This window comes from Diadema antillarum, unplaced genomic scaffold (assembly GCF_040938485.1).
Source record: "Diadema antillarum isolate AM-2024a unplaced genomic scaffold, OU_Dant_1.0 seq00001628_RagTag, whole genome shotgun sequence".
Classification (NCBI taxonomy): Eukaryota; Metazoa; Echinodermata; class Echinoidea; order Diadematoida; family Diadematidae; genus Diadema; species Diadema antillarum.
The window spans coordinates 318,294-390,382 of NW_027272337.1; the positions used below are offsets into that span (position 1 = coordinate 318,294).

A 72,089-nucleotide genomic window follows, 5' to 3' on the forward strand; every position below is an offset into this window, starting at 1 on the left:
TTACAAAGATCTTCTCTCCGACATCAAGACTAATGATAAGCTAAGTTAGTATTATGAGTATATATATTCCTGACTGTGATTGTATTGAATTTTATATAATTTATAGGAGCACAATACATATCTAAATTTTGTGAGTCAAAATGCCGTGGACATGGTTGTCTGTGTTTGTGTGTGTGTGTGTGTGTGTGTGTGTGTGTGTGTACATGTATTGGTGTTCTAACAGGTGACCTCTAACAAAGAGAACAAACCGTCACCACTTGGAATTCAATAGGTCATCAGTTGTCAACAATCAATGCGGTTTATTCCGTCAATGGAAGTTGTGAGGTTATTCAATAGATTTTTTTCCCGAGTCATCGGTTTGAATGCCGATACAAGTTTGTGTGTGTGTGTGTGTGTGTGTGTGTGTGCGTGTGTGTGTGTAAGTACTATGACAAAATGTGCGTCCTCACAAGAGCAGGCATGAATTATTCCGTTGTCGTTACAGCAGCTCTACAAACTTCTGTGTCTTTTTTTTTTTACAATTAGTGTTTTGGGCATGTTAGTTACAGCGTATAACTGATTTCTTTTTTGTCTTCAGAGTCTGAAGGATTACAATCACATTTGCTGCCAAGGTGAATACAATCGAAAGAGATATGAAAATTATTGTATTTTGCTGAGGACTGAAGACACTCTGTAAGGTGGAGCTGGAACGTATACTGAGGCACTCTGAGATACTGTGAGGAAAAAAAAAATCGGAAAACTGAAAAAGTTTAGTTGATACTTCTGACCCTACGCTGCTGTATTAAAAAATAAAAACGAAAGAAAAGAAAAAGTCCTAGGGTCCCATATACTTTGCGGCAAAGCTGAGTTTAGGGGGCGTTGAGACTCGGTTTTGTTTACAAGTTGACAGGTATATTTAAAGATTTCCTTTGCTATGTTTTACTGTGTCTTTCTAAAAATGTGTTCATCATACTTTGCAGTTTGCCTTTGCATATCAGGTGTGGTAGTTCACACTGAAAAGGGGAAACTGTCACAATTGTGTATAAAAGATAAGCGCTGGTCGTGGCGCTTCTAAGTTCCTGCATTGCGTTCACTCCATCAGTTATAGTTTCATCTTGCTTTCCAGTAATTGGTCCTTTCAGTGGCCAACTTTGTATTCCTTAATGACAAAAGCAACAACAAAGAAAACTTGTATTGTTTCTTTTTTGTGTAGTTCCTTTGTTACTTCTGCTACATGTAACCTCCCAAACCTTAACGATTAAAAATTTAAACTTGAACTGTGGATCCATGAAGCATACACACTGTCAACAGTATTATCTATCTGGCACAATGAGTAATTATCGTGATGTTCAAACAAAGTTCCGACCTACTGTATACTAGGAGTCAATGGGAAAAATACAAAGACATTATACATAGACTGATATAACGATTTGATGGCAACAATCCTCTTTGCATACTCTGAAGCGTTGATGTTGCGGCTGTTCGTTCATAATAGGGCTCAAGGAAAAGGTAAGATTTGCCTTAACTTTTCGTTGTCACCAGTCGTTCACTGCATGAGATCTACAAAAAAAAGGACTCTGCGAGTTACTGTATAAGTGATAAGAAAAAAGTTCAAAGGTGTTAAATATTAGGGACTACACTTTTAAGGAATAAACACACGGTGAAAAGCCTATATCAATGAACTGTAAGTAGTCTGTTCGCTGGGGCCAAAATAATTATCCTAATTCGCAGCTTGTCTTTTGCAGTTGAAATGGGAGTCATCCCCCCGCGACCGATCGACAACCACAAGTCATACAGCCCACGATAATATCATACAGCCCTGAGTTGGACACTATAGGTAAAACAGCTCACGAATTCGACACTGTTTGATAGGCCTTGTTCGCTTTATTGTCAAACTCATAGCTGTATGACTGGTGGGTTGTATGACTTGTGGGCTGTATGACTCGTTGGCTGTAGGAGTCATGGTCTGCGGTATACAAACTGTAGCTCATATGTTGGGCTGTGTGATTCGTGGTTTTTGTACGCGGTTAAGTATCTTGGTTTAAACGATCGCAGGTATACGTGATACCCTTTTTTTTTTTTGGTGACTTTCCGTAACGTTTCCTGAAAGAAATATAATATGAAAGAATCAAATTCTGAAGAAACCCTTTGTTTAAAAGGAGTATATGATTTCCACTACGGTAACAAACAATATTTCTGATTTTTGTTCTCTTGAACAGAATGTACGTGTAGTAAGCCAATCCGCGCAAGTACGTAAAGTAGTGATTATATGTGTTGATTGCATGGTTTGCAAGAGAAGAACACATGAGCGCATCTATTCTATGATTGGTAACATTCTTTTACATGTTCCTGCACTCGCGCATGGGTCCTTGTTAGGAGAGGGGGGGGGGGGGGGGTAAGAGAGATGATGGGACACCGAGTTAGGGCTTAGATAGTGCGTGCACCAAATCTCTCATTATAGCCGCGATCATACTGGCAAAAGATCATGAAGTTTAAGATCTCGATCGTGGGGGCGCTGTGGCACAGTGGATAAGACTCCCGACTCCCGAACGGAGGACCCGAGTTCGAGTCCCGTTCTGTGCTTACGTCCTTGGACAAGATGCTTTTACCCACGATGTCCCTCTCGACCCAGGTGTATAAATGGGTACCTGGCAATGCTAGGGTAATAATAATGGCAGGGCCCTCTGGTAGAACAGCGGTAACACTGAAGAGGCTACCATAGGTAAATACAACCTTATTATTATCATAATTACCAGCGTGACCGCGGCTATGTTGCAGCATTGTAAATTTGTTACTGCATGAGTGTGTCTTTCCGTCATGACGTAACACTGTGACGGTTTCGATCTTTCCCCAGCATTGGTATTGCCTTTGGTCTCGAAGGAGAAAGGGGCAGACATGAGGTACTATTTTGTGATGGCAGCCATTGTGTACCTAGGTGAGCTTTGGCTAGTTCTCTTTCTGTTTGTTTGTTTGTTTGTTTGTTTGTTTGTTTGTTTGTTTATTTATTTGTTTTTTACATGTCAGAGGTGGATCAATCTAGATTTTAAAAGCCCCCCCCCCCATGTATACTGAACAGGCGCGGTCAGACTGGCAAAAGATCGAGAAGTTGATCGTGCTGTCTTCTGTGATAAGTGATGGCAACCCCCTCACTGGGATATTTATTATTCTTTTTCATCTGTACACGTATTACAACATATTTCAAATAACATCATACTTTTTTCGAATTCAATACAATATCCATCAAGAAAAAAGGTGTCTAAAGAGACACCATTTTATTCTGAAACACTTGCAACTTACGATTATTTCTTGCGATAGATTTCTCTTTATCATAATATTTCCTTATACTATATTTACATAAATCAAAACGAGGCATTATTTTTCTTATTTTACAAACATAAAATTCATATCTCACAAGCATGGTAATACAATTGGAGGGGTCGGTGCAATATAGTGCTAACCCACACTTTCGTCAAAATTGAGTTACATGCATTTTCATAATCCTTATTCTTCACTCTAACCTCAGTGAAAATATCATATTTGAATTCAACCAATAAAATGGTAAAAAATGCATGCGTTCATGTTTTGTTAATGTGCAATGTATGGACTTTCCGAACATTCAAAAGTGATTATCTCAAAATGACCACTGTGTGGGTTTAATAGCACTATATTGCACCACCCCTTCAATTCAATGCCGAAGTGTTAATACCCCCCAAAACCAAATAATTTATTTTCCGTCGTAAATGTTATTTCTAACCCCGTGTTAACATTAATCCATTCTCTTACTTCAACCCACAATCTATCTACATATTGGCACTCACTCAAAAAAAATGTATTAAAGTCTCAACATACACATTACAAAATGAACATTCATTTCTTTCAACCAATCCAATTCTATTCAACATCTTATTTGTATATAAAATTCTATTAACTATTTTAGATTGAAACCATCGTAAATTAACATCTTCCGTGCTCTTAAACGGGGCCAACGGAAGAGATTGCCATTTCTTTTCTTCAAGTTGTATCAGTTGTCGCCATTTTAAAAATCCTTGTCATTGATTATACATCATTTCTATTCTTTAACAAAACAGCATAAATATGTGAACATCATTTACGATGTCTTATATCCAATTGTAAAATATCAGGTATAATTGGTTGACAACACTTTTCCATATTATTCATACTTCCTTCACAACCAGCTTTTTCAACCGCATGACATATTCCAAAATAATCTAAAAAATAAACGTCAACATCATATTTCCTCTTAAAGGCAGTAAATGATAATTCATTTCCTTCTTCGTCTAACAAATCATTAACAAAACGAATTCCTTTTTGATACCACTTTCGTTTGAAAACCGACACATTCCCTATAGTAATCTTATTATTTTTCCACAAAGGTTGACACTGAAAATTATTACAATAAACCGAAATTAAATCGCCGTAAGCTGTGAATACTTCTTTCCAAAAGGGATTACACATATGTGAGGCTTGTTCAAAGAAAAAATCATTTCCGAGACTCATATCTAATTGATGGGTCTGGGGTAAAAATATACTCAATAGTTTTTCTGACCATTTATCCGTTGTAAATAACAATCGCCTAATCCATGATATTTTCAATGCTGTAACCTGTGTGTAAATATTTATCATTTTCACTCCACCTTGTGCATATGTCTGAGACATTTGAATTCTGTTCATTTTATCCGGCTTCCTTTCCCATATAAAACTATAAAACATATCATTTATCTCATTCAAAAAATTACCTTAAGGACTTGGCAAAGACAAAAACAAATAACTCAATTTTGATAACAACAGTGACTTAATAACTATAAATTTGTCTCCTAAGCACTGTTAAAGAGCGTTTACGCCAAGAGTTCATTTGTTTCCTAATCACTTCCATTTTTTCATAATAATTATACTGAACAGTTCTCTCTAAATCAACAAAAAAAATGTATACCCAGATACTTAAAACCTCCTTTATACACCCAATGAAGATTCCTTTCAGGCAACATTCTATCTTCTTTATTCCTACATTTCCCTATCCATATTACTTTTGTTTTATTTTCATTGATTTTTAAACCAGATATATTTGCAAATCTATCAACAATATTCATTGCTATAAATAAATCCTCTGCACCATTTAATGTCAACAGTGTATCATCCGCATATTGAACTATTCTATGAAACACATTATCTTTTTTTATCCCTTCAAATGAATTAGGTCCAGAAATCATCAAATTTAATATTTCACTGCACAACAAAAATATATATGGAGAAAGAGGGTCGCCTTGCCTGCAACCTCTTTCTATCTTAAATGTCTCTATAAAAAAACATTAATCTGAGCAGACGATAAAGCATCAGCATATAAAATATTTATCCAAGAAATTATTGAGGGACCGAAATTGAAAAATGACATCACTTTTGTTATAAACTCATGACAGATTGAATCGAAAGCCTTTTCAAAATCAGTCAATAGTAATATTGCTGGAATATCTTTAACATTTGTATATAAAATCAAATCATATAAACTGCGAATATTCTCTCCAATAAATCTACCTGACAAAAACCCTTTCTGATTTTCACTTATCAAAAAAGACAAAACCTTCTTAATTCGATTCGCAATACATCCCGATGCTAATTTATAAACTACATTCAACAAAGAAATCGGTCGCCAATTTTTCAAATAATACCTATCTTTATCTTCTTTTGGGAAGCAAAATTAAAACACCCAATTTTTTAGAAAAAGACATGTTTTCCTCTGTATATGCATAATTCAAGGATCTCAACACTAAAAACCTCAAATCTTCCCAAAATACTCTAAAAAATTCTACAGTAAATCCATCCATTCCAGATGACTTATTATTTTTCATATTTTTCAACATTTGATCCCATTCTTCTATTTGCAAAGGGCCTTCTAAAGACAATCTAAGTGTTTCGTTTAACCATGGAATATCTTGACCTTCTAAAATTTCTTGTTAATCCATATCTTCAACATTTTGCTTCTTTTATAATAAACTACTTCCTCTAATATTTCCTGTTGCTGATTTGATATCTTTTCATTTTCATCCACGAATTGTAACATTTGCTTATCTATAACATTACCCTTTTCCAAATTCAAAAAATATGAAGGCTTTTCACCAAATTCCATCCATTTAATTTTCGATCTAGAACATATACTATTCGCTCTTTCCTGTCTAATTTCATCCAAACATTCTCTCTTTCTTTTAATTCCTCAAAAATAAATTCTTCTTCATGTTGTATTAATAACAATCCTTCAAACTCAATTATATCTTTTTTCTAATTGCTTTTCCTTATTCTTTTCCATTTTTTCTTATAACTCATATAACTTATTGTTTCACCTCTTATCAACATTAATAATGTATCAAAAAATAATTGATCATTAATAACAAATTGACAATCTCTACAATCATAAGAAATATCATTTATCGCATAAAATTTGACTGTTCCTGTAATCAATTCTTTTATCTTTTCAATATACACAACATCCTTCAATAATGTATTATTAAATTTCCAATATCTCGGCCCCCTACAATATCCTAAATTCAAACTTAATGTAATCAAAGAATGGTCCGTCCTAAAACCTGACATTATATCTACCTAATCAACCAATGTTAATGCTTTCTTAGATATCAAATAAAAATCTAATGTAGCTAATTTCAAAGGATTATTTTGACGCCATGAAAACTGTTTCTCTGTAGAATGTTGTATTCTCCACGGGTCTACCAACTCCAAATCGCATTTCATTCCATCCACTTTTTTCTTTGCTCTAGGGTTATTTAACCGTACATGATTATATGTGTCCAAATCAAAATTTTGTACCAAATTCCAATCTCCACAAAGTACAACTAACGAATTTTCTCTTTTAAGTATAAGTTTATGAATACTTTCATAAAACCCCGGGGAGTCTGTATTTGGCCCATAAATATTAACCAAAGAGAATGAATTTTCACATAACTTCATATCTAAAATCAACCAATTACCTTTATCATCTGTTTCATATCCTTTTATATCTATAGTGATTTCTTCACGAAATAATATCGCTACGCCCCTTAAATTTGATGTGCCAAAACTAAAAAAAAAAAAAAACAATCACTGCCCCACTCTCTTCTTAAATTTTGTTCTTCTAAGGCATTGAAATGAGTATCCTGTAAACAACATATATGAAATTTATTAGCTTTCGAAAAATTAAAAACCTCGTTCCTTTTTTTCCGATTGCCCAAACCACGACAATTCATCGAAATGATATCAATCTTATTCATATTTACAAAAGAATTCTAAAATACCCAGTGAGCTTTTTCCAACAAACAACATACATAGTACAAAATGTGCCTCTCTGCCTGAAAGGCTGTACCAAAAACACAGTCTTACTACTACTTCTACTTCTACAACTACTAATAAAACTACTGCTACTTATGCTACTACACACATCTAGCAATTCCACAGAATTGATAATTCTCATCCATACACCACCTTTCAAAAAGTGTGTGATGTCAACAACATACACGCACAAGCATTAGCAACAACGGAGACAAACAAAACAAAAACAAAAAACAAGACAGTACATACAGACTCTGCCGTTGCCCCCGCTTTCCTGCCTTTACATCACATTAAAAATCTCCAATTATCATTTACACTTATATCAGTCTAGTACTGATTCATTTCCTTGTAAATAAATATAGCAAAAACCATATCCTTTTAAAACTATCTCGTCATCTTGGAACAAATATTCCCCCTCAAAATACAACAAACAAAATAAAAACTACAGAACCATACAACACATTCATCGATATTGCATTCATCTTGCTGTACTTACAAATAGATAACCTTGATGTTAGTACTATATACCAATCAGACACCTAAAATAAAATCAATGTTTAGCAATACCTTTTTAATACAATTTTCGGTTTTCACGCACCAAAATCAACGACTCACAATACCTATATATACAAATTTCGGTTTTCACACACCAAAATAATTTAAGAACCGGTGTTGAGAGAAAAATACACAACGAAAGTCATTTCCTCGGCGGCTGCGACCGAACCTGTCATACCCCATTCTCTACTGAGAAAAAAAAAATGATGGCAAAAATAGGAGAACAAACAAAAGAAGATGACATGAAGAAAGAGATAAAAAGATGAAGAAATGGTGACAGGAAGAGAGAAGAAGAAAGAGTATAGATGATAATGGAGAATGATATAAGATTATGGAGAGGGTGAAGTACATTATTTTATCACACTCTTTATTAGTGCAGTTCACTTTGAATAGGTGGAATTATCTTTATCACCTAAAGAAATTCTACAGGCTCTTACAATACTTCTCGATGTGTGATTTTACCTGTTTTGTGCTTTCTTTGTCTAGATTTTGGTCTTGCAGCCTTTTTTTCAGGCCATTTATTGGGGTTTAGTTATGATGGGTATTGTGTGTGTGTGTGAGTGAGGTAATTAGAAAATCTTCGTCATTCTTGGTGTATGCTCGGCAACATACCTCTACCATGACGAGGCGTTTATCGTATAGGATTATCCAGCCGCATATGCTATCATAATAATTGCATTTTGCCATGTTTGATAAAATCGAGCAATATTTTTAATCCGACGAGGACAGTTTAATTTTGACCACATCTGTAGTTCATTGTTTCGTGTGGGTTTTTTTTTTCATTTATTTAAACATTATGCCACATCTTAGACATCTAGCAGTATTGTTTTTGTTTTTTTTTTCCTTTTTTTTGTCAACAGAGTCAAAGTATTCCAAGGCATACAACCGTGTATGTAACTTGACAAATTGTCTTTTGCTCCTCATACAACGTATAGTGCACGTGAAGTCGGTAGTAGGGTACCAGTGTTACAACTGTGCCCTGACCGATGGGGAAGGCGATCCGGGATGTGCTGACCCATTCAACTCCACGGGCATTAGGAAAGACAACTGCTCCGACGAGTGTCTGGTAAAGTAAATTGGGGATTCTGACATACAGTTAGAAGTTCGCGAGAGACTTTAGGGAGCTTTAGATCTTGACGCGCGGACGTTTGAGACGACGCTTGCACTGGACGTTTTCCTCTCCCCTGAGTCGTGTTGAAAAGTTGCTTTAGATTACGCTGGGACGCAACGTATAAGAAATCAAATGGCGCCCCCATATGGTCGTTGCATGAAGTAGTTCTCTACGTTGCAAACTGTATGGACGTAAAAATAGCCCAGTACACCAGTGAAAAACCCTGGTGACGCAAGCTAAAAATAGATCGACTTGACGCGCGCTTCTGCGCATGCTCAGAACATGTGTTGTTGTTTTTTTTCCTCTGAACGTCCGCGTGTCAAAATCTAAAGCCCCCGTTCCACTATGCCGTTCTCGCTACGATTTGACAATTTTCTCAGGTCGGGAAGGATCTGGTAAAACCTGAGCCGATCTGGACACAGCACGATTTTACAATGCTCTAGGTACGCTGCAGTTACGACTACCAAGTGCTTGCTTCGCTCTTACTACGATGATCAGGAATGCGACATTACGATCTCTGCCGCTGCCGGTACGCTTTAGAACGATGTAGCTACGCTGTCAGTGCGATGTTGCCGATGTTATCCGATCGATGCACGCTGTATCTACGCTCTGAACGATATATACGATCTTATCACGCTGTTACCCCGTTCAGAGAGCTGAAAAGTGCCCGATGTGCCCCGATGTACCTCGATTCGACTGTCGGTCTGCAGTCAGTCAACTTATTAGCATGCAGAACCGAAGAAATATACTGTGGACCTCGAAGAGGCTCCTCAACTCACGGTTCTTTTGCAGCAATGCATTGTATAAACAAAGACGTGCTGATTTTTCCAAGGCTTTTTCTTGACGTCCTTGCTTTTATAGTCCGTCTTCGTCCAGTTGTAGATGATTTCATATTCTTCAAAATTCTGCTATGTCCTCTTCCTCCTCTTTAGGCATCACGTGCAGTCTTTCTTTCTTCGCCTTTTGGGTAGCTGCTTCGCTGCTTTCTTCTCTTCTTTTTCTTCATCTCTTCTTCCTCTTCTTCTATCAAGAAAAAGCCTTGGAAAAATCAGCACGTCTTTGTTTATAACAATGTATTGCTGCAAAAGAACCGGGAGTTGAGGAGACTCTTCGAGGTACGCAGTATATTTCTTCTGTTCTGCATGCTAATAAGTTGACGGACTGCAGATCGGCAGTCCAATCGGGGTACATCGGGGCACATCGGGCACTTTTCAGCTCTCTGAACGGGATGACAGCGTAATAAGATCGTATAGATCGTTCAGAGCGTAGATACAGCGTGCATAGATCGGATAACATCGGCAACATCGCACTGACAGCGTAGCTACATCGTTCTAAAGCGTAGCTGCAGCGGCAGAGATCGTAATGCCTCATTCCCGATCATCGTAGTAAGAGCGTAGCAAACACGTGTTAGTCGTAACTGCAGCGTACTTAGAGCGTTCTAACATCGTACTGTGTCCAGATCGGCTCAGATTTTACCCGATCCTTCCCGATCTGAGAAAATTGTCAAATCGTAGCGAGAACGGCATAGTGGAACAGGGGCTTAAAGCCCCCGTTCCACTATGCCGTTCTCGCTACGATTTGACAATTTTCTCAGGTCGGGAAGGATCGGGTAAAACCTGAGCCGATCTGGACACAGTACGATGTTAGAACGCTCTAAGTACGCTGCAGTTACGACTACCAAGTGCTTGCTACGCTCTTACTACGATGATCGGGAATGAGACATTACGATCTCTGCCGCTGCCGGTACGCTTTAGAACGATGTAGCTACGCTGTCAGTGCGATGTTGCCGATGTTATCCGATCGATGCACGCTGTATCTACGCTCTGAACGATCTATACGATCTTATCACGCTGTTACCCCGTTCAGAGAGCTGAAAAGTGCCCGATGTGCCCCGATGTACCCCGATTCGACTGTCGGTCTGCAGTCAGTCAACTTATTAGCATGCAGAACCGAAGAAATATACTGTGGACCTCGAAGATTCATTCTTCTTTTTTTACTTTTGATTTTCAAAGTTGTTGTTGCTTCGTTATTCTCACTACTCTTTCTTCATCAGCGAGCCCGTGCTTCTGTGCCTCCAGTGCCCTGGTTATGACCCACCATTTCCCTCTCCTCTCCCCTCCTCCCCCCCCCCCCCTAGTCCACCTCGGACTTACTACCTTCTTCACTACTATATCTTTCTATCCTCTCATCAATTTTTACCTTACAAGAGAGCCGCCATGTGTTTGTTAATGTGCGTCCGTATGTGTGCATGTATGTGTGTATTACTCTGTCTGTCTTTTTTTTTTTTTGCTACCGCTTAGGGAAATTTGTTGTTGTTGTTTTTTTGCAATTATATATTTTTCTCTATGAGGGGACTGCATTCTAATACTACAAGCTCTGCTTTTTAGCAGTCCCCTCCATTTCCAGCAATATTTTGTATGCATTTACCAAAGTGACGTAACTGTTATTTGTATCTCTGTTGATAATTAGCCTGTATCTCTTTAACAATGTTATTCTGTTCATCCCATTGTGGTATTGATTTCATGACGTCTGTGTATATGAGCGTTTCTTTGTATTTTTTATTATTTGTTTGTTGGAAGTGAAATAAATCAACTTGAACTTGAACTTGAAGAGCCTCCTCAACTCACGGTTCTTTTGCAGCAATCCATTGTATAAACAAAGACGTGCTGATTTTTCAAAGGATTTTTCTTGATGTACTTGCTTTCATAGTCCGTCTTCCTCCAGTTGTAGATGATTTCATATTCTTCAAAATTCTGCTATGTCCTCTTCCTCCTCTTTCAGCATCACGTGCAGTCTCTCTTTATTCGTCTTTTGGGTAGCTGCTTCGCTGCTTTCTTCTCTTCTTTTTCTTCATCTCTTCTTCTTCTTCGAAAATTACAGCTAAAATTACTTCCCGTTCTTGTGCCGATGTTACTACGCTCAGAAAGACCTTGTTACGCTCATCCCGCTGCGTTTACGCCGTCATTACGCTCTCCCCGCTGCGTTTACGCTGTCACTACGCTCTCCCCGCTTGTCGTACGATTAAAAATATGTCAATTTTGATCGGGGAGATCGGGAAGAAATTTTGAACCGGTTCAAAATTTCTTCCCGATCTGAAAAACTGCCCGCTCCAACCCCGACCTCCACACGCTGCTGCTACGATGCTTCCGATCCCCGTACGCTTTTGCCGCTCTCTCCCGATCTGCTAGATCGGGACAGATCGGGGTCCAAATCGTGATAGTGGAACGGGGGCTTAAGCTCCCTATTGCAAGATGGCGGGGGGGGGGGGGGATGGAATGAGATATGAGTTTTGAGTGGGCCATTATGATGAAACATAGAGGCCCGAATTCACGAAGATGGTACAATATTGTAACCGTGGTTCAAACCATGGACAGTTTGTATGGAGCGCCATGTGTCGCATGGCCTATTTCGTTGCGAAATCAGTCATTTCGTAGACGAAATCACCATTTCATTTAAACCATAGTTTCAATTGTACCACCTTAGGGAATTCGGGCCAAGGAGATCATGAAATGGAGTAATCTGGTATCATTATTACAGTCACTACTACAGTGCACTCCCGTAATAACGAATATGGTTAAGATCGAACGACACTCTTGTTACAACAAAGTAAAAATTCAGGTCCCTAAATTAAACATTTTTATGTTTTTATTGTTTATGATTACAAAAATTGTACCAAGTTGATGTATACAAGGAATGTTGTGTGATACCTTGAAAAAGCACAGCCTGTTAAACAAGGTTCCCCCCAAACAAACAACCCCCCCCCAAAAAAAAAAATAATAATAAATATATAAAAATACATGCTGACGATAGAAACATCACATACAATGTTTTGCAAAATAAAGGCCTAAGATGAGAAACAAATTAATGAGGGAGATGGCCCAACAAAGGAAGTCAGAGAAGAAAGAAAAATAATGGAGGGAGTTGTGACATACGATGCAGCTGGTAGGCATAAATACACGCGTTGTTCATTCAATCAACATAAGATGGAAGGAGATGTTTTAAATCTTGCATGAATTACTAAAGATTTCTTTCCATTTCCTTCGACCCATATTGCTGCAGAAGACAACCACTGTCGTGGATGGCATAATGAGGATCACTTTACGTTCTTGTTGGGAGGATATTTTCCCTTGCAGTGACTACTGTGAAACCGACTGGAATGTGACCGCTTGTGTGTACTGCTGTAGGGGAGATCTGTGCAATGGAGGGGGCGCCCTTTCCTTGAGCTTCCTCACCCTGACGATTGGAGCAATCGTGGCTGTGGCAGTGCAACGCGACATATTATTGTAGTGGGCAGTTGACTTCTTTCCTGTCACACCTTGTTCGGATGTGAGAAATTGTCATCATTTTTCTTTTTTTTTTAACAGTAGCCTGCTACCTTTAACTCCTTTATTTGCCTTTTTTATTGCCTTGCAATTTCAATATTTTTTTTTTTATTTATCAATTATCATTAGTATTTGTATTAATTTTTTTCACTCTTTTTTAGGCAAAGTGCGTTGGATATGATCATTTTCAGTTTCAGTTTGTTGTGTTTCTCCATTTGCACGACTGAAACCATTTGATAGATTTACAATTGAGTATATGAATATAAGAACGACCCAAGTCCATGGAAGACCATTTCGAGTAAACTAAAAAAAACTTCATATCTTTTTTGTTTGTCCAATAATATTCTATTTAACTGTGATGGGAAGGCAACATTGTATATACAAATTAGAACATATATTATTATGACAATTAACATTAAGATTAATTGTGGAGAGGCCATTTTGTGTGATGGACTTGGGTCGTTCTTTGATTCATATGGACTTGGGTCGTTCTTTGATTCATATACATGATATTCTGCTATAGAGATGAGAGAAGGACGAGAGAGGGCGCTATAATATGAATGTAAGAATGACCCAAGTCCTTCATTCTTACATTCATATAAGATTTAACTCATTTATTTCAGGCACTTCCGGGGGTAATTAGGATTTATCATTTATACACAAGATGAGTCCATGCATAAGCTACAATTTCCCATGTCAAACTGAATTTGGCCAACAATTGGACTTAGGTCGTTCTTATATTCATATACTCAATTTTCACATGGGAGTAGCAATAAAAACATAAAGCGTATGTACTATCATAGGGGCGTGAAACCGAAAACATATATTTCAATTGAATTATGCAACAAAATTGGCTGAAGACATCAGTAAATGTTTGAGAAAAATCGGACAATCCTTTCAAAAGTTATGAATTCTTAAATTTTTTGAAAACACTGCAGCTACAGATCATGACGTCACGTATGGCAAACGATATAAAGAAATATAAAGAATGCTCAACATTTTTCTCCTTTTCCAGCCTAATGATTGGTGATTAGACTGCTTTCAAAAACAAAGGGAATGTTAATACACCCTTCAGAAGTGTCTGTATCAAGACGAGGGAAAGGGTATTTTTCATACAAAACGACATTTTGCGGAATTTCCTTTATATTTTCCCTCTATTATTTTCCATATATGACGTCAGGATGTGTAGTAGTCTTCTCATCCAGCAATTGCTGTGCAAGAACTTTAGAAAACCCATAACTCTTAATTAAGGTTCTAGGAACAGTACCCCCTGGAAAACCACCCTCCGGATAACTACCACCCGGATAATTACCCCCCAGGACAATTCCCCCCTAGGGCAATTACCCCCCGGACAACTACCCTCCAAGGGCAATTACCCTCCAGGGTAATTACCCCCTAGGACAACTACCCCCCGGACAACTACCCTCCTAGGGCAATCACCCCCCAGGGCAATTCCCCCTTAGGAAAACTACCCCCTGGATAACTACCCCTCGGATAACTACCCCTGGATAACTACCCCCTCGGATAACTACCCCCTGGATAACTACCCCCCGGAAAACTACCCCCTGGGTAACTACCCCCCGGAGAACTACCCCCTGGATAACTACCCCCCGGAGAACTACCCCCTGGGCAACTACCCCCCGGAGAACTACCCCCTGGGTAACTACCCCCAGGATAACTACCCCCCGGATAACTACCCCCCGGATAATTACCCCTCGGATAATTACCCCCCGGATAATTACCCCCCGGATAATCCCCCCCCCCCCCGGATAATTACCCTCCGGATAACTACCCCCCCCCCCCATAATTACCACTAGGATAATTATCCCCAGGTTAATTACCCCCTCCTCCGATAACTAGACCGCAGATAACTTCCACCCGATAACTACACCCTCCGATAACTTCCCATGGATGATTACCCCGGATAAGCAAGCCTACAACTCCCCCTCCCCTATAACTATCAAGACGAAAATTACCCCCAGGACATCATTTTATGAAAACAACATCTTAAAGATTTACGATTTGTATCGTTTGCACTTAGGACAATTTATGTAAAAGCTTAATTTCTCCCTCTGTATTTTGACTCTATGTTCATAAAAAAAACGAAGCTGTCCCTTCATATCCTACCCGGTAATCCAGTAAATGTCAATGCCTTTAACCAAACTATTTTCGCTAAATCTGTATTTTCTTTTACTGTTCCGAAATTTCGGATTTCTCTTGATAGTATAGTATAAAAGAAGTTTTAAGTTTGAATGCCTTTACCATTGAACTAAAGACATTTTGAAGAAATGTTACTCTTCAGAATGAGTTAAAGCTTTTTGCAATATTTTTTTAACCACAATTGTCTATCGTTTACCACAACTCCATGTAACACTTCTTTATTTTGAGGAGCTTATATCTCGTGCTTCACGTGCCCTGGTTTTGACCCATCATCTTCCTCTTCCCTCTCGCTTTTCTCTGTCCACCGTGAAGGTAGTCTATTCCTGTCATTCATAACTCACCTTTCCTCTTTCTCTCATTACAAGGGATTTATCTCGTGTGTGTTCATGTGCAGTGCACTCCCGTTAAAACGAAATGCTCAGGACCGGCAGTTTTTTTTTTTCGTTTTAACGAAATTTCGTTGTAACCGAACAAATATAATATGCAATGTATAACGAAAAGAAGGAAACCACGCATAACAAAATTCTGTTTGTTGAATCCTCATCATACGCTGGAAAGCTATGTGAAATGGGAGAATACCTTTTTAATTTCGTTTAAATATTACATTTTAAAAAGAGCATAAACTTGTTTGTGTTGTCACACATGTGTAGAAAATGACGGTGTAGGATTTGGTTACAGTTCGCTTTTCCAAAGGTTATTTTCTTACTAAAGTACGTTACTCCGAAGACTCCTTATTCCGAAGTTTCGCCATTCCCGGGATTCCGATGGTTTGTTTATGTGAAGGTTCGCATTTCCGCAGAATCATTATTCCGAAAGTTCATAATTTAGATCAAAATAATATATTGTTCATTTTCCGAAGGTTCGTTGATCTGAAAATGAAATGAGGTTCGTCATTCTGAATGTTTATAAATCAAAAAAAGAAAAAGGTTCACTATAGTCAGAAAGTCCGTTGTTCCGAAGGCTTTTTCATCCGAAAATGAAATAAGGTTCGTTATTCCGAAGAAATTTTGTTAATGAAAAAAAAAATGAGAAAGGTTAGTTATTTCGAAGATTTATTTATCTTAAGACGATTATAAAGATTGCAATTCTTAAGTTTTGTTAGTGTACTCTCCTTTTTCTACCATGGATTAACGATACTTTTTGTAATGTTCCGATTAACGAACGTTTTGAATTCCTATCATTTTCGGACTAACGAACCGTATAACAATAAGAATAAGGACCATATTTTATTATCGAATTAACGAACCTTTGGAATAACGCCAAAATGTGCTTAATAACAAACCCTCTTTCATTTCCGAACTAACGGACATTTAGTTGTATCAGAATCTGTGTGTTTTGTATTAAAGGACTTCGGAACAATGAAACAAACCTTATCTGAATTCAAATTATTTTATTACAACAACGCAAGTTCCCCTCGGAAACTTTGCGTGATACACGGAGTGAACATTCAATGATGCGTTCGCTCATGCAGAGAAGCTTTAATAATGCTTGTTCCGCTACGCATTTTCGAATGCGATCCGCATTTCGTTATAACGGAGCGCATTTCTTTTGTTTTTCTTTGTCAGTGGCGCTCAGAAAAGACTTCGTGATAACGAAAATTTTGTTATAACCGTCTTCGTTATAAGCGAATTTTGTACCATAGACTTTAATGGCGATAATTTTGGGACCAGAAGTTTTGCTTCGTTATAACGAAATTTCGTTATAACCGTGTTCGTTGTAACGGGAGTGCACTGTATCTTTATTTGTGTACTTCGTCTCTGTCTTAATTTGCTTTCTTTGCATTGTTTCATCAATTTTGTAACTATTTTACTGTTATACCGTTAACGCTCATTTCAGAATTGCCCTACTGCATTATTGGGCATATCAACAATTAGTATATCAAGGATGTGGGAAGAGATTGTCACCTCCTTGGTATGATCACTGCAGAGCATTACCTCCCTTGACAATTACTCCTTATTAAAATTAGGCTCCAAACAATCACCCCTCTTACAATAACTCTCCCCCAGAAAATTACGTCTCTCATTGTTATTTTCGAACACGTTTGCTATTTGAATTGGAAAAAAAAAAACAACATTTTTTCATATCGTCTGGTTTTGGTCGAGACCTAACTTCAGGTTTTAAACATCTTTTGGGTGAGATAATTAGAAACCCCTTACGAAATATTAAAGAGCATGTTATTCCAAGAAGGATTCAATTTTTTGAAAAAAAAATACTCTTGAAATGGCCGGGATAAAACAGAGCAGCCCTATAATGTAAAAAGGATTCTGTCAACTACAACTCTCCCTAGATCTATTCAAAAAGAGGGTGCAGGACAAAAGACTTCGTTAACAAATAGGGGTGTTTTGTAAAAAAAAAAAAAAAGAAATACCGTTAAACTCGTAATATTTTACTCTTTCTAATGAGACTAACTTATATTTAAACTGGATTTCCTCTTAAAGTGTCGAGAACATTTAATTTGAAAACTAGCACAATTCTACTTGTATGTAAAACAAGCTGTAATCTTACTCTCAGGACAGATTAGGGCACCTTTTGATAAAAGTTGCCAGTTATGATATCTTGTTAGTCTCTAATAATTTCAATAAAACCATGGGTTCTGCTTGATTGATAAGCTCGAGTCACTGACTTGTTACCATGGACCTGCTTTGATCGACCTACAACGATTGGTAATTGTGTGGAACTGACAGCTTGTCAGGACTGATAACTTTCATAAAACCGTGCCCGGATCCTATCAAAAATTATGGCTTTATATCGAAGAGTCCCTCGCTAATGTTAAGGGAATATGAATTGCAGTGAAATCAACTCTCCTTTTCTTATGTTTATCGTCTATCATGTGTTATAACGGTAGAAAATAAATGACAAGCCAAAAGAGTGATGACAGTGTAAGAGAAAGGTGCATCTTCTGATATGGTGTTATGAACTTATGGAAAATATACGACGGGTGGTAACTTTCGGGGGGCGGGGAGGGAGGGTTGTCCAGTAGGTAAGTATCAGGAGGGGGCGGGGGGGGGGGGGGTTCGGGGTATGGTTAAAGGGGGGGGGGTAGTAATCCGGGTGGTAGTTATCCTGGGGGTAGTTATCCGGGGAGTAATTATCCGGGTGGTAATTATCCTGGGGGTAGTTATCCGGGGGGTAGTTATCCGGGGGGTAGTTATCCGGGGGGTAGTTATCCGGGGGTAGTTATCTGGGGGGTAGATCTCCGGGGGGTAGTTACCCAGGGGGTAGTTCTCCGGGGGGTAGTTACCCAGGGGGTAGTTCTCCGGGGGGTAGTTATCCAGGGGGTAGTTATCCGGGGGGTAGTTATCCAGGGGGTAGTTATCCGGGTGGTAGTTATCTGGGGGGTAGTTATCCGGGGGGTAGTCATCCAGGGGGTAGTTACCCAGGGGGTAGTTATCCGGGGGGTAGATGTCCTAGGGGTAATTGCCCTTGGGGGTAGTTGCCCTAGGAGGGTAGATGACCGGGTGGTAGTTGTCCTAGGGGGTAATGACACTGGAGGGTGATTGCCCTAGGAGGGTAGTTGTCCGGGGGGTAGTTGCCCTAAGGGGGAATAGACCTGGGGGTAATTATCCGGGTGGTAGTTATCCGGAGGGTAGTTGCCCAGGGGGTAAGTGCCCGGATACGCTTAATTAAACAGATCTGAATTTGAATCTGTCTGAATTTCATAACATTTTCACCGATGTATTTTACTAACATTCCTACATTTCCTCAATCCACATGTATATTTGGGTTATACTCATAATTACAATATTTTCGTTTGAAAACATAAACATACATTATATCTTATCTTAAAAATAAAAAGCCGTAGGAGAGACCGTTATCAATATTGAGGCAATCTGTGCAACGGGGAAAACTGCCTCTCGGAGAGAATGGTATGATGTAGTTATTCTTGTTTTAAAACAAGGACCAATAATAATACTAATACAGCAGCATGCAACAACAAACACACACACACACCCACCCACACACACGTACACTTTTATTTTATAATGTTTCCTATTTGAACTTCGTTTGATATCAGCATCCTATTCACAATGAAAAGGAAATAAAGAAAAAACTAGGCAGGTAAATACATCTCACTTGTTGGCGTCACGAGTTCGACACCCATGAATCATACAGCCACTGAGTCATACATCCCACCAGTTTAATGTACAGCCCATGCCATGGCCATGCAACTCATGAGTTTGACACTGACGCCCCACGAGCCCCACGCATTAATCCCCTTGTTGTAATGGCGAACACGATGGCTGTTTTTACCTATGGGTTTAAGTGTTGAACTCATGTGCTGTATAACTCATGGGCTGTATGACTCACGGACCTTTTTTGTCCCCGCCGAACGAGTTCGAGCAGGGGACTATGAAACGGATTCTGTACGTGTGTGTGTCTGTGTGTCTGTGTGTCTTTCTGTCTGTCTGTGTGTGTGTTTGTCTGTGCGTCCGTGTGTGATCAAAATCTTCAATTTGCTACTTCTCTGTCATTTATGTGCCAATTTTGATTCTGTTTGCTTTATATGATAGCACTACATGGGAGCTTTGAAACTTCTACACAGAATTTCAGTTGTGACCTTTGACCTTGACCTTTGACCTATCTCGTACATTTTGCTACAAAATGCTACTCCTTCGCCATTTTTTACCCGATTTCGATTCCGTTTGCTGGATATGTGATGGCACTAGGTGAGGGCTTCAAAACTTCTACACAGAATTTTGACCTTTGACTTCTTTGACCTTTGACCTGAATTTTTGACCTATATTGTACATTTTGCTACAAAATGCTACTCCTTCGCCATTTCTAACCCGATTTCGATTCCGTTTGCTTTATGTGATGGCACTAGGTGAGGGCTCCAAAACTTCTACACAGAATTTTGACCTTCGACTTCTTTGACCTTTGACCTTGATTTTTGACCTATATTGTACATTGGCTACAAAATGCTACTCCGCCATTTCTAACCCGATTTCGATTCTGTTTGCTTTATGTGATGGCTCTAGGTGAGGGCTTCAAAACTTCTACACAGAATTTTAACCTTTGACTTCTTTGACCTTTGACCTTGATTTCTGACCTATATTGTACATTTTGCTACAAAATGCTACTCCTTCGCCATTTCTAACCCGATTTTGATTCCGTTTGCTTTATGTAATGGCACTAGGTGAGGGCTTCGAAACTTCTACACAGAATTTTGACCCTTGACTTCTTTGACCTATGACCTTTTACCTATATCGTACATTTTGCTACAAAATGCTACTTCCGGCGGGGACATATATTACGCACCGCGTAATTTCTACTTTTCCTTGTTTAACGTCAAACTCCTGGGTTGTTTTTACCTATAGTCTCGAGTTCGTGGGTTGTTTTAACCTAGTGTCGAGCTCATAGGCCTCATTGCGTATAATAAATAGTGTCGACCTCATGGGCTGTATGACTCGTGGGCCGGTTGTATGGCTCATGGACCTTTTATCAACTTGTGGGCTATTTGCTCGTGGGGGTCGGCCTCGTTTGATGACCCCGGCTGCTCTATCACTTTTTTATTTCCAAAACATGCAGATAAATATTTACGCAAATTCATACATTGTATACAAAAGTGATTCCAAATTCTACAAAAATTTCTTAACAAACATCCACCTTTATCGACTTGATCAAACCCATCTTCATCTGCTTATTTGTACAAAATACACAAATGAAAAACAGCATTTCACAAAATCCTGTAGTAAACTAAAATGTCATAGATCATAATTCAATTATTAAGGAACGAAATAAGTAGGCCTACTTCTTCTAATATAGTTGTATATGTATTTATAATGTACATATTTTTACATTGCTACATGTCTTTTCTGGGCCACCACAAGTTTTAGTTTTAAAGATTTCGGTGACCCGAACAGGCCACTAGAAGAAAAAAAAATATTAGAAAGAATGTTAATGTCGAACCATGAATATAGGTATTTCATACAACAATGTATATCAATTACTATTTATGAATATGTTACACAATAAATCATTGTACGTCAAAATCATGATAAAAACGTCATTAGCTACTTAGAATAAGTTCAGTCACTTTCGATTTGCATATTCCCCGTGTTTTTTTTTTTTATTTACAACCAGTTACTTCTTTCATATAAATCTAACGGGACTTGCTTGTGAATTACCAAAACGAGGTTCATGTTTGCAAGTCATTAAGCACTCTTCAGAGGACTTCAATCAGTATTATTAATAACGCCGTGAAATCGGGTGCACTGATATTTTCTTTATTTATCTTTTTCATTATTTATTTCAAATGCGTGAATGGTTCATATCTAGATTAAATTTGGATGTATGTTATCGGTATACTCTTCTTTTGAGTGATTTGCCTGTACCAAACTGTGGATTACACTTTTCATTACTTAATTCATTCTTTCTTACTATGACAAAGCATGCATTGCTTTCCCGTTTTATAATTATTCGTTCATCTCATTTGGCATTTTATTTCTTGACTTGTATTTTCTTTTCCAAATTGCTTAATCCAATGAGTTGACAGATGTTTACTCTGTATTGTGTATTACCGGTACTTTTTTGTTTGATGAAAATACATTGAACTGATTTAAACTGAAAAAAAAAAATGGCTGTTGAGCAAAACGTTAAGGGGAAGAGTAGATAAATCTATTATTTTTCAAACCAACGTCCTTCAAATAATAATCCATAATTAGGTCTATGTTGACTACAATGTTTGTTAGTTAGTTTGATTATTCTACACTAGATCCAATATTTCTTCCAATTCGGTTCAGAAAGCTAATTCTCTTTACAATCATGCACTCAACCAGAAGAGGGCAACTTTGAATAAACAGTGGAACACTCATGTCAAGAGACACAAAAAGAGAAATTCATTTGAGAGAGAGAGAGACAGACAGACAGAAAAAAAACTGTTGTATGTGTAAAGTGATTCTAGTTTTGCTGTATTAGTTGCGGTATGAGAGGACGGAAATAAGTTGTTCTGGTGAATTTTTTAGGAAAAAAGGAAAGGAAAAAAACAAAACAAAAACACGTACAACCTGTTCCAGAAGACTAGGTTTGCTTTAAATTCCTTCAAGACACTCACAATGATGTGGAACCGATGCAACCTGATCAGAAATGTAATATTTTCTTTTTCAACGAAAGAAAATTAACATATCCGCTAATATACCTACAACATAAGCACAACACACAATACACAACGCACAATACACAACACACAACACACAATACACAACACACAATACACAACACACAACACACAACACACAACACGCAACTCGCAACACACAACTCGCAACACACAACACACAACACACAACACACAAGTAGACTAATATATAGATTGCCTAAAATTTTATGCACTTGTCCTCAATCTCCGACGTTGCGGGATGGGGGGGGGGGGGTGGGTGGGGTGAGCTCAATATGTACTCGTCACGCACTTTAACTATAATCTTTTCCAATCTTCAACTTGTAAATGTGTCACTGCATTCTGATATAATCGTGTAACATCCTATCACTTTCCTCTCCGCGTTTTCATACGATACTACATTGTGTGACTTTACTTGCTTTCATTTATGGTTGCAGCTGAATGTAGACAGTGGAAAGTTTGAATGTTATCGGCTGGGACTCTCTCCGGTATCCATATCCTTTTCTAATTGGCTTTATTTCATTCATTCAAATCAAAGCGCTATTAATTGGCTGTAAGACCATTTGGTGTCTTAATCTATTAAGAGTGGCGGAAGGAGATTACAACTTACAGCTTAGCCTACTTACATCTTACTGAAAAATAAATGTCTTTCGAAATGCCGTAGCCCATTCGACATATTGAGCTAGTGCATGGATAATCGCTAATGCCAAATCGCCTGCGCCGACAGACCTTAAATAAATCAAGGATTTCATGCACCTCTCGTACTCATTGATTGGGGGCAACTTGTCTCAGTCACTCTTTCGCAGGAAATGCAAATGGCACACACATGTAAACGTTAAATTGCAGTGTCGAGATGCTGTAGATAAATACTGGATAAAGCATTGAATGTCCAGCCTTGAAGGTTCGCGCTGAATACAATTCATTCGGTGAGATTTCAAGTACGGTGTTGGTGATAGCGCTATGGCCAGAGCTAGCGTTATCTCGCAAGCAACTGTCTTCAATCACCGGCGGTCACAACGCAAGCGAAGCGATACCGATCACAATTATCGATCTTCACACTTCCACCGTGAAGTCAGTAAGATCACGTTTTGATTGCAAGACAACAAGTAATAGCGCTTGGTTCAAGTCAATTGCTTTCCAGCGCGATTTTATCAGATTTGCATTCGAATTACTGAAAAGGCGTTCAAATTCAAGCCATTTTCGCCAACACTTTACTCTCGTGGTTTATTTCAATTTGTTGATCGTCCAAATTTATTCATGACAATATCATCCCCCTTAGAATCTATATTATTCCAATTAGATAGAATTTAATGTTAATATGCTATCATTTGTGACCCTGCGTCACAAAACAAACATAAAGTCGCCAGACATGGATTTTTACTTGAGAGTAGATTCTGAAAGAGCAGACTCTAAGCTTTAAAATGATGTATAACTCAAATCAAATGGACTCTCCTAACCTATTTAAATGTTGGAAAGAAAGCACACACTCTGGAAAATGTGAACTGAGAAAACAGGCTCTGAAGTACAGAGTATATTCAAGCGCTTAATCTTTACCAAGCTATGCTATAGCTGTGGGATGAATTGAACAAAAAAGAGGATGCTGACCACTGGAGCAACAACAATGAAGGAATTATCAGATTAATTTGAAATTAAAGATGCTTCATTGGCACATTCTGTACATGATTAATACCAACTTTCAATGCAGTAGCATTATTCTCTCTAAAGTTATTGGAGTTGAAAGTTATTGGAGTTGAAAGTATGTATGGACAGGGTTCTTGAGAAATTTTAAGAGGGTCCTATGAGAAACAACTAATCACACTATTCCACCAAAAAGTGTTCGAGAAAAACTGCTGAAAAATGCAAGTTCCTGTTTGTTTTATGATCCCAAACTTTAATATAATATAGAAAAAAGACTTGATCTTTCAGAAAATATGAAAAACTCAAGATTGGTTAGGTTGACCCATTTCACCTATTTTCATTACTCGTACAAAATCACGGAGTGCGACTTTTTGTACGTTTTGTGGTGCATGGTCACATTTAGTCATGGCTGCTTAGTTTTGGACCTATTATTAGGGACGACGGATTAAAGAAGCACAAATATTATCCCTTCTCGAAGATGAGAAGAGCCTAATCTATAGATATTTATCATAGACTTATGCACGTACAGCGCGCATAAGATGTCATAGACGCGAATGGCGGGCTCGCATATAGCTACACTAACACAGACATGAACTCAAAATGACAGATATGATTAGATCATGGGGTAGTGTTGGCCAATGGGTAGAAAAAACACGTAAATCGACAACACACAAACGACAGAGCTCGGTTCAGCAGGCGATATTCATCACCATACGGCACGTCCGGGCCAAACACACTGATCTCTATGTATGGTATTTCTGTAGAGATCCGTAGCCGAACACCAGTCACCGGAAATGGGTCTTAATGCTCAACACCGGCAAATTCTAGCTTCACTTTTATCGCCCGTACATGCTAGTATTGACATAGCACTAACACAAGCACTAGGAAATTTAAATCTTCCAATGTTTGAGAGGCACAATTCTTGTCAAATGTAATCATTCTTATCAATAGTGTAGACTTAGGGAAATTTGTGTGAGTTATAATTGTTCAGTGAACTGGGTGCTGTGCTCTCCCAATGGTACTCTTAAAGTTGAATGTCGAGTACAAACTTTTAGAAGTAAATCCACGATATTTAGATAAATTATGGTAAATATATATCACATTTCTCAGTATTGAATTCGCTCTAACTCTTCTTCGACGTATTTAGCAATAGACCGAGACAAAGGCCTTTGAGGCGGCAAAGCTACCGAGCTGCACGTGTACATATCAGCGAAACAGTTTTTCGTTTCCAGTTTCGCCTTATTAATTAGGAAAATAGCCTCTACATGAGCATTGGCCCGGAGCCAACAGTAATAGATAGTGCGCCTCTATCATCTAATTGTTTTGTACTTCATCTGGCTGATGCGACCAAGGTTGCCAGGTAGCTGCTACAAATTTGTACTCAGCCAATCTCACGCGGCCAAACTCCGTGTATTTCAACATCATTTATGCTATTAATTACGTTTTTACTCAAGGCCAAATTTTGTCTGTTTACCAATAGAGAATCGCCCACGTGAGCGAAACATCAACAGCTGTTGTGAGTACACTACCACTAGGATTTGTTATCACTGACACATTTGAAGTTATGTTAGGCCGCCATCATGCCCATTCCAAGTAGGGTATCGTATGTTTTAAAGGGACATTCCAGACGATTTTCATAATTTCACATCATGTAGAGTCATAAACCAACAGCTCAATGTATAGATTTATGGAATTTATTGTGGCTCTTAATCAGAGAAAAAAATACTTTCAAAATCTTAAACAAATTACACCGAAGAAGGATGATGACATAGGAGGATCACTTATTTCAGAACTATAGCAGTGTAATTCCGTTACAATATCGCTTGCATGCGAGTTCACCTGTGTATAAGCAATGCAAACCTTCTTCTTTTGTTCTGCTTCCTTGAGCCCCAACTCATGCATTCTTACGGTGACCTAGACAGAAAGATCCGTCTGTCCTCCGGACTCTTTTGTATTTTGCCATTAACGCCGTCCTCCGTAGACAGACGGAAGGTTGTAGTACCCATTGCTGTGTGGATGTTCTTAACCACTGTCTCTATGGAAATTGGGTGAGGTACCTCACCCTTCTCGATTGCGTCTAATTCACGGCCCTAGGTCGGCAAATTTAAACTTGAATAGTTAAATCAACTATTCAAGAACAGACTACACTCACCAGATTAATGAATAATCCAATATTTCGGTCGAATTTTCAACGCAAAACACACATCAACCAGCCCGTCGCGTCGTCACGTTCAAACTGCAGAAACATACAGTATGAATCTATTAGCCAATCACATGCGAGGTACGTTTAATTTGTTATAAATTTCAAAAATATTCTTCTTTTTCATCCATATTATCATAAATTCGAAACTACGTCCTCAGTATAACTAAATTTATAAAGTGATTAAAATGTAAAAATCTGAAAATCATCCGGAGGTCTCCTTAAAGCTTGTTTACCTAACCGACTCCAAATTACCTTGTGGCGATAATGAAGACCCAGGCTAATGGTTCGGAGTTTAAGGAGTTGATGAAATGAGCGCTTCGTCCATTACTTATTCAGTTCATGAGTATAAGACAGTAGCACATTGTGATATGTAAACAACGGAAAATTATTCGTTGTTGATATAATCACATGACACAGTGTCGTTTTCTTGTCAATGACAACGTTGAAGAAAATTCAAAGGAAAAACTAAGGACCATGAATAGTATGGAAATTATGACGACATTAGATTAACAGGGTATTTGTGATTTTGAGGAGAAGTGCAGTTTTGTAGCTGGGAACTGAGCTGAAAACAAAGAAGAAACCAGCTACAAAACTTCAGTTTTGTCGAGCCCACAGGAGGTAAGGAGAGACTAAGGGATCGCCTGCAGCGTCTGTCCGTCCGTCGTCCGTCCGTAACGCTACAAAAATTGAATAACTCTCTGACTTCAATTTCAATCATACTTGGAAGGAAAGGTGGTTATGAAAAGTTACACATTTGATTAAACATGAAGGTCACCTCAATGTCAAAGCGTACAGGCAAGGATCAATGAACCTTTGGGCCCAATGTTGATTTTCTTTTTTCTTTTTTTACGGTGCGTTTCGATTATGGCTCATAAAATGTGATGTATATTTCCATTCGTGACCTAACTTATATCATGGTACATGTCCCTCGGAGAGTTGAAGGCTCACCACAATAGGTCAAATGTCACAGACAGGGATCGAATAACTTTTAGGGCCCCATGTTGAGTTTTTTACGGCGCGTTTCGATCATGGCTCCAAACTATTGATCAATATGTCTTGTTGTGACCAAACTTAGATGGTAGATGTCAAATGGGGAGTTCAAGGTTATGACAAGGTCAAAGGTCACAGACAGGGGTCAACGAACTTTTAGGGCCCAATGATTACTTTTTACGGCACGTTTTTGATTATGGCTCATAACTTTGATCCATATGTCCGTTTTTTACCAAACTTGTATGATAGGTGTCCCTTGCGGAGTTGAAGGTCATCACAAGTTCAAAGGTCACAGACAGGGGTAAACAAGCTTTTATGGAACAATGTTAGGTTTTTACAGCGCGTTTTGGTTATGGCTCATTATTTTTGATCCCTATGCACGTTTATGACCAAACATGGATAGTAGATGTCCCCTTGAGGAGTTGAAGTCACCACCGGGTCAAAGGGCATTAGACACGGGTCAAAGAAACTTAAGGGCCCAATGCTAAGTTTTTATGGCGCGTTTCTATTATGGCCCATAACTTTTGATCCATATGTCCGTTTGAGACCAAACATGGGTGGTAAATGTCTCTTGGTGAGTTGAAGGTCACTCACAAGGTCAAAGGTCATAGGAGGGGTCAAACATTCCGGTAGTTAGAAAACCATTCTACGCGAATGGGCGAGACACATTTTGACACTTTCCTTGTTTCTGTTATACAACGCCTAGAAAGAATGTAGCTATCCGATTGGTCAATTGTTTATCACGTGATGTGCAAACGCTCTATTGCACGCTTTCATTTTTAATGTCTCAGCCATTCCAAAATCAATTTTCATCAAATAAGCTTTGAATTTCTCTTAGAACGGTATAGCTCTGTACTATTTAATGAGTGGCTTCTTGGTATCTCGCAAAAAGTCAAAAGCCCATTCCTCATCTCCACCAATACTGCACCATCCCTTTAAACGTAAACCTTTCAAAATACAGTCCATTAATATAGTCTGCTTTCTTTATCACTTACCACCTTTTTCAATTCCACATTTACTGAAGAAGTAACTAATATCAAAACCTTTACTATGGGGGGTTTCATTACTATAAACACATCGTACATCTCCATTCAGGTTTCAATAATTGATATCTGAATTATATAGATAAATTATTCATCTTCCACATCTAGAAGTGTATAATGTTTCCAGTAAATTGCAACATCTGCCCTTTTTCCGTACACCAAGCAAATTCCTATGACTTTTATCCTTCTCCCGTCGCCCGTTATCACCATTGAAGAAATATATGACGTATTACACTCGTTGATAAAACAGAAAGTGGGATGATAACAATACGTTCATAGTTAAATGATATTCCACACGCCTTTTTCTCAGCCAATAAGATTTTAAACAATATAATGTATTGCAATTTAAAATAAAGTAAAGAGTGTGTCAAGGTTTTTTTTTCTGAGAAATAAAAACCGGCCTCTAAGACAATGTCGTATGATTATCTTACCATTCATCTAAGCGTTAGAGAAAACCTGCTAATACACAATATCCCCATTCTTTCCTTAACCCCAATCTTTCAGAATCATGTTAAAGACGAATTTCTCTTTCATTAAGTACAGAAATATTAAAAGTATAGTTTGACCCGTTTCACATATTCCTTACAAAAACAGGGCTTGCGATTTTTTTGTTGTATTTTATGTTCGGTCACATTATCCTCAAATGAAATATCATACATGTATAATATCCAAATATTAGACAATATGTTTATATAATGTATGAAAAGCAAACCTGTGTACATGCTTTCCATATTTTGTTCAGCGACCAGATGAGTATTTATGTATTTCTTTCCTTATTGGAAGGGGAAAGTCGAAATGATAACCTTTAAAAGATATTAATTTTTTGTGGTGTTTTTTTTTTTCGATGATAATGTCAGGCGCTTCGTATGCCCTGGAAGTGTGAGATGGAGCTTGCCAATGCGTTACTGGCTACAGGAAGGTTATTACAAAAATGGTAATGAAATTAATTCTTTATTTCTGTAGCAGACTCTACACTGCAAAAAGTCCGGTGTTAAATAGTGAACACCGAGCTGGTGTTAAATTTTCGGTGCTCATATACGGTGTTAAATTAACACCTCCGGGTGTCATTTCCAAATTTTAAACTGTTTTTTGAAGAGTTTCTTAGTAACTGCACTTCTTGTTGATTTTTAATTTAAACAAAGACGATCAAGAATTTTACATTAAAATACTAGATTTTTGAAAAAATGTGAAAATAAATTTACACCAAAGTAACACCAGCTGGTGTGGTCTCTTATTGAAGCTGGACGGGTGTTAAACCATTGATATTGACACCAACAAATATCAAATCAACACCGTGTGGTGTCATTTTTGAATTAACACCAGTACAGTGTTGAAATAACACCAGGTACAGTGTCAAATTAACACCACGAAGTGTCAGGTGACCACTTTTTCAACACCATCACAGTGCATTTTTAACACCTGTGGGTGTGGTCCTCTATTGAAGTTTGATCGGTGTTAGATTTAAACACCCGTGGTGTCAAATCTAACACCGATGTTTTTTACAGTGTACGCCCTTTCTATGCACTTTCTAATGCTGAAAATTTCAGTCCATGGGGAGTCAATGGAATAGAAGATTATATGGCATTAATCGACGCACGAGTGAATGCATTCATCTACCAGTTTTCTTTAAAGAGACATATTGCCAAAAAATTATTTATGATCTCATCAGCAGAGAGCTTCGTTTACATCTCCTATCAAGCTTGTAATAACACGCTCCCTTAAAAAAGAAAACAACTCGTATAGCTTTCGTGTAAAATGCAAAAATTGCTATACCCTTGGCCATGGGTAGAATAGCTCCCGAAATTCTCCGAGAGCTTTCACTGCCCCTAAGCGACATACTTTTTGCAAGTTGACAGAAAAGGGACGGGTTGGTAATCCACCTGTTTGTGTACCCTCTTTCCAACTGAATTTAATGAAACTTATCTTCGCTTTTATTTTTGCACTACATCCAACAAAATTGTTCACTATACAACTATATTGCTCATATTAATGTCAGTGTTATCTGATATGTATTTTTTTTTAAATATTTAGGGATCAAAATTGGGACAGGTTTTTTGTAACACCTAGAACATAGGAAATTGCACCTCTATTTTGAATAAATCAAAGCACGAGTCTTTTGATTTCAAAGATGGGCCCAACGTGTTGGAACAAGTGGAGTTTAAGGTATCGTGTAGTTGACGGCAAATAGGCAAATCTTGTAATTTATTCAACTGAAAAACCCCCCAATTATTTAATAGAAATTGCTCTCCCCGGCTCATGAATAACAATCAGTATATATCACGAATCTCACTCGCAAGCACGTATATCAATCTCTCAGCGCTATTCGCTCGAGACTGTCAGTAACGCTTGAGGACTGTTAACGACAGTGCAAAGGCCTTCGGAAAAACGCTACGAACACACCATGCAATAGGTCATCATGATTTACCTGATCAATGAACGTAAATGAGACAGAATGGTAAAACGCTTCGTCATCGGTCTGTTTCCTTGAGCCACTGACGTTTCTTCCACGTCATGACGCGTCAATAACACTTTATTCAACATGCTATGGATTCAGTAGATACGGCATCAAACGCCATCAGAAAAAGTGGATTTTGAATTTGGACAATTAAGAACATATCAATTTAAAGCAGAAAGATTAGGGAATTGAGTCATGCAATTTTCAAATAAACGACCTCGCCCGACTTTAGGATCATTTTTGTTGTAGCGGGTCACATATTTAGAATGGGATTAACATCTCCTTCGTTTACGGAACTCTAGAAATGTTGCGCATTTGAAATCTCTCTATTCTCCATTTCAAACTCCATGCAGATGAAAAGGATTGAAGGAGTCAAGCTCTTTTTTCACTGTCACTACATCCCTAGAGGAGCTTTCAAACGATTCCTCGAAAGAAATAGAAAGAAACAACCGTTCACAAAAGGAGCATTCATGTAGGCCTACTTCCCTCTCCCTGTTTCTGTCAGCATATCTATGACGGAAATAGATCACTTCGTAGGAAAAACCAACCTCAAACGTTATCTTTTTGTTAGGCAAGAATTTATATCATTGATTTCGCGACACCAATATAGATTGATTAGGACTGCTGTGTTAACCTAGAGCTGCTGATTATATCATCAACCACTCGCGGACGCTAAAATACCTTACAGGGACAAAGACGTCGATTGAAATACTTGTCGTGTCATCACAAAACGTCGGGGACTCCGGTAAACCGCATATTCAAGTTAAACCATCTGAAGGGACGGATTCATCTACTCGTCAAAAGTAACAGGTAACCACATGATACTATCACCTAGACATAAATCAAAAATATGTAATCATTACATGTTTGTGTAGTTATGTTTCAAGTTCAAGTTTGTGAAACATTTATTTACCATCTTTTTCATGTAGGAGATAACATGCATGAAATTATTGTACAAGGAAGGCAGAACCTCAAAAAAGCAGAGCTTGTGGTGAGCTGCCTTACAAAATACATTACATCACAAATACAAACACAAAAAAACAACAAAATGTAATTATGTTAATGTCCATGATTGAAATAATTGCTGTCATTCTACCATGCCTGTGTGTTTTACTTCATTCAAAGTAGTGAATTGTAGTTCATCTGCTTAGTATACTGTCGTGAACAGCCTATGAATGAAAATATGTTGTAATTTATGAACCAATAGATATTATTAACTTAGATCTGAATCCAAATCTCGCAGCAGAATTTGCTAAAAAGAGGAATCAAACGGATGGATAAATTGTTTTGATGTTGGATGGTTAAAAAGTTGGGACGCCAGAAGTTGGAGACTATTCCATTTCTCCTTTCCTTTTGTACGAGCGATGTGGATATTTCCTCTATAATAATCAACAAGAGGTTGATAACATTTTTATTGTATTTGTTTTAAGACTACACGATTTTACATTAACATCAATTGGTTTTTACTCAAACGAAAGACTGAGAAAAGTCGGTCTTTATAATTGAAAAAAAAAATGTATTGAAATAAATCTTCAAATTACATAATTTACAGAATTAAAGAATAGTATGTAAGAAAGACTTCACATTGTTGATAACATGATAGCATATATATTTATATGATACGTGGGTCACCCAATATTTAATATATTTTTGCCTTTTTAGATTGCTGTATGTTAACCCGTCTTTCTGGAGGTATTTGTAATGGCGACATTAACAAATCCGTCGATTGTGAAATTGCCTGACCAAACGTTGTCGTGTAAATCGTAGAAAATTCTTGTCTATGACAGATGAATATTACCATGTAAACAATAATGTAGTTATAGTTATGTCTTTAAAAAAAGATAAAGACATTATTTTCCTTTTACTTCATCAGACATATGTCAGACGTAGATTCCATCATGACGACTGGACGTAGGAAGGAAAGATTAATTCTCAGAGTTCATAGCGAGATTGTGTGTTTTTCCTGAGTATAACAATTTTGCAGCATCCTCGAGTAGTAACTTTCTGCAACTGTATTATGCCCCAGTCACATAATGCTCTGCGTCCGGCGCTACGTCCAAAAAAGTCGATTTTTTCTGCGGACTCCCGCGGATCCTTTGCTGTCACTAGAAAAATTTATTCAAAACATACCGGGAAAATGCGGGCGATACGGACAAATACGAACAGATTGCGAATACTTGCGTCCACTTGCGGATATTCTTACGAATTGGCACATAATAGTTCTGAACACTTGCGGAGAGTTGCGGATATTTTCGGATGGTTACGGATAGTTACAGATTGTCATAAATAATTAGGGACAGTATTGTTTTCTGTGACGATTCCTGCTAAGTCAGTGTATTATATTATGACTGCAAGGTTATCACATATTGGACTGTCTTACATTGTACACTGGCATGACTGGGGAAAACTGAAATTGAATTACGTACAAGATGTGAAAAAAATTCGTTATCCTTTAATTTGCTTTACAGTGATAAAAGATATATGAAATTTTGAACTTGAGGTTTAAATTTTATTTGTGCAACTCAAATATGAATAAACTTCATAAATGTAAAGAATACATAACATAATTATACCACAAATATAATACAATATAGATCGATAAGTTAAACATTAGAGTATGAAAGTTATTACTCACAGTCATGGAATAGACAAAACTGTGGTTACGTTGTCGTTGTGCAGCGATATTCATGACTTATTGGGTTATGTTAAGGAGATTTTTTATAATAAACAATGCTTATTAAATTTCCAGAGAAAAAAAAGACATCAAGACTTTCAAACAGCCCTCCCAAACCCAAGTACAATATCATATACAAAAAATGTAATGCACATTCCATGGAGCGTAAAGTGTTTAAGAATATAGAGAAATACTAAATTCGTTCTCAGTTTTCAAGTTGATTTTATTTTCACTTCCAACAAACAAAAATAATTAGAAATACAATGAAACACTCGCATACACAGATGTCAGGAAATCAGTACCACAATGCGATGAACAGAATAATATTGTAAAAGAGATACAGGTAAATTATCAACAGAGATACAAATAACTGTTACGTCACTGTTGTGAATGCATAAACAATATTGCTGGAAATGGAGGGGACTGCTAAAAAGCAGGGCTTGTAGAATGCAGTCCCCTCATACAGAAAAAAAAAATGATTGCAAGAAACAAAGGCAACAACAACAACAACAATTTCCCTAAACTGTAGTAAAAAAAAAGACAGAGTAATACACACATACATGCACACATACCAACGCACATTAACAAACACAAAGCGGCTCTCTTTAAGGAAAGATTGATGAGAGGATAGAAAGATAGTAAGGAAGGTAGAAAGTCCGAGGTGGAAAGGGGGGAGGGGGTGGGGGGGAGAGGAGAGGGAAATGGTGGGTCATAACCAGGGCACTGGAGGCACAGAAGCACAGGCTCGCTGATAAGCAAAGAGTAGAGAGGTTACCGACGCAACAACGGTTTTGAAAATCAAAAGTAAAAGAAAAGAAGAATGAATTATTTTGCTGCTTACAAAGTTTTTTAATAATTCTTTAATTTTAAAGAAAATGTATTGAAACTTAAAGCTTCTTTTATATCATTGTCAAGAGAATTCCAGAATTTTGGTCCAGAAAAGGAGAATAAAGATTTTGCAAAAACCGTCCTAGTCAAAGGCAAATGATATTCATGGGATTGACGGGTTGGACATGCATGGACAGTTTCATTCTTTAAGGACATGGAATCAAACACAAGGGGGAGAGAATGGTTAGTGAGTTTATACATGAATTGTCCTAATTGCAAACGATAAAGGTCAAAAATTTTCAAAATATTTTTTTCGTGAAATAAATTATTGGTATGATACGAAGAACTTTTTTCTGTAATAATACTATTCTGTCTGTATAAGTAGAAAAAGTGTTTCCCCATGGGAGTATATCATAGTTTAAGTAAGGTAGTATCAAAGTAGAATATAACATAACAAATACATTTTGGGGAAGATAAAATTTAACTTTGTTTATAATACCTATATTCCTTGAAATAACACGACATACAGAATCAATATGCAAACCCCAGGTAAGGTTAAATTCGATGGAAGAGACTTCTTTATATGACCGTGTCTTCCAGGAAAACATTTCTCGGTAAATTTTCCGGCGAATTACTGAACAGCATGCATTTTTCTTGCAGTTTTTTTGCATATTTATTGACAGTTTATTCGCTCTTATCCAATGGAGTAACTTCGTTAATTCGCCGTTGAAAGTATTGATAATCGATCAGAATCAGATAAAACACATTATTATCATCCGCAAATAATGAGAAAGAGAGGATGTTTGAAGAATTTGACATATTATCATTGACATAGAGAATTTTGACATATCATTGACATAGAGAATTTTGACATATCATTGACATAGAGAATTTTGACATATCATTGACATAGAGAATTTTGACATATCATTGACATAGAGAATTTTGACATATCATTGACATAGAGAATTTTATAAAGTTATCGCTGTCACACACCTTTCCCGGCCAGAAAAGTGAATGAAATGCTGTCACCCCATCCCCTACCCATTATATTGCCTTTTCGAAAACAATATACATTCAAAGAGTGTAAGATAAAAAGTTTAGCACCAAGGGTCAACCGATGTCATGAATATATTGGTGCCACCTAAAATGACCATTTTATGGAGAAATGTCATAATTTGACCATGCGGTTCTGCCTCTCCACAGCTCCGACTGCGTTGTAGCATTCCTTCAGGTAAATGCGCTGCAGCTAGGCAACACGAGTTGTGTGGCTTCCCACGAGTCTCTGTGTTCCCATGCGAGTGGAAAACGGAAAATGTCGAAGGACGTAATTGTCCGCAGCATCCGTAACTGTCCGCAAATATCCGTAAGCGGACGAAAGTGTTGAGAAACGTTAACTTGCGGTTACTTTCGGATACTTACGGTGGACGTAAACGAACGCAAACGGACGGGAGGTAAATTTTCTTGCGGATGGTCTGCGTCCAGGCTACGGGTAGTTACGTTCAGTTACGGATAATTATGTTTGATTACGGTTACTTGCGTAAGTCTGCATCCGTAGAATCCCTCTGCGAAATTTTGAACATTTCAAAATTTCGCAGGCTTGGCGCCGACATTGTGCGTTTCTTTACGAATGAGTTACGGACAGATACGTCTACATACGTCCCTGCGGATGCCTGCGTCTACGCTGCGTCCCCCTGCGTTCGCTCATCCGTATCTATCCGCGGCGGACGTAACCCATCGCAAAGCACAGTGTGACTGGGGCATTAGGGAGACCGTTGCTCCGTACTCTGCGACCAGCATTGAGGTATACGTCATGTGTTCGAGGCAGTGACTGAACTAAGAATGAAATACGCATGTGCGAACATGGGGTGTGTTTCTCACGCGTTCACATCCCATGGCATCGCGGTCACTGATTGGTCGTTGATCAGACCGCCAACGCTATGCCTGAATGATTATCACGGAGGATGCTCGGGGCCAAATTCTTATCCTCCAGTAACCAGAGGCGAATATCAACTTACGTCTCCTCGATCGCGATTACGTTTACGTCTCCTTGATCGCAATTGCGTTAACGTCTCCTTGATGGCGATTACGTTTACGTCTCCTTAATCGCGATTGCGTTTACGTCTCCTTGATCGCGATTGCGTTTACATCTCCTTGATTGCTATCGCGTTTACGTCTCCTTGATCGCGATCGCGTTTACGTCTCCTTGATCGCGATCGCGTTTACGTCTCCTTAATGGCGATCGCGTTTACGTCTCCTTGATTGCGATTACGTTTACGTCTCCTTGATCGCGAATGCATGGCAAGGAAAGTTTTAGGGCGCTTTTCTCGAAACACTGATTTCATAGACCACTCAACATGCTATCTTTAAAAACATCGATATCTCTGCAGCCGTCGTCAACCGAAATGGTTGCGGGACTACTGTATAATTATGACTCTGCCTGTCACGTGCTGTAGGGCGTGGCGTTGTACAGAGCGTACAGGTGTGATACCTATTGACAGAGAATGGCTGCATTAAAACATTTATGTAGACAGATTTCGTTTTCTTGTTTATAATGAAATGTTCATATCATTGACTGACTTGGACTTTTTGTTTAAAAAAAGGGAAAGTGCCTCAGTATCTTCTAAGAAAGGTGCAAATCAATGTATACACAAACTGTAGTCTCGAATTTAGGCAATTTGGAAATCTTCTAAACCAATATATCCATCCTATCAACGCTTTCTAATTGCTTTGTACATGCACGTCGTGTCTGTTGTCATCTGCTTGTTGATTTTATTGTTTTTCTTTATTCTTCACTTCAGAACTACCTTTCTAACGATTGTATATCTGTTAAAAACAGTGACACTGTGATTTTATGATTCTTGTCAACCTAATATTCATCGCAAAAGATGAAAATTAAAAGGAGCGTATTGATTAAAGTGAACCAGTCCTTATATCATAAGTAATTTTTGTCTGCAAATGAATTCCTTACAGATAACTACATCGGAATGGAATTTCAAAATACGTCCCACTGCCTCGTTTGTGCGTTACTGCTCGTCTCTTTAGGTAACACCATTAATGTTAATAAAATTGAATCATTTTCTTTTATTGTTTGCATAGGATGTAAGTAACAAGTAGAGGGAATTGATAATTTTCATAAGAATATCAAATATAAATCCATTTTCAAATCCATTTTTATAAAAATTCAATTTGTGGAATGCTGTTTACATTTTTTTTTTCATAATTGTCCATAAGTGTTGTCATGAACTGTAGTACTCTAATAATGCAGGGATGGAGACGCGGATTTTATCATTTTTTATTCATCTTTTTTCTTTTTTGTCAATGGCTTGTCAGGTTTTCCTCAAACTTTGTTGATGTGTTCTCCTAAAATTTGAAGCATTCGGTCTTTCAAAACGTATATTTGCGTTTTACATCACTTTAAACTTTACTCACCCCCAATAGATGCGACACCAATGGACACTGACTGTTGACAATGACATTGAAGTACACTAATGATTGCATTTTTTATGATAATAAAGAGAAAAGCATTCAAAAATATAGAATCGGAGCCTGCATTTCTATCGCAAAATATTCAGGGACCTACTTTTGCATTTACAGCTCATAAGTAAGAAAACCAATGATGATCTCTTTTTTTTTCAGAGCTGTTAATACACAATATCAGTGACAAATATCAACTTGGAAGATAATCTATACTTTGAAATAATAATAACAAACCCTAACTGGTTCTTGAGCAGCTTGGCTTGTGTGTTAGTTGTAGTGATGTGTAGGGAGATTATCGAACATACAGTTGTGTAGATCAAATCGGGTATATCGCCTAGTCGGGACAGTTCTGGAAAAGTCCCAAAGGGGAAATTTCCATTAATAATTTTAATGTCGAGTTACAGAGTTACAAACCTAAACAACATTTATATAGATTATTTTCTATCAAATCTTATACGTACTTAATTGTACACTTCTTATACAAACAAATACACGCATATACGAACGCACACAAATACACACACACACACACACACACACATACACACACACATATATATATATATATATATATATATATATATATATATATATATATACATACATATGCCCTTACATGCATTGCTCAACGCGAATAAGGTTCACTGGCGGCTGCGGTGTCCACAAGAGCTTATGAAGGACCTGGATCGACGTGTTCTGATGGCTACAGCTTAAATTACACCCTTCCGATGGTCAGAAGGTGCAAGACGGGAACCATCCCGAAGGTGATACCATATTCCTTAGTGAAAGCCACACGCTGTAATCAGAGGATTAGCAGACTAGGCATTCCAGAGGGTCGTCGTGTCTGTAGAATACCTGGTAAGATGCGTGCCCACTAAAGGGCTTATAAAATTTTCTTTTCAAGATAATTCTTCGGTCATGACTCTTCCATGCATTTAAGCCCTAACCAGAAATATGTTTTAACCCGTTCCATACTGAATTCTTAAATGTCCATAGAATTGATACACAGGCCACCAGGTTCCCGTATGGAACGGGTTAACATTCTAGGATTTTTGCTGTTTAATTTTGGAAGTAGATATCAGTACACATTGGAATGTGGATGATATTGACGGAATGATGTCTTTCTAAGGTCTTAAGGGCTGATTTCACTGAGCACTTGATAGATTTGCGAAGGACGCGAATGGCAAAATCCAACATTCGGAAAAGTTTTTCTTCGAATCTGTGCCGACAATGAAGCCGAAAAATATTCTTGCGCAGTTTGTGCGAAGTTCTCACGACGTACAACACATGTGCGAATGCCGTACATACCATTGCTTAATTACATCCAGTTACGTACACGAAGAACACGCGACGGATATGCGAACAAAGCAAATTTTTCAATAATCATCCATGGGAGTTAATGTTTCCAAGGAGAGTTGATAGCAGCAGCTGTCTTGAGTTGAAGCTTTTCACTTTCCTGTATTTCTTCTTTCTCTTCATTTCATTCCTTTGTTGTTTGTGTGTGCCTACAGTTTTTGCTTTTTTTGTTATTAGTCAAGGCGCTAATTCCTGTAAGAGGCTTAATTAAGGAGTTCGTTCAACCCACCCCGCAGAAAAGGTTTGACCAGACAAGGTGGTAGATGGGACCTCTATGAACATCCCCAGGTAGTATGTGGTTCCAAATTGTGGTGTCAGTAGAATTTTACTGGCACTTTTCATCATGATTTGTTGGAACAAACGTAAAAGAGTCTGCGCACGTCAAGACTATTACACGCACCACTAGCACTGCTACAGGCGCCAGTGCTGCGTGTAGTAGTCTTAGCGCGCATATACTTTTTCTTCGATAAACAAGGGTTTTGCCTGCAAACTAACTTTTCACGCCAAGCTGGGTTCGGTGTAGTGTAGTTTCTAGCCGTTTTTATTTCGTCTTTATTTCAAGAGTTCAAGCAAGCCGAGTGAGAGCGCATACCCGGTGATTGTGACGACCGAATTGCAATCACTGGGTGTGTGCTCTCACTCCACTTAGCGCAGTATATACAGCGGGCTTCTGCATAATACACAAGCTGCATCTCAGAGAAATAAAGACGAAAAAACGGCTAGAAATTAAGACTAGGGTCGGTAATCGCTTGTCGCTATTTGGGGCACTGAAAACGACAAACTCACACAGTTTTTCCATTTATTTCATGAAGAATTCATCGAAACTGTATAAAACTATATATGTATATGTTGCTAGAGATGTCATCCATACAGTGGGATTCATTGTAAGTTATAATATTGTGCATGGTTACCATGGTAACCGGATGCCTAAAGGTGACTGGTAACCCCAAAAATGCCTCCTGCTGCTGCAAACATTGTTTTTTTTTTTAATCTTATAGATGCAATAAAAAAGAAACACACATTTTTGATTGATTTTCGTTTAAAAAGTTTTCCCTGTTGCCATGGCAACCAGTATTATCCAATCAGAATTTAGTTGTCAATAACTCGAAAACTAAAGCCCATAATTTCAAAAAGCTCAATAAGCATGTCCTTCCTTCTGCATAAAGTGTACGACATCAGGTATATGCGAAGCATATTTTGAAGCATTCTCAAGTTATAGCAAAATTTGTAAGCAAAGGCATAATAAACGGCCATTGAAAGAAAGATTTGTATCATTTTCGAATAGTAAAATGCATGAAAAAGTTGCATCCGTCGTACTTTCAACACAAATTTGACTTCAAAGCACAGGCAAATGTATATAGTTTTTAATAATGTATGGACACAAATTTCCCTTAAAAATAAGATGAATACAGAAAGCAAAGCCAATATTCTATAGTAGCTCTTTCGAGTATTACAGAGCGATGGTTATTCAAAACAATCCTGGAAAAGAGCAGAGGAAAGCAATTGATTGTTCATGTTCTTAAAGGAAGTTTATTCAAGAATACCGATAAAATCTTTCTAAAGAAGGAATAAACACGTGTGCTGGATTATCCATCAAAGAATTAAGCGTACTTTTGTGTTCGTTAACTATTGTAATATATATATATATATATATATATATATAGAATAAAATGAAATATCATATGTAAATTTTATTCAAAACGTGCAGTTATGAATTAATGCTGAGGAGAAAGTGAGGGAAAAATCTTGGGCGTCTTTTCCCTTTTTATCCAGACTAATTTTACAGCGTAGAGCTCATCTACAATGAGTGATGTGCACGAAAGGCAAAAGAAACAAACCTGTCTAAATTCCAGATATTTTTGGGAGTTACCAATCACCTGTAGGCATCCGGTTACCATGGATACCATGTACAATATTATACCTTACAATGCATGCCATTGTATTGCTGACATCTATAGCAACATGCATATATATAAGTTTTAAGGCGTTTCGATGAATCCTTCGTGAAATAAATGCAAAAACTGTGATAATTTTGTCATTTTCAGTGCCGCAATAGCGACAAGCGTTACCGACCCTAGTCTTTATTTCTAGCTGTTTTTATTTCGCCTTTATTTCTCTGAGTTACAGCTTGTGTATTGTGCAGAAGCCCGCTGTATTGCGCTAAGCCGAGTGAGGGTGCATTCTCAATGATTGCCACAAAAAACGGTTCGGGCGTCACAATCGCTGGGTATGCACTCTCACTTGGCTTGCTTCAACTCGGAGAAATAAAGACGAAATAAAAACGTCTGGAAACTACACTACACCGACCCCAGCTTAGCGTGAAAAGTTAGTTTGCAGGCAAAAACCGATGTTTGTCGCGGAAAAAGTCTTTGTACGCTAAGACTATAACACGCACCACTGGCATTGGCGCCTGTAGCAGTGCTAGTGGTACGTGTAGTAGTCTTAGTGTGCGCAGACGCTTCCTCGAAGAATAATATGGTCATGTCGCAACTAAAATGGCCTGTAAAATTTCATTGATACCACCATTTGATATCACATACTACCTAGGGGTGTTCCAGAGGGTCCAACCGACCACCCTATGCAGTCAAACCTTTTCTGCGTGGTGGGTTGAACGAAGTCATTTTTTCTGGGTCGCTGCGCCGGGACTATATTTCAGGAGTCAACCTCACAAGCATTCGATTTATTCAAGGTTCCCCCACACATTATCTTAAAGTATTTATCACGCGAAAAATAGCTTGATATTCATAAATAAAGTGAATTATACATTTCTTGAAAGCTTAAGTCTCTGGAAATATCACTAATTAAGTTTCAGAACGTGAAAACATCTCTAGAACGATGGAGAGATGATTTTTTAGAAACTTTTCTTACCGCTAGAATCCGATCTGACGGCGACATTTTGGGGACCGAAATTATGACGTCACGCAAAGAACGAAGCAGCCCTGCGCTGATGCGCTGCATGTTGCTATACACAGCGCCGTGGTTCAAAGCGTGAATTCCGCACGGTCTGCCTAGGAGGCGAAGTCTCATCTTCACAGAATCAGGTACAAGTTTGTTATAATTTTTTGCAAATTTCTACCTAGGAAACCCATGTTCCTTAGAATTACTATAAGTATGCAGATGATATCTTTTCAGGCTTCTACTTTGCGCTTTTGCGCCTCAGTCTCGCCTCTCAAATGGTGTATGGGCCTAGGCGCTCTACTTGAACTAGAATCAGAAGCTAACTCTGCAGAATCCTAGCTACTCATAATCACGTAGGCCTACATGATCTAGATGTATATCGCCAACGGTTAAACGTGCTAGGTCAATATTCCATTGAGGTTTTACTTTATACCGTAATATACGAACTTAATCTGGTACATAATCATATTATGGACTCTTACACCTGCGTGTGCACGCCACTAATACAGGAGCTATTTAGCTGGAGTGAAGTAATTCGGTACAAAATCATTCAAAATGTTACTCTCCTGTCAAAATCAGGGGTAACAGCATCGTTAGTTGATTTTTTTCCCCACAAAACTATTTGCGGGGAAGTGATATTGTATAGCAGAATCAGACCTGGTTCCTTTTGGCGCACCGTAGCAAAACACATCAACACGGACGGCAATACTAACAGTCAGACAGTGGGCTCCGTCGCCCCACCCTAGTTTCTCCTACCACCCCGACTTTGCCACTGTCACTATCGGTGTCATTGTCACTGTTGATATCAAAATGAAAGTCTTATCTTACAATATGAAATAAAAACTGGATGTTTTAATTGCTCTGCCGAGAAAGTCGATGCGACGAAAGACAGGCCAGATATTACGTCCGCTCGCCCGAGAATTCTCGCCGAGGCAAAAACGACATCCGACATTTGACATTTGACGACGCTTCAGAACCCCCGCGTTCGTCTGGCAATCTTTTGCAGACTAAAATACGAATGTTGGATTTTGCATTTGCGTATTTTGGAAATCGTTCTCGTGCTCCGTGAAATCAGCCCTTTATTTTGTCATCTGAATGCTGTTCATGTAATGTAGTATTTGTAGAAGTATGTAGACAAAAGAAATATCCCGATATGGACAATAAACGACTGAAATAGAATTGAATGGAATTCAATCTAATAACTTTCAGGAGTGGAACAACGGTACTTATCTTTAAAAAAATGAAATAAATTCGGAGTTTCATCTATCCATTGTCGTAATCAGTTGATTAAGGTTTCTATCAACAGTATTTTGATGGAATGTAATTGGTTGAGACATTATACACTTTTTTATGCAGGCCTCAAAATGCTAATTCTCTTTTTCGGGAATAAAGGCATTCTGCTTTCGGTACATCTTCCTACGAGCTCTGGTGTCCATGATATAAGCACATTTTGTGACAAAATGTTATGTGTCATCGCATTATACCCTAACGTCAGGGATCATAAACACGAGAACGTGTAAAGCCGATTTCGCAATGAAACTTTTATACAGTTTTCAAACTTTTTTTCTTTTTGTTTGTCTTTTGTTTGTTTTTTATTGTTCCATATTCCACATTCCAACAAATACATAAAACATTAACATCACAATATAAAAGCATGGATGAATTGTCAAGTACAGCTTATAAGACAATAAAACATGTAAAATATGAGGAATCTACATAGAAGCAATGCTCGCTTGTAGAGTGTAGATTCCCAGACGCGGATGTGAGATTTAATTTCTTACTTGGTATAATTATGTAATTAAAGGAATGACAATTTGTAAATTGGAGAAATGTAAACACCGAAAAGTTAAAAAAGAAAAAGAAAAAACAAAGAAAACAATGTCCGCGGCACAAGACTTCTAGAGAGTTGCGTGATCAAACGAGCGAGCCGAGGTACTAGTTAGTCAGATGCAGTGTACAATAGCAGAGATACCAAATGTGTACAAAGGAAGTTCAGGAGATAATACAGAAATCACGAGCGCGGCACATGACGTATTGTTACATAATCGATAATGTCAGTGATGTGAAGTATGAACAGAGAATGTCGAGGAGGATTGAAGAATAGTTATAGATATGAATTAAAAAAAAAACTAGTTTAAGTTTATGCTTAAATGAATAAAGAGACTTTCTATTCAACTTGTAATAAAGTATGGTCCAGTTATGAACACATTTCAGGATCAGGCCAGAATCAGGGTAATCATCTGTCAAAAACCGAAAAAAAAAATCATATCATTCTCCGATATTACACCGATGTCGATTTCGTATCTCTCCCTCCCTCACTTTCACTCTTTCTCTGTTCTCAAGATTGCAGCATAAACCCGTGTGAGAATGGATGGTGCGAAGAGACAATGACCAACTACACCTGTCACTGCCCTGATGGAACAGAGGGGATTAATTGCACAGGTACTATGTTTCTTGGTGCTTTATAATTTATGCAGAGAGAAAGTTGCGCCCCCAGAGCTGCTCGTCCATCCCAGACTGATATTTCTAAAATTTTCAGAATACCCCCCCCCCCGGCCCTTACTACTATAAGATTTTAGAAATCAAAGATTTGTATTTTTTTCAACTTGGTCAGTTTATGTTTAATTTCAACACAAGTGCACTTCCCTGTATATTCAATTCAATGTTTACACGAAATCAGTTTTTCCATAATGATCCCACTAGGCAATCTCATAAGTTTCATTTACCCCTTCTGAGAACTTTATTGGCTCAGAACACATTTACATACACAGGCCCTAGATTCTGGAATTCACTAAGTTGCGACATGAACAATTCTCAAACATTGTATTCTTTTAACCGGAAGTTAAAATCCTTTCTGTTAAACCCTCTCTGATGTTTCGTTTTCATTAGCCAAGTCTCACCAACCACAGGGTTCATCATCCAACCAGCAATCCATTAATCTCTGAATTCATTATAATGAAATAACCATCATAATCTCTGCACGGCTGTGTGCAGCCACCAGCTGTTTGAAGCACTTCTTCAATTCCCCCTTTCGTTTCTTTGATCAGCGTGTAGGCATTCTCTTTTTTCCTTTTTTCTTCCATTTTCCATCCCTTCTGTCTAGTCGTGTCATGTTGCTGTGTGTCTCCTGTTTTGTTCCGTCTTGTCTTAAAATATATTTGTGCTAAGCATATGCAAATAAGTATTTTCATTAGATTTTTCTTTGAGTAGTTCACAATCTACAAGCTTGCTTTTCAGTGGACCTCTCAATTCTTTTTTTTTTCTCAACTGAAACATAACCTTGTATTATTTTTGCAAGTATACATGCATATTATATGTAACTTTATCTCTATTATTTGATTTCATTTGCAAAGTTGTGTGTATACGTTTGTGATCTATTATAACTCCTAATTTATACTGTGTTATGTTCTGTTGGAAAAAACAGAAGAATGAGAATAATGAATTGAATTGAATTGAACTAAATTGAATTGAGTTTTTCGTCAAAGTGGGTCAGCCAGGAATGAGTGCCTCCTTTCGTACGAGGCAACATCGTCCGATGTCGTCCAACATCGTTCGATGAGAACCACGCTCAATATTATTGTCTAACACTGACTCGATAGTCGACCAACACAAATCGGTTCATCAGACTGCGATCCTGTACACTTCGCTTGGTGGCCGGAGGCAACAAACTTTGCTTCCGATGGGTAACCGATGAGAAAAAAAAAATCTCAGTGGAATGGGGGCATTACTGCTTGCCCTAGCCTCGTGTTTACGGTCCGGGTTCACGCTTGTCAATGAAATGCCGTGTAAACTGCACCCTAGTTTGCATAGTGTTTTTCCATAGCAGCTCCATGGGAAACATTTCATGGAAGAAAACATGCCAAGTAATAACCAGCATGCACAGTCGATGCACTGCACTGATTAACAGTTACGATAAATACAGCATGAAACGAAAGGTAATGCTAACAGTGAATACGAAAATCTTTCTTTGTTACAGACGAATTCTCTTCCGGTGCACTGAAATAGGCAAATTTACTAGTCTTTTATGTAATCTTTTGTGCAATATGACTGAGTTTCAATAGCTTTGTTATTCGGGGAGCAATATTATTGTACTATATTTTCTTTTGCACATTGGAACAGTGTTCATGATTTTTTGGTTCGTATTGAAGTCATACATGAACAATCTGAATAAAAAAAGAAAGTGTTTACTTCCTTTTTCTTCACTAGTACTTTTTATTTCTAAATTCCCCTAGTTATTATTTTTTTTACTGCTTCTCTGTTTTTAGCTGTTAATGGTGCAGGTATCGACGAGTGTGGCAGTAATCCGTGTCAGAACGAAGGAACGTGTCAGGACGCAGTCAACATGTATTCCTGCCTGTGTTCCCCTGGTTATAACGGGTCAAACTGCCAGATGGGTAGGTAGGCCCTAATTGTAATTCTATCTTGGAATCATTATACACTATCCATACTAAAGATCCGAGTTCTGAAGCCTCCTCGAGCAGTCCCGTACATGCTTTTTGGTAAAGTACACGTATATATACGAATCCGATCGGATGAAAGGCTCAGGCTCGCCAAATACCACCTTGATTTAAAAAAAAGGGGGGGGGGATGAGAAAGGTGTTCACGGGGCATGGTATAGAAGTGAGATAGATCTGAGTCATTTGATTATATTATCATCACTTTTCCTTATATATTTTCGCCTTTCATTTGATGGATCTTTTCAGCAAGGGTATCCAATATGTAAGAGAAAGAAATTAAAGAGGCACTATAAGTATGAACCTACCGCTAACAAAATAATAAAAGATTCAAATCTTATAGTTTTTAATTCTAAGTTGGAAATTTGTTTTTGCACGCGTGTTTGTAGATGCATTATGTCATGTTTATGTATTTTTTCACAAATTGTTAATTCTCATAACTTTTCAAAAACAAAAAAAAACCCCAAAACCCAAGATGTTGGTAAAGGAAATCCCTGGAGTGCTAGTGTCGTGGAAAGGTGGTTAGGGGGCTGTGATGATGTGGTGATAGACCCCATGACTCAAATGAATGAGTGGACGCAGGATTGTAGTTCACTTGACTTTATTGGTGTCAGTAAATCGACACACACAAAAAAAAATGCAAGAAACAGGAAAACAATCATAAGTTTGTATTCAACATCTCATTTCTTGATAAGTTGATCCCCCCTTTTTTTTTTTGCCATGCAAGAGCACTTCCCAAAATGTGAAACTATATGAATACAGGGTGTATATATTTTGCTAAATCCCAAAAATGTAATTACTTTCGATGCAGATCAAGATAGAAGCTATGATGCAAATTGCAATAACTTGTCTTCAAAACTCGTGATTACCAAGCACGTTCAACAAAGAGCGAGTTGTAAACAACTCCTGTTTCACAACAACTGTCTAATGAGCTGTAATAAACTCACAATAAAGCTAGTAGTCTTCAATAAGATATTTTCATCACTTTCTCAATTTCCATTTCCCGTCACTAGCGCGATGATGTACAGCGCATAGACAATTATATTTGGTTTAGTGATTAGTTCGCGTAATTTTATGCACCTACTGATGAAGCATTTCACATAGCAGCTAATAACTAAGTACATTATGTGGATCATAGGAGAAACTGCACAGGCAGGAGCATATCTAGCAAACCTGGTATTACTCCTGGGTCAAAGTGCGGTAGAGCATAATACGCATGGGCTTCGGATTGGATCACCATGCTGGACACAGGATTTGACATCTTTTGGAACAAAACAAAATTCTTGCAGCAACATTTTGGAACAAAACTCAGTCTTCGTTGCCTGATTTCTTCTATTCTCCCAAGAATTTCACTTTTTCTTGAAGACGGAATTTACTGCATGAAAGTACTAAAATGAATACGTTTCGGTCAAAGAGCGAAATCCGATATAAATGGATGTGGTATCTTATGAAAATGGAACTCTTCATATAAACGTATATGAAGGTAACTGATAGATAACTCGTAATGTAAACATAGATAACTCGTAATGTTTTTGAAGTTTGCATTGCGATTTAAATGAAGAGGGGTTTGAGGTAACATGTGAATGAAGTCCTTGAGTCGACTGTTGTTTGGGGGTATAGAAGACTCAAGAAAGAGGAAAGGGAAGACGGGAAGTGACATATAGAGAGTGTGTATGTCACTAATGGAGACGAGAGGATATCAAGAAGATATATCTATAGATGGAGAATTAGTTAAGCGTTTGGGAGATGAACTATAGAAAGGTGAAAAGAAGGGGAGGACATAGTTTAAAATCATGGAGATAAAAAGACAAGTAATGTCTCCATACTAATGTTTGTAAAATTTAGCTGTGTACATTAAATCTGAGATCAGGCTTTCAAATCCGAATTTGAGCGTTCAATAGATATTAATGTACATTATTTTGTACAAGTTTACAGTATTTTCCTTTTTGTATATGATTTCCGTTTCACTTCCACGCCATTATTTTTTTTTCTCAAATTTGTCTTATTTCTTTGTACTTTTCAAAGATATCGATGAATGTGACAGCAATCCGTGTCTGAACGGAGGAACTTGTACGGACGAAGTCAACATGTACTCATGCCAGTGTCTGCCGGGTTATAACGGGTCAAACTGTCAGACAGGTTTAGTCAAGATTCGAAAAGTAATAAATAAACTATATAGTCTGTTAACAAGATTATGATGCAAATATTACCTTCGAACTGTCCTTTAATCTCAAATCTAGGATCAGTGGGATATATACATTTAACACATATGTATGTAAAAAAAAAAAAATAAAAAAAAAAATATAATATATATATATATATATATATATATGTAAATGAATTATATACAGCAAATATGAACATAAATCTAGATTTCATTTAATATGCCTTGTCCGCCTTGTACTACTTAACATAACAATGTCGGAATTTCGGAGCTTGGGTATTTGTTCCATGTTCATCGTGTCACTGCCGGCAACCACGGACAGCCTGGTGTTAGTGTCGCTACCCGGAAAGCAGTAGATGACAGGTTCGAGGCCCACTGGTTCCTTTTTTACGACATGTTTGTTAATTTACAGATCAGCAGTTGCGATCTTATATGCAATTTGTAGAGGGAGACAAAGTGAAGAAACTCGCACCTAAAACCCATTTTCTTTGCTCAAAGTTTTCACTATTTATCACTTGTTTCTGGTCAGTTTTCCCTTTCTTTGTTTCATATATATATATATATATATATATATATATATATATATATAGAGAGAGAGAGAGAGAGAGAGAGAGAGAGAGAGAGAGACGTACTCGGAGGGAAAATCCAGGTTGACAGGGTATTCATCGTTCTTTGAGATTCACTCCTCTCGGAGTAAGTTCACTTTAAATATCAGAGTTCAGTCTTCTTTCGGGTCCATTTGCATCATGTTTCTTATTCTTATTCAACTTTTATTTCGACTCACTTCATTTTATTATCGCTGTACAGATATCAATGAGTGTGGCAGCGATCCATGTCAGAACGGAGGAACGTGTCTGGATGAAGTTAGCATGTTCTCATGTACGTGTTTACCTGGATACAACGGGACGAACTGCCAGGCTGGTGAGTAAAGATTCGTAAATCAGTTCAATCGACTTTCAATATTCATATATATATATATACATCATATATATATATATATATATATATATATATATATATATACATATCTATATATATATATATATATATATATATATATATATATACACATATACGTGACATACAGTGAGAGAGATAGATTGATTGAATCAACCGGGCAGTCAAAGTGTGAATGGAATAATCAATCATCATAGATATTGAATTAAAAGGGAAAAATAGAAAAGAACCAATTCGTAGCAAATCGCAGACTGGAAGGAAAAATATCCTATACAATTAATGACAACCTCTTAAGTAAACGCAACAACCCAATGTGTAAATCATGGATCTCTGATCCTAAAAACCGAAATGGGTACATGCGGATTGCCAAAAAGCTACAACAAAACTTTTTTTTTTTTAAAGCAGGGTGATTTTGGAGCAAATCCTGTCTATTTAACCTGTGCAAGGGTTTTTAGTTGTTGTTGCTCCGGGCAACGCAATTAAGACGAGGTGAAGAGGTATCCTCGATCCTCGTGATTATCAACCGATGGAGCGTGTGTCTATTCTGCACTTCTAGATTCCGAGAATGTGGCGGGCCCTGACTGGTTGGGAATTCACCCTAAAGGCTGCAAAATTGTGCACAAAAAAGTCATAATGCAGGGCTCCACACTAACCTTTTTTTTTTTTTTTTTTTTGGGGGGGGGGGGGGGGTGGCCCGATGGGGCCACCAAAATCATCAATTTCAAATTGTTGGTGGCCCGAGAGAAAAATTTGGTGGCCCGAAAAAAAAATACAAAACATTAACTCACTGCATGCATTTATGCATTTCCGGCGCAAAAAGTTACGAATTTATTGACATACTTAAAAAAAAAAAAAATATGCCCTTTTTTGAAATTTGGTGGCCCGACTTTCATTTTTGGTGGCCCCGGGCCACCGGGCCACCGTTAGTGTCGAGCCCTGGCATAATGCCTCTATGCGCTTAAAAAAATGAAAAGAATATACAAAAACATACAATTCCAATTACAGTGATGGTACCGAGTTTCATGTTTGCTTACAGTTGGTTTTTTTTTTTGTTTTCGTTATCTATTTACTTCAAAGTAACATCAGCCTTTAACTACAGCGAGGTTCTGCATAAGTCGATCCTTTTCTATGAAGCCCAGCGATCAGGAAAACTCCCCAATGACAACCGAATCCCCTATCGAGGCGATTCGGCTTTGGATGACATGGGGAATGACGGCGAGGATTTGACTGGAGGCTGGTATACCGGTACGAACCGTCTCAGCTTCATTTGGATTTCAAATCGATCTCATATGATTTCGTTTTGTTTTAGATTAATCGTATATCAGTTTTAACATAATGTTCATTTCAATCGTATATCACTGCCATTGCCATTCTCTTCGACTCTAGTCTGTTTTGATATATTACTTCAATTAGAACTTTATGTAATTTCCGTTTTCCTCTGTATAACCTCTTCTTTAGCGAATCTGACTGTCATATTGAGAGGTAAAGTGATAGTGTGGACATGATATCCGTCGTTTTATTTGTTGTCTTTATCAGACCATATACATATACGTGTTATGTGTTTGTAAATCAATCACAATTATCATACTATAGTATTAATAAATACTTATATCAGCGTGTCAAGTGTTTATGTTTACAGGTTACAACTCCCTTACCTCTGAATATAAATAAACGTATCGTATAGTATACAGTTTGTATGAATGTTTATATATATATATATATATATATATATATATATATAGAGAGAGAGAGAGAGAGAGAGAGAGAGAGAGATGTATGTTTATTATATTTGTAGCCCGCGTGTTGGTACCAGTATAGAAAAAAGATGACGAATTATGGTAGTGATGCATTTTAGTCCAGCAGTGCTATTTATTAAGACCAAATGTTTGATGAATACATACGTCTTCCTCAAGGTCGACAGGACAATTATGAAAACAGACGAGATGACTCTATTCTCTAGGTAGTCATCGGAATGTTTATGGCAACGCGCGTGTGGTATCTAAGTAGAGGCATTGTGACGCTAATAAGACGCGCACAATGCCTTAGATACCACTTAGATATAACACGCGCGTTGCCATAAGCATCCCTATGACTACCACTTGTGTATCATTATAATAGAGAATAATTATAGAGTCATCTCGTTTATTTTCATAATTGTCAATTTGTCAACCCTGAGGAAGAAGTGTGTATTCGTCGATAATTTGGTCTAAATAAATAGCACTGTTGGACTGAAATGTCGTCATCTTTTCTATAATATATATATATATATATATATATATATATATATATCCATATATATATATATATATATATATATATATATATATATATATGTATCCATATATATATATATACACCGCTATATGCCTATGTGTAGGTATATGAATGTATGTATGTCCATGACAGATGGGGGTACCGTCAAATTCGGCTTTCCCATGGCATCGTCTGTCACGATACTGGCCTGGGGCATCATTGACTTTGAGACGGCGTACAGACAGGCCGGGGAGTACTACAATGCACTGGACAGTGTCAAGTGGGCCACTGACTATTTCATCAAATGCCACGTCGGCCACAACGAGTTCTACGGGCAGGTGGGAGACATTGATGCGGACCACGCGTGGTGGGGCAGGCCCGAGGAACTCACGATGGCAAGACCCGCGTGGAAGATCACCACGTCAAACCCTGGCTCTGACCTCGCAGGAGAAACAGCGGCGGCTTTGGCGGCAGCATCGATTGTCTTCAGAGACAGCGGTGTGTGGGCGCAGGCTTGGTGTAGTTGTTAATTTTTATTATTTCACGAGCTACCATTTATCATTGAAGGGGATAGCTAGTAACTGATCAGTGGGAATCAGTGGGAATGCTGGGGATGATTGTTCCAATCCTTGTGGGATTCATGTAAGAGTACATTATATATCTATTGTTGTGTGAAAATTATTTGCGTCAGAATGGTCTGTTAGTAGCCATCCCCTTTGAAAAGAAAAGAAAAACTTTTCTTGATCTATCTCTCCGATGTTATGTTCCAGATGAATAAGAGGTTTATCTCGTCCCACGAATGCAGAGAGAGAGGGAGAAAAAAAAATCACCTTCAAAATGATTTTAAAAAAGTACGCTGGAATATCGACCAACAAAAAAATGTTACACACTATATGAGGACGTCGATGTCAAGTGCCGATGTCCACACACCTCTGCACGACTGTATCTACATTTATCTTAATAAATGTTATTTGTGTTGATAATATAGATTGATATTGTAAGGTTTGCCTTTTTAAATCATTAACACAACATTGTTTCCTTGTAATCTTTTCGTTGTTTGCAAACGTATTAAATGGTTGCAGTAAGAAATGCGTTCTTCTCAAAAACATGAAAGTGATTATGATCAAAGAATATATCTAAAAGAGTGACAAAATCTTTACTGTTCATCAGTTTATGCCTGAAGAGCATCAGTAATGTGTGATATATGAGTATTGACCGATTCGGGTTCGTTGAGGGCAGCAGACAATTTGTGGCAGAGCGGGTTGATAGATAGAGTTGCAACACTGGGGTACAAAGGTCATATCAAATAGTTCCCCCTGGTCGTCGATATCGACTAATTATTTCTACAGGGTTTTTACATAGGCGCGCAGTACCATACGGACCCAACGGCAGTGTGAGAGACATTGTTGCTTGCGACGGGAGTGTGACTTGTTGAGAAAAATGTCGTGTTTTTACGGCAATCATGTAAATTTGATGAAGTAGAGAAAGGGGTACTTACTGTCGAAGTCAAGGTAACGGATGCAAACAACCAGAAAGGATGAAATATTTTCAGAGTTGTTTTAACGCTCCTGGCTGATGTTGATGGGAGCACATCAAATTGTAAGGACGGAGTTATCATGTAGTCCCACTCCTTTACAATTGTTGTTGTAATTCAAAATCCCGGGCTGTGGGTCTTTACTGTTGTTATGACGACGAGGGGCAGCTATTAATTTTGCACTCTCGCGCAAAACCCATGCGGGGAGCGCGTAACCCTACTTTGCGCGAGCCACGGAGCAAATAACAATAAATGCATTGTTTGCGTCATAATAGGATACGCGGTTTTCTAAAGTCTTATCGACATCATACGACCAGGGGGAACTATTTTTAGGGATTGACCAATCAGCACGAACTTCCGGTGTCGCAACTCTATCTATCAACCCGCTCTGATTTGTGGCACTGGGCGCAAATTGCGGTGTCCCAGCCTACCCCCCCCCCCCCCCTCCTCTCCCCCACCCCGCGGGCAACATGTTTATCGTGCACTTGTAACAAAGGTTCGCGCACTAAGCAAGCATTCGCGCACTCAGTACGAGACGCCTATTGGTTAAAGCAACCATGCATCAGTTTTTCATTCCGTGCGCGTGCTAATGTAGGGAGAGGGGTGGGGGGGGGGGGGGTCGGCTGGGACACCGCAGTAATGGCACTGCCCATGCCGATAATACACAAAGCGCGTCACAGAATCGGTCAATACGAGAGAGAACATACCAGTATGCAGTCATCACATTTAGCTTAACTTACCTGACTCAACAGATTTCAATGTCGTTCCAGATCATGACTGTCGACTTGTTTTATTTTACATAATTACTATTCCCAGATTTAAGCTACTCCAATACCCTGTTGTGGCATGCAAGCGAACTGTACAACTTTGCTTACAACTACAGAGGAATCTATTCCGAATCTATGTCAAATCAAACAACTTCTTACAGGTATCTTATTATCATTATGATGTATGGTTAACTTTTACGGAAACTAACGTGTCATTCTTATTTGCTGTAATTTTTTTTTTTTCTGGAGGCGCACACAGTTATCAATTATTGTCCCATTGTATCACATGTATTTTTCTTTTCTTTTCTTTTCTTTCTTCTTCTTTTGTTACTGTTAACGTTAATTTTGTTAATGTTATTGTGTTTTCTAGTCTATTTGTATGAGTAGCAAAGTGCGCTTAGAAACGTCAGTATGAAGCGCCATATAAATGCAATTATTATTATTATTATTATTATTATTATTATTATTTGATTGATTTGATTTGATTGATTTGAGTTATTGATTCTTGTATTATTATTTTATGTAGCCGTTCTTATGTTTCGCTTTAATTATTCTAAGTATCAAAAATGTGTAAAATTAAAAGGATATACAAGGATAACATTAGTGCGCAGCGGTTTTTTTTTGGGGGGGGGGGGGGGCGGAGGGGGGTTGTAGGCCGCACTGACTGCGAAACGTGTTTATCTGAATTTAATACTAAATCATCTAAAATAAAGAATTTAATGTATTAGAATAAAACGTCGTATGTGAAAATGAAACTTCAACATAGTTTTAATTTTCCTGAATAAGCTTCAAATATTTTGCATATTACGTGTCCGTATAAAACGTGTTAATGTTATTGAAATTTAGAGCCTCTTTATACTTTTAGAAATGGACTCTCACGTCGTGTTGTAGTTGTGATATCAAGTTCCCATATTATCATCATCGGATGCTAGGACGCTATAGGCGCCTAGGCTCCCAAACAAGCACAATAAAACAAACAGACGAAAAACAAATAAACGATCAAAAGCAAGCAATTCAACATCCAGCCACAGTCCATCATACATCCAGTGAGCCCTTTTTTTTTTTTTTTTTGTGGAAGATTTCGCTGCATAAACTTGCTCTCACGACTTCCTAAACATATTTTCCTATTCATTATTCAAAAGCATTATAGAGGAATGGTACAGTATTGGTGGAGGTTAAAATTGGGCTTTAACTTTTCTTCTTTTTTTTGCGAGATACCAAGAAAACCCTTATGAATAGTACAGAGCATACCATTTTAAGGGGAATTCAAAGTTCATTTGATGAAAAACGGGTCTGGAATAGCTGAAACATCCAAAAACAAAGTTAAACAAAATGATCGTAATAAAATGTGGATCCCACACTTTATTAGGATCACTCTAGCTGTTTTGGATATCTCAGCCATTTAAAAATCAATTTTCATCAAACAAACGTTGATATCCTCATGGAATTCATGCTATTTCATATTTAATGAGAGGTTTCTCACTATCTCATCCCCGGCGGTTTCCCCCCCCCCCCCCCCAAAAAAAAAAAAAAAAAAAAAAAATAAATAAATAAATAAATAAATAAAAATAAAAGGTCTCAACCAAAACTATACGATCCCTGAAATTATACCTACCCCACAACTCAGGTCCTCGGGCTACTGGGATGAGCTTGCCTTCGCCGCTGCCTGGCTGTACCGCGCTACCGGAGAAGAGAACTACTACAACCAGGCTGAGGATTTTTACTACACACACCTGCCTTCATACCTGTCATGGGCATTCACCTGGGATGACAAGAAGGCCGGAGTTAAGGTACGTATAAACTACCACAGGATATATTCTTGTACAAACTGCAGTTTAGGTATTGTATAGTTTTGGTTGAGACCTAATTTCAGGTTTCTAACTTTTTTTTTTTGTGAGATAATGAGAAACCTCATATGAAGTATGAAAGAGCGTGTAATTTCATGAAGAACTCAACGTTAATTTGATGAAAATTGGTTTTGAAATGGCTGAGATATCCAAAACAGAGCGATTCTAATGAAGTGTGGGACCCACCTTTTATTACGATCGCTTTGTTTTACTTTGTTTGGAAAGTTTCCGTTATTCCAAACCCGATTTTCATCAAATAAACTTTGAATTCCTCTTAAAGATATGCTCTATACTATTTCATAAGTGTTTTCTTGGTATCTCGCAAAAAGTTACAAGCCCAATTCTCATCTCCACCAATACTGTACCATCCCTTTAATATCCCGCGGCCATCTCACTCAGTTTATTTGGCGTAGGCTCGTTCCCTTCCTCTGAAAATAACTTCGAAGAGCCAAGGTTTATGAACTCCTTGATCATTCTTCTCGGCTTTTCGCATGCTTTTCCTACGACTCGTTTGAGAAACCTTTCCTAAATCGGGAGCAGTGCTCAGTGCTCATAGCACACCCCCCCCCCCCCCCCTTCCCGGTCTCATTTCATCTTTCGGGTCAGTATTCATTTCAACCCCAATCTGAAACTGTCATTACGATAAATGGAGAGGCTTTGGTGTATGTGTGTATGTGTGTGTGTGTGTGTGTGTGTGTGTGTGTGTGTGTGTGAGAGTGTGTGCGCGTGTGCGTGTGCGTGTGCTTGTTCAAAGTGGGATCTCAAATCTCATAAGGAGCTAACAAAAGACATTGCTTCTTTTTTTTTAACCAGTTTTTCTTAGACTTTCAAAATATCCTATAACCCCCTATTTAGATTTTTCACGAGTCCGAAGAGAAAGGGAGAAAAAAAAAAAACACCACTCCAACAGTCAGAAGAAAATTGATTTGTAAAGGTAACATAATGTTTTCAGACGGGAACTGTGCAATTTATGATGTTACGACATTTGAATGCTAGAAAGAAATACTAATTATGGAAATGTTTTGTACGAATTCCTTAGAAAGAAAACACTCAACAACCATTAGGAAACCTGCCAACATGTTTGCTAGTAAAGTCTTCGTGTCAACTGCCTGTTTAGATGGGAAGAATATCCGTGCTCTTCTGTGGGAAGAGTTGCATTACATTGATAACGAAAGTTGGGTTATCAGTACGGAGACTTGATCAGCACATAATAGTCGTGAGTACTCTATACTTCGGGGATTTCAAGACTCTTTTTTTTTTCCTTTTTACTTTTCCTGCTTGTTTCAAACGTGTTCGTCATCTTTGCCGTGTCAGATGCTAATGTACCAAATGAGAAGTGAAGTGAACGCCGGTGAGCCGTACAAATCGGCGATCAAGTCCTACCTCGACAACTGGTTGCCGGGTGGGGGAATCTCGTACACACCCAAGGGTTTGGCCTGGCGCTGGGAGTGGGGATCGCTACGATACACCGGTGCGTCCACAGAAACGCCTCTTTCTTTGATTCTTGATTCTCATTCTATTTCTGAATTTCTTTTTTTTTTCTCATACCGCTTTGTCCTCCTGCATGTCATTAATCATTATATGTGGTGATGGTGATTATAACAGAAATCGTATAGCGATAATAGCGATTATTATAATGATAATAATAATAATAATACCAATAATAATAATATTAATAATAACAATTATAATAATGACAATGATAATAATGATAACATTAAAAATACTGATAGTAATACAAATAATAATACTGACAATAATCATGATGGTAATAAAATTCATTATTGGAAGTAGCAATACTCGCACCTGTAATCAACATTGTGATTCTTTTTTTTTTTCATGTAATGGTGACTTCAGCGAACACTGCATTCCTCGCTGGACTGGCATGCAAATACAATTTTGAAGCCAAGTACTGCAACTTCACCCGCGACCAGATCCTGTACATGCTCGGCTCTAGTGGAAGAAGCTTCGTGGTGGGATTCGGCAAAAACCCGCCAACTCAACCGACTCACCGTTCAAGGTAACTGATAGCGATAAATAAGATGCAGATCGGATAAGTTGTATAAATGTTGTTCCAGTAATGGCAGTGATATTAAGATATTGATCATAGCATTTAATAGTACTTTTACTTACAGATCTATGGCTATGAGAATTAAATAGGAATGAAATAATTATGATATTGTACTATACATAAGTAAATGTATAAAGTTTCATTATGTCTTAGATTGTAAACGTTATTTATGAATATGCATGTATCCACGACTAATTGTGAAATATCTCTGTATCATTAGAACATTGTATATAATATATTTTCTCACGTGAAAGTCTTCTATCTACCTGTTTATTCAAGTAACATCCTTCATTTGTATGGGTAAATTAGGTAGGCCTATATACATGCATATTGTAGGTTTACTTAATGTTTCATGTATTTCGTATGCTGGTAAAAGACGTTGTAGTATACAGTAGTAAATAGCATTGGAGTACTTTCATTCTCGTTCAGTATTAACATTCAGCATTTCATTCTATGTAAAAAAAAATGTAGCACCTGCTTACCTTACCGACAAGGGACTACATCGTACCACTTTGATTGGAAGAAGATAACAAGAAATATGAAATACAGCGTGATAAATTTAGCAAAATTATTAAAAAGAATATTGAAAACTAGTTTCACTTGAAAGCAAGGTTATATCTAGGTTGATTACTTCAAAGCATGGTATATTATGAAACACTCTATGAGAGAAATGGTCTTGAGAGAAAAGAAAAATCATACAGCTTTAATATTGCCTACTGCGCATAAATAAATGCACACATAATAAACGAAGTTCCACACACATAGACATACCCGAAAAAGGCAAACGATTACAAAAGAAAAAAAAAAGAAGAGTAAAGGAAGGTGAAGACGGAGGGGGGGGGGGGGAAGAGGGGGAGAAACCCTTTAGGGAGATTTAGGCAGGTCCGAATCAACCCTTCTGTCTACTTATTTGGCAGCATTCATGATATACTGCTATATAGAGATAGAGGTGACGTGTAAATGGCGAATGATTCAATAAATCCTTTAAAAATAAAAAAGTGTCTGTCGATATGGGTCTAATGTTTGATTCAGTGTATCAGGGTACTCCCGCAGATTCAAGGCAAGGATTACTTACCATGGTTCTAATCCTGATACTGGCAGGGCTTTAGGTGTAAGAATATATTGACCTAGCCATATTGACTTTGTAATAAAATGATAACGGATATTCAGCTAGGAAGCATATAGAATATTGCAAACATCGAACATTGTGGTCAACCTATGAAAGTTGGAATCTGAGAATGAATACTAAAGAGATATGATGAAAAATACGTAAAACAAGGATGTTTGACGGTAGATCCCAATATCAAAATCGAGTGTAAAGTTTAAGATGAGGGACACGGGTACAAGAAATGACCAGAATATAAAAAAAAAAAAAAAAAAATACTCGAGGATGTAGAAAATTCTTCTCAATTGCAGATTTTGAGATCGGATAGTAGACCACATGCTGTAAGCGGATAAACAGTTGAAATTATTGTATTGCTGACAGTATAACATGATTACACAACTTAGACATATTTGTATCCCCAGAAGAGACTGGGGAAATATTGGAAGACAAAGCATACACCAACGATTTAAGAATGATCTAACAGCCAGTTGCAACGAAGTGAGCGAAAGAATATCAGTTTTTTACCGAGCCCCGATGTCTTTAGAGAGGGAAGAATAACAGTCGGCTGGTAGGGAAATTTGCACGCGCAAAGAGCTACTAGGCTCAAGTGCGATTACCATGACAACACCGTACCGCGGGATGGAAAAATGTTCTGAAAAGTTTTAAAAGAATTTCAGTGATCTTTCGTGAAGTAATAATGTAGCAAATAATTTCTTATAATTTGCATTCAAAGGATGATAACGATAACAAAACAAACTGCAAGTAATGCGGGGTGATCCTTCCAGTATTTTCATTGATACACATACGCACACAATTTTCATATCAAGACACTCACGCAATAATTAACGCATGCATGCGTAATTGAAAGTCCGTTACCCAATTATTATGTCTCTAATAGTTCCCGCTCTATGATTGATTGTACCAGTTCATGCCCGGACCTCCCGGCTTCATGCGGTTGGGGGGAGTTCTATGCCGATGGTCCAAACCCGCAGACCCTGTATGGCGCCCTCGTCGGCGGTCCGGATCAGTGGGACAACTACGTCGATGATCGAGCTGCCTACGAACACAACAACGTCGCCTGCGATTACAATGCCGGTTTCCAGTCTGCGTTAGCGGCATTGAAGGAACTCGGCCTTTAAAGCGCTGGTAGCGCCATGTTGACTCTAAAAATAGTTCGAATCAATTGTGTTCAATGTTTGGTGTTCCACAAAGTAACTTTATGTTGAATTTTTGACGCAGATTTACATACACAACACACAAACACACACACACACACACATTCAATATAGAGAAGCACAGGTCAGTGCAGGTAGTTACAGAGGTTTATTCAAGTCATACAGTAACAGGGACTGCGGAGCATCTTTTTTTTTTTTGTACAAGTGCGTGAGTGGGGAGGGGATCAAGGTTTTTCGATTTTTCCCTTTTTTGACGAGTCAAAAGCCCAAAGCCCCCCATCCTCCCCCTCCCCCTCCCCCACCCCCCCCCCCCCCGGCTCCGCGGCCCCTGTGTAGGCAAGGTATAGCTTGTATGCTCAGCTCAATCCAAAACATCTCGACGTAGGCCTACATAGGCTTTCCTGGCTTCATAGAATTGTGCTAACAAAGAAACTTTGTGCTCATGGAGCAGAAATGAGCAAGCAAGTTCGTAATTAGCTCGTGTGTACATTCGGGAAAAAAATGACATTTCTTGTTTTTCTCAGTTGGTCAGACACTTCACGCATTGCCAAAGCGACAATGCATAACCTTATCTGACGTAAAGATTTAGGCAAAAATGTTGTGAGGTTTTTAAATATAAAGGCTTTTGTTGTTAATGTGTTTCTCCTCATTTGGATTAACGAACCTTATTTCACGTTCCAATTAACAAATATTTCGATTAACCTTCGGAGATTCTTGTCATTTACCGAATTGAAAAGCTTCATAATAACAAACCTTTATTAATTATCCGATCGAAATACCATATGAGTATACTAACGAGCCTTCGAAATAACGCGTTATAAAGTGTTTGTCTTACTGAACCGTATTCTATGATATTGAATTAAGTCACAAACACCAATTTAAGTTATCTGGACTTTGTGTCTGTCGTTATTACTAAACTTCGGAGTAAAATACCTTGTATTATGTCTGATCAATATAATGGCACAAGTTCTCCTCGGTAATAGTGTGTAACACAAGAAGCAAACGCAGATGAATTTCTGCTTAAAGGGACTGAAATGTGAAGCGTTTGCCCTCCGCAGCTTAACTTCATCGATAACAGAAGACAATTCTTTTGTTTTTTTTTCTTAGTCAATTCTTTGTCATATTCAGCTGTCACTGTCTTTGCTGTTAGCAAATATTGCATTGTATACTTTAGATAACAAATTTGGGATCTTAATTTTTACTTCGTGATTACGTTTTTGGTATTAAACTAGATGTACATTCATTGTAGCAAGGACGTGCACTATATTGCGAATACATGTCAGCGTTACATTTTTGAAATCAGTCAACTCTCAATGCGATCTTGCTTCATGTGTCTTATAATACGGACTTGGGTTAATAGCTGATCTTCAGTGAAGACATCTAGACTTATAATAGAACATGTTGTGGAAACATCGTCCAATTCATTTGTGTGATGGTACTGAAACCAATGTGTGTGGAAAATAGCTTTTTTCCCCATTTTCGGAGGTTACCGATGGCCTGCTTACAACCGACACGACATGACATTTCATTTGATTCTTTTAACGTGATGTGAAAATTTACAAAATGGTAGTCGTTATTGCCGAGTTACTGTAACTGATGTGCTTGATGGAACGTACTAGCGACGTGGCGTTATGTTTTATCAGATGGACGTGCTTCTATACGAGAGACGGAAAAAGTGTTTTCTTTAATTCCTCAGCATGAAAAGAGAAACAAGCTTTTACAATTTATTGAGAATTGGTAATAGTTATTAAAGATTTTGCAGAGGAGTTTTTTTCTCGACATGAAATCACTGTTTGTTGTGAATAGAATGTGTTTCCAACTTCACAGAACTGCATTGTTCAATATCTTGTTTGTTCCGAACGTCCGTGAGCTATATGCGAACCTCCGTGATGAAAACTATGCTATGTTTGTTTGGTTATAGAGACTGCATAGATCAGATACATCTTTAAAAAAAAAAAACATCTTATTACTTGGGAGTAACGATTAAAGTGTGGGATAGTGAAATAAGGGGTCGAAATATTGAGTTTCTGAAAAATGCGCGTAATTTGGAGAAAGTGTTTAGCGAAAGAGTAATATTTCAACAGAAATAACACATTTGGTCAAATCTTCAGTCGTCTACCATTACGTATAGGTTGAGAGGACAAGCTCAATGTTCTACCAACACATACTTAACACATATCCCTTAAGATATTTCATTACCATTCTGAACTGAGTCAGATCGTTACAAACTATGTTAAATGGTCAGACCGGGTATTCAAATGTATGTGCAGTATAGTATTCCTCACGGACGTTCACTGCACTGTACATGCTAAGCTTCCGCGGTGAATAAAAACTTGTTCCTCTGGGAAGGTGCTGGTATAATTGGGTTTATGCTAAAGCTTGATTTATACTCTTTCAGGTAAGATAAACGATTTTGAGTAATTTCTACTTTTTAAATTTGGTGCTGTTTTGACTCAATTGTACATCGTTCAAAATTTTGACCTATATATATATATATATATATATATATATACACTGAATGTATTGAAAACTTTGAGCAAAGAAAGTTGGTCTTCATCGGGATTCGAACCCGAGACCTCAGGATTACTAGAACGGGGTGCTCTACCAACTGAACTATAGAAAGCCCTAGTTCGGTGTTCGTCCCATAGCCCTTAATTCTCTTTGCTCGTGTGGTAAGAAGCTATTGTGCCCCCTACCAGATTTTCATTTGCCACTCCTTCGCCCTTTATCAGTTTTCAACTAAATTTGGTGACTTTTCCTAAAATCTTATTGCAAACATTTTGAAATATAATTGAGCTATATTTGATGTTGCTGGTTGCCATGGCAACCATAAACTGACAACCATGTCAGTCAAATTTTGCATCTTTTTTCTGTTCCCATTTTATTTAACAGCATTACAGTGGATGATATTGGTGTTTCTTGGCTGAAATTTGTTGGAGGAGCAAAATTTGAAATAATTATGGTCCTGGAAAGTTTTTCTTATTATTTCTTTTGTTTTTATGTGACAAAGGCATAAAACAGTAGATATAATAGAGATAATTGAAAACAATAATACTTTCGAAAGATTGCCCTTCTATTTTGTGTTATTTTGATTCCCTCACCCAAGCTTTGCCTCTAATATCATTAGTTTATCATATTTTCAATTTGCAACCTTGAAATTCCACTGTTATGCACATATGAAATGTCATAACTGTACATGTACCCATCCCAAACATTTTATCTCAGGTCTCATAATGTATTATTATGTTTACACGAATAGCGCCCCCATGAGGTGACCTTGAGAAATTTCAACCATAGCAAATAATAAGATTCTAGTTGCTTATCATTAGTGACAAATATGAAAATGATTGGTCTATAATAAGACATATGTAATGGGGATAAAGAAATTATGCAGAAAAATCATGTTTTTAGCATATTTCCTATGTATTTCTTTATATTTTGGAAAATAGTGCCCTCCATAGGCAACCTTGAGAAAATTCAAATGTACGGTCGTGTAGAGTATGAGTTCTTCTACCCATGTGCTAAATATGACGATGATTCATCATATAATAAAAAAAAAAGTTATAAAGGGGGAGGGGGCACAATGTGCCCCCCTTGGGCCTGCGAGGGGTTAAAATAGCTTGGGCTTAAAGGGGAAGGCTAGTAACTGATCAGTGGGAATCAGTGGAAATGCTGGGAGATGATTGTTCCAATCCGTATGGGATTCATTCAAGAGTTCATTGTATATCTATTGTTGTGTGAAAATGATTTGCTTCAGAATGGTCTCATATTCAAGTAATGTGCAGTTTAATGCTTCCAGGTTAGCGTCCCTGGTCAGTGACGGAGCATTAATCTGCACATTACTTGAATATGAGACCGTTCTGAAGCAAATCATTTTCACACAACAATAGATATACAATGAACTCTTGAATGAATCCCATAAGGATTGGAACAATCATTTCCCAGCATTTCCACTGATTCCCACTGATCAGTTACTAGCCTTCCCCTTTAATAGGGTTAAGATGCTTGAAAATCTTATTTTCTTCGTAAATAGAACTGGAGCACTTGCCTTGGTATTTTTCCTGCTTTGCATGTCTGCCACAGAAGATAAAGCAATGAAATTTGATGCTGTTTTCAAATTAAACAGAAAGCGAATTTGAATTCTGACACCATTAGCGGACAAGGAATTTGAAAGTACTTAAATATCGAATTGCACGCGCTTTCCAGAGACATGGTAAACGATGGCTTTGTCACAAATTGCACGCGCAAGTCGGATGATCAGATATCGTCACTGGGAGAGTTTCCAGAATGCTCTTTTTCACACAACTTCCGTCTTTCGTTTCCTTGTATGTTATCACTTTATTATAGGAAGTCAGGTAGAGGAATGGATATTACAGGATGTTTGTTGCAGCGACCGGCATTTCTACCATTAAAGTGTGTGATGAAATGAAGCTAACCCTGCTATGATCATGCTTACATGCAAACTTAGACGAGGAATTAGTGAGGGTTGCTGTTATTGATATCGTTGTTTTGCTGAAACGCGAAACGTTTGTACTTTCATGACTTGTCTTATTCATTCGTTCATTCATTCAGTCAGTCAGTCAGTCATCCATAAGATACGAAATAAACTACAACAATAACATTTCGTAGGTTAATTTTGGCGGCCACCTTGAATATCTCAGAAACTTCAAGGGTGCAAGAGTTGCATAATCCAGATTCGGAATCACCACCCTTGAAATACGGTAAAACTATCACTTGTTTCTAATTTCTCACCATCTGGAAGGAAATACGTGGGAATTTCAAGTTTTAATTGGCAGCCATTTAGGCCGCCATCTTGAATATCTCAAAACTCTCAAGGATGCAAGAGTTGCATCATCCAGGTTTGGATTCAACACCCTCGAAATAGGGCAAAAACCATCACTTGTTTTTAATATCTCACCATTTAGAAGGAAATACGTGGGGATTTCCGGTTTTAATTGGCAGCCATTTCGGCGGCCATCTTGAATATCTGAAAACCCTCAAGGATGCAAGAGTTGTATCATCCAGATTTGGATTCAACACTCTCGAAATAGGTTAAAACCGTCAATTGTTTTTAATTTCTCACCATTTAGAAAGAAACACATGGGAATATCCGGTTTTGGCGGCCATTTTGGCGGCTACGGCTTGAATATCTCAAAACTCTCGAGGATGCAAGAGTTGTATCATCCAGATTTGGATTCAGCACTCTCGAAATAGGTTAAAACCGTCAATTGTTTTTAATTTCTCACCATTTTTTTTGATTGAATCATTTCTTTATTCAAGAAAATGTTTATACATAACCAGGTCAATTATCTCTTTAGATAATTGCAGGTACACATTGAACATACAACACAAATAACATCCATGAAATTAATGTGCCAGTATCAACAATAATATTTAAAACTAACAATCATTATAACATTTATATCAATTCTTTCATATATATATATATATCGGACGTTTATAGAAACTTCACACTACGGGCGGACCAATAATCAGTCGATGTTCTGCTTTTTTGTTTTCTGATTTCGTTTTGTACATAATCAAAAACTCTATTTACTTTCCCATTGAAAAAAAAAAACATATCCGTGGTCCTAAAAACTGTAATAAACCTTCTTTCGGTGTATCTAATTCAATATTACATATACAAATATAGAATATTACACATATACTATACTAATCAACAGACTTCAACATTTTGCATACTATAGAGATAAACCATGAACTGAGAGTGAGAGTTGAATTCTGATAAAATGTGTATCTATCATACTTTTTGTTTACTTTGATAATGACGTTTATTCGTCTGCATAAAGGGTATTAATGATATTTTGTCCGTTGAGGTCATAACCATGTTTACATGAAAAAAAAAAAAAAACACATGGGAATATCCGGTTTTGGCGGCCATTTTGGCGGCCATCTTGAATATCTCAAAACTCTCGAGGATGCAAGAGTTTCATCATCCAGATTCGGATTTAGCACCCCCGAAATAGGGTAAAATCATCAAACAACTTTGGGTGGACGATAAAATAATGTTCAGCCTCTGGAACCCAGACTATTGCGTACGTTAACGTGACTGTTTACGCTTTGGCCGGATGCAGCAGCTGTCAGCTGCTGTTTCGTGTTAGTCGTAACATTCAGACTTTGCAAAATGTAAGGCAGTTTCGAGATCTATTTATCATAGAAGAGTACGTAGTAATACTTCCAAGATACCATTAGCTATAGGGACTGTGTCATAAGTCTAATAAAAGATCTAGCACTGTTGGACGGTATGTCTATGAGAGGTTATTTTTGTGTGAACCTGTAAGAATATAATAATCGGATAGTCTATCAAATCAGTCATAATCAAAATACACTCAACAACAAAAAAAGAACGTAAACACTTTTTCAAGTTCATATTATTTCTCATAGAAATTTTCGCTAAATATTGATATTTTATATACCATGTTAAAGGTAATTTAATTGGCTATCAACCTGGTAGGTCAGGAAAAAAAAACTTTACACATGAGTGAACACATTAATTTTTCTCTTTCAAAGCAGCAGCAGCACAAATGTAAAAATTGCAAAAAATGGAAAGGTTGACATTCATGCGTATGTGCTCTTCTATGTGACAATAACAACAAAAGAAAATCCAAAACATTAAAAAAATATATAAATCAAGTTTTGAAAATCATCCTATGATCTCTACGATGACTTTGTAGCCCGCAAAGATAAAGAAATGCCAAAAAATAAGAAAGAAAATGAATCTTCTGTCAAATCCAAATTCAAATTGCATGAAATAGGATAATATATTTCTAAAAATGGAAGAAATTTCAAACGTTATTTCAAATTAAGAAGTCTGAAAATGATATTTGCTTCTTGGAATTGTCTCATGAATCCTTAAATTCCTTCATCAAAAGAGTGAAATAAAGAAATACTGTCCATTTATCATTCATTTGCGGCTTACTCCCTGCGTATTTTCAATTTAGATTTGACAGAAAACTCTTAATTTTCCCCTTTAGTTTCCCACTTTGTTCGTGTTTGAGGATATAGAGATACAAAGCGACGAAAACTTATTTTTGCTATGTCATTTATGTCTCTCATTGTGTTAAATTGGTCTTTTGTCAGTGTTTGTTATCATTGCTATCTTGAAGGGCATTTGTAAATGAATGACAAAATGTCAATTTTGGCAATTTTTACTTTTGTGTCTTGAAAGACAAAAATATATGTGTTCACTTATACTGAAATTTCCCTTTCTATTACGTACCCGGGCCCTGTTTTATAAAGCCTGTTCGTAAAGTTACGAACAATTTACGAGCGACTGGTGATCAGTTCTGATGTGCTATACTTTTTGTTTTGCTGAGTGTTTAACACATTTTCCAAAGAACGATAATGTTAAAACCATGGACTTTGTGGTAGGGTCCATGTTAAAACTAATTCTTTAAAACAAAATGCACGGTGCCTGATTGAAAACTTTATTACATATAATTTTAAAGATATCCCCCTCTAACATGAATGGAACAATCTCTTTCAATACCTTTCCCTGCTGTTCTGGCGTTTTCATTGTTCGATGTGAATAATGCAAATACATTAGCATAATATATCATCAAGCGTGGGGCTCATTGTCAGTGTCGTGATATGTTGCTTCTGAAAAGGCGCTCGCTACTCTCGCAGCTCGCCGGACTGTGTGTGCGAGTTCCAATGCTCTCTGCGTGCAAGCGAGCTGCCTTGTGTAATGTAAAGTGCTAATAGTCCATGGGCCAGGCCAGATATTGGTACCATCTGAGGTGGCAAAACCTTTTTGGTGTCATTTTGTTTGTCGGGCATAGATATGCTTATCAAGTATATGATAGCATTTCCAAATGGGTAGCTTAGTCATAGTAAATGAATTTTTAACCAATTTGGTCTCGTTGTTATATCCCTATACTTCTGAATCGAAACTAACCGCTACACAAAGAAGAGCGCTGTCTTCTGTATGTTCCATAGAGCTGTAAAATGCAGCTCTATGGTATGTTCACAGGTGTTCTATTGTAAACGCGTGTGCGCTCAGTCTTTATTCAAGGCAGCGAAGGGAATATCCAAAGGTTATGATATCCACAGCGCTTAGTCTTTATTCTAGAAGGCGAAGGGAATATCCAAAGCGTATGATACAGTGTATATCCTTTTATCTAAAAACAACAACAACAACAATAGCATTCTTCGTGAATTTTACCGTATCTTTCAATTATTTATCATTTTCCGGCGAAAACGCTACGGTGAAAACGCTGATACCACGCCAATGTCGCTTTATTTCCCTCCAACAATATCAGATAATGCAAAAACAATATACCGGTATACTACGATACATTATAATGAATGATATTGTAAATGAACAAAGTGATTTTTGTTTAAAACTGATGTATTTGTTGAATAGGGTAGTATAAAAACATAATAGATCATCCCTTTTATGAGGAACTTTAGATATGCTAACGGTACATTTGTCTAGATAAAGACTAAGCGCACCGCGTGACAGCTGTGGACATCATAACCTTTGGATATTCCCTTCGCTGCCTTGAATAAAGACTAAGCGCACCCCGTTTACAACAGAACACCTGTGGACATACAGAAGGCAGTGCTCTTCTTTGTATAGCGGTTTAGTTTCGATTCAGATGTATAGGGATATAAAAACGAGAGCAAATTGGTTAAAAATTCATTTATTATGACTAAGATACTCATTTGGAAATGCTATCATAGCTTGATAAGCATATCTATGCCCGGACAAGCAAACTGACACCAAAAAGGTTGTGCCACCTCAGATGGTACCAACAACCCTTTTTTCGGGTCTTGGCCTATGGACTATAAAGGCCAAAGGCCGTGTCACACCTCTCCGGGCAAGCCTAGACTTGCTTGCGACTTGCGAAGAACAATCTTTGCTACCCGGAGGTTCCCGCAGATGGCCCGCACATGGCAGTACCTACCACGTATCTCACCCGGTAGTTGCCAGGAGTTGCGCACGCAATTCATATTTCCCTTTACCCGCAGCCAAGTTTTGACCCTGTCACATCTTTCCGGGCAAGATGCGCAGGTTTGATGCGTGTGGGGATTTTCGAGGACGCAGGACAAATTTTGCAGGTGGACAAGGATTTGGACGAGTTTTCGCATGCGTCTTACCTGCTGGACCCGAGCTACTTACGTTCTACTTACTTCCATTCCGTTTGACCTGCGTATAGGCGCATGGGTGAAGGAATTCTTCTGAAGGAATTTGATATGGCAGATGTCCCATAAAATGTCATGCAGATGACACGTGTTTCTGGCGCAAAAGCATAGATCCACGGGCAACTTACGGACTTCAAGCTTGTCAACTACCTGCGACTTGCAGAAGCTACGGGCCTCCTACCGGTGTTCTGCGTGGACCTCTGCGGGCAATCCCCTCGACTCACCCGGAAAAGTTTTGATCATGCTCAAAACTTGGCTGCAGGTAAATTGAACTTGCGTGCGCACCTCCAGGCAACTGCGGGGGAAATACACGCTATGTACTGTCAGGATGCGGGCGAACTGCTGGGAGGTCTGGGTAGAATTTTTTTTTTCCCTGTATATCAACCCGCAATGCTTTCCCGGACATGGTGTTGAAAAGGCCTTGAGCATGTGCATGCTCAAAACTCGTTCCGGGTGAGTCGCGGGGGTTTGCTCGCACAGGTACACGTAGAACGCCAGTAGGAGGCCCTTAGGGGCAGAACCTCGCAGGTAACTCATACGAGGGTACTTTCCAAATGTAACGCAGGTACTTCGCAGACCCGTATGTCATTCGTAACTAAAAACGGAGCAGGTAACTAGCACGCGTCTAGCAGGTATAAAGACCAAAGACGCAATTACGGAACTCGCCAACAATCTTGTTCGCCCGCAGAAAATTTTCCTGCGTGCTGGAAAACCCCTACTCGCAACAATCCCGAACAAGCTTAGCCGGAAAGGTGTGCCAGGGCATTGATGGTTGCCGAATTCGATTCAATGGTACGAAATAAACGTTGCAACAATGACATGTTTAATGCGTCGGCTTGTATTACAGTTGTATATTTCCGTTGTTTGGCTATGTAGATGGGTTGGACACAACAGTCCATTATCAGAGATTTTTTTGCTCGTACAATTAATAAACTTCCGGTTATTATCGTCGATCATTTTGTGCATATTATAATAATGTTAAATTTGTGTTAGCTGTCATCTATAGTTTTAGTCCATTTAATTGGCATGGATGTCAAGCACTACGGACGGTGGGCATTTTTGAAATTTTTGATAGCTGTCTTGTACTAGTATAACAACTAGATTAAATTAAGTATTAATTAAGTATTAACTAAGTATCAAATCAAATTTAATAAAGTAAATTGATTAGGTATCACACAATGTAAGGAAAAAAATACATCGTAAGATAACACACCAAATAAATAAGTCGTTTGTGACTTATTTCGGGTTGATAAGATCACGAAGAGTAAGCAATTTTAGTAGTGTTTTATATGATTACGGACATTTCGTTCGATCAAAATTTGAGTTATCAAACACTGCTGTAAAGTTATTTAGGCATTAGCTAATGACGTGAACCATTTATTTCGTTTATTTTTGTATAGGTTTTCCCCAGAAGCACGTGGAACGCAAATCCTAACTTCAATTTCGTCAATTGTCATTGTAATTCGTTATTCGTCAAACATATTCGAAGACATAGCAATCAAAATCGTCAATTGTCATTCAAATTCATCGCTCCCACTGACGGATCGCAGTAAGTGAAGATCAAATTCGTTTTTGTTCACATAATTTCATGAATGTTTCATTCAAATTGGCCAGATGTTGTCGATTCTTTATTTTGAGGGTGAACCAACTTTAGGCCTACATATTTTCACTTTCGTAAATTGTATCGTTAACATTGTTCCCTAACCATTTGCTTAGACAAAACACACTTTGACATTAAACAGGCTAAAATTATTCTACACTTGAAATTTTGTCTTTAATCATGTTTGCCTAGAAATCGTTTGTCAGTGTTTTCTTATGCGAGACGGTACGTCTGTTTGTATCAGTGTGTACTCGGATTGCTTGTGTGTGTGTCTGTATCTGTGGTTGTGTGTGTGTGTGGGGGGGGGGGCACTTGTGTGTATGCTAAAGCTCCTAAATGTAAAATGTGAACGGCTACAGAAAAAAAAAAATACATGAATGACTGGGAAATCACTCCGGATAGAGATATGAGACGAATATGAATGAAAATCTAACGAAAATGATTGACAAAAGACGAAATCGATCCTGTTGTTTTCAGCGCTGCGAGTGAGACTGACGAATTTGAACTGTAGATGACGAAAATGTATGCCAAATGACTAAATCAAATGGACTTCATTTGAAAATGAACGATGAAAGACGAATTTGAAAGTAAGATTGGCCTATTCCCGACATCCAACAACGAAATTGAAATAAAAAATTGTGAAATTGAATGAAAAATGGAAAAAAAAATGAACGGGAAAACCTCTATTAAGTGATGTTATGTAGGCATCAAGTTGCATGGTTATGATACTACGGTAATTGTTTACATAAATACAATCATATGGGTTAAAACGTTGAACGATGTACAATTGGGCAAAATCAGGGGTCAAAATTAAAACATGTGACTCACTGATATAAATATATCTCAGTGAAAT

At 37.9% G+C, this 72,089-nt stretch overlaps 1 protein-coding gene across 1 annotated transcript; it reads left to right on the plus strand.

Moving 5' to 3' along the window:
* Positions 1-2,874: 2,874 nt before the first annotated feature.
* Positions 2,875-60,432, plus strand: LOC139711230 (uncharacterized). The gene is made up of 13 exons (XM_071623148.1): positions 2,875-2,914; positions 8,802-8,932; positions 27,657-27,708; positions 44,485-44,583; positions 46,407-46,535; positions 49,567-49,680; positions 50,794-50,961; positions 52,123-52,467; positions 54,320-54,431; positions 55,898-56,060; positions 57,432-57,588; positions 57,975-58,137; positions 60,219-60,432. The coding sequence occupies exons 1-13, from the start codon at positions 2,875-2,877 to the stop codon at positions 60,430-60,432; spliced, it is 1,887 nt and encodes a 628-aa protein (XP_071479249.1).
* The last annotated feature ends 11,657 nt before the right edge of the window (positions 60,433-72,089 follow it).

What these genes read in the sequence shown, in the direction of transcription:
- LOC139711230 (XM_071623148.1), top strand. Translation starts at nt 2,875, where the DNA reads ATGAGGTACTATTTTGTGATGGCAGCCATTGTGTACCTAG. An exon ending in CGGGACGAACTGCCAGGCTG is followed by an intron (nt 49,681 to 50,793) that starts GTGAGTAAAGAT and finishes TTTACTTCAAAG; the next exon opens with TAACATCAGCCTTTAACTAC. An exon ending in GATTGTCTTCAGAGACAGCG is followed by an intron (nt 52,468 to 54,319) that starts GTGTGTGGGCGC and finishes TACTATTCCCAG; the next exon opens with ATTTAAGCTACTCCAATACC.